Source organism: Mus caroli, unplaced genomic scaffold (genome assembly GCF_978045245.1).
Source record: "Mus caroli unplaced genomic scaffold, Mus_caroli_1 scaffold_11, whole genome shotgun sequence".
In the NCBI taxonomy this organism is placed as follows: domain Eukaryota; kingdom Metazoa; phylum Chordata; class Mammalia; order Rodentia; family Muridae; genus Mus; species Mus caroli.
The window spans coordinates 81,427,427-81,499,515 of NW_028227266.1; the positions used below are offsets into that span (position 1 = coordinate 81,427,427).

The 72,089-nt window shown below is 38.9% G+C and overlaps 1 pseudogene; it reads left to right on the top strand.

The window, feature by feature from the left end:
- The first annotated feature begins 16,592 nt into the window (after window positions 1-16,592).
- On the top strand, window positions 16,593-17,834 carry LOC110302383 (serine/Arginine-related protein 53 pseudogene; annotated as a pseudogene).
- The last annotated feature ends 54,255 nt before the right edge of the window (window positions 17,835-72,089 follow it).

Genomic DNA, 72,089 nt, shown 5'->3' on the forward strand with positions numbered 1-72,089 from the left:
CACATAAAAGTCAGTATCTCAATTATTGCTCAGACCCCACCCATCTTTCAGTTTTGGAGGTCAGGTCTCTCACTTGGCTTGGAACTCGCAGAGTCAGTTAGGGTAACAGGTCAGGCAAGCCCCAGAGAATTGCTTGCCTTCTCCTCACCAAGCCTACAAGGGTTACAAGAACACATCAGCACACCTTAATTTTTACTGTACATTTCATTATCCTGATTCTGTATCTATGGAGACACTATAATTTCTTTGTTCCTTAAATGTCAGTAAAGTTACAGATTAGTAGAGGTTATTCTCTTAAAATCACATTTGGTTTGTGGGTCATTTTGTCTAAACTGTAGTGAGCATTGATTACTCAGATCCATTTTATAAAGCTTCTATCTTCAGTTTGGAATATTCTTCCATAGAATACAGAGTTTTCCTAAGGATAGAAATTTCAGCAAAACAAGGCTTTGTTAGATCAGAGAATTGATCCTGATTTTCACAGTGTGTTACTCAGAATTACACACATACAGCAAAACTGCTTTGATAATGACAAGATGAACAACAATTCTGTAGGTGAGAACAAAGAAGAAAGACATCATGGTTTTTTACATTTTGCTTTTTCACATGGGTTCTGGATATGAAACATGAGATTTCATATTTTCTATGCCAGCATTTTGCTGACGGAGCTATCTCCACAGCCCTGTGAGAGACTTCTAACAAAGTTTGTTAAAAACTTCATTTTGTTCAGTCTGCTTCCCCACTCAGGCCAGATCAGTGGATCCAATGCCCTCTCATACCCTACAGCCTGAATGCCTCCCAGGATGTCTGCAGTAATCAGAGACACAGCCTGTCTTCCTCCTAAGAGATCCACAGTAACGTGGGACACAGGAGACCTACTTAAACCAGAGACACAAGAGGCCCGCCATAAACAGAAACAGCACTGCCTACCTCACAAGAGACTGGCTCTAAAACATGTCACAGAGCTCTACCTGCCTGCAAGGAGGCTGGATCCAGTCAGAGACACCCAGGCCAGTTAATACCGGAGATAATCAGATGGTGAGAGAGAAGTGCAAGATCATAAGCAATAGAACCTAGTGCAATTAGGCACCATCAGAACCCAGTTCTCCCACCACAGCAAACCCTGGATACCCTAACATGCCTGAATAGCAAGAAAAGGACCTGAAATCCCATCATATGAAAGATGACGGAGGCCTTTAGGGGAGATATAAATAACTCCCTCAAAGAAATACAGGAAAGCAGGTAAACTGGTAGAAGCCCTTAAGGAGGAAACAAATGAATCCCTTAAAGAAATACAAGAAAATGTAATCAAGTAGGTGAAGGAATTGAACAAAATGGTATAAAAATGAAAAAAAAAAATGGAAATGGGAACAAAAAAACAACACAAAAGGAGGCATCCCTAGAGATAGACAACTTAGAAAAGAGATCAAGAACTACAAATATAAGCATCAAGAGCAGAATACATGAGACAAGAGAATCTCAGGCATAATAATACCACAGAAGATATTGACACATCTGTCAAAGAAAATACAAAGTGTAAAAAGCTTTTAACCCAAAATATACAGGAAATTCAGAATACAATGAAAAGATGGAACCTAAGAATAATAAGTATAGAAGAGACCTAAGATCTTCAACTCAAAGGGCTAGTAAATATCTTCAACAAAATTATAGAAGAAAACTTCCCTAACTTATAGAAAGAGATGTCCATAAACATACAAGAAGTCTACAGACCCCAAATAGATTGGACCAGAAAAGCAATTCCTCCCATCACATAATAATCAAAACACCAAGTGCACAAAACAAAGAAAGAATATTAAAATCATTAAGGGGAAAAGGTCAAGTAACACATAAAGGCAAACCTTTCAGAGTTTCACCAGACTTCTCACCAGAGACTATGAAAGCCAGAAGAACCTGGGCAGATGTCAAACAGACCCTAAGAGAACACAAATGCCAGCCCAGGCTACTATACCCAACAAAACTCTCAATTACCATAAATGGAGAAACCAAGATATTCCATGACAAAAACAAATTTTCCACAATATCTTTCCAGCCCTGCAAAGAATAATAGATGGAATACTCCAACACAAGGACGGAAGCTGTACCCTAGAAAAATCAAGAAAGTAGTCTTCTTTCAACAAACCCAAATGAATATATCCACACAAACATAATTCCAATAACAACAAAAATAACAGGAAGCAACAATCCTTAATATCTCTTAACATCAAGGGACAAAATTCCCAAACAGACTGGATACATAAACAGGACCCAGCATTTTGCTGCATATGGGAAAGGCACCTCAGTGACAAAGACAGATACTACCTCAGAGTAAAAGGCTGGAAAAAATTTTTCCAAGCAAGTGGTCACAAGAAACAAACTGAAGTAGCCATTCTAATATTGAATAAAATCAACTTTCAACCAAAAGTTATCAAAAAAGATAAGGAATGACAATTCATACTCAAAAAAGGAAAAATCTATCAAGATGAACTCTCAAATCTGAAGATCTATGCTCCAAATGCAAGGGCACTCACGTTCATAAAAGAAACTTTATTAAAGCTCAAAGCACACATTGTACCCTATACAATAATAGTGGGAGACTTCAACACCCTACTCCCATCAATAGACAGATTATGGAAACAGAAACTAAACAAAGACACAGTGAAACTAACAGAAGTCATGAAGTAAATGAATTTAACAGATATCTATAGAACATTTCATCCTAAAACAAAAGAATATACCTTCTTCTCAGCACCTCATGGTACCTTCTCCAAAATTGACCATATATAGAGTCACAAAATAGGCCTCAACAGATACAAGAAAATTGAAATAATACAATGGATCCTATCAGATCATCATGAACTAAGGCTGGTCTTGAATAACAAAACAAACAAACAAACAAACAAACAAAAACAACATATAACAAGGTGCAGGCTCCACTCTGTTCACAGCAGCCTTAATTATAATAGCCAGAAGCTGGAAAGAACCCAAGTGTCCTTCAACAGAAGAATGGATACAGAAAATGTAGTACATTTACAGGATGGAATACTACTCAGATATTAAAAACAATGACTTCATGAAAATTCTTAGGCAAATGGATGGAACCAGAAAATATTATCCTGAGTGAGGTAACCCACTCACAAAATAACACACATGGTATGCACTCACTGAGAAGTGGATTTTAGGCAAAAAGTTTAAAATGCCTAAGATACAACTCACAGACCATATGAAGCTCAAGAAGAAGACCAAAAAATCGATGTTTCAATCCTTTTTAGAAGGGGGAACAAAGTACTCACAGGAGGTAGAGGGTGTGAGGAACTTGGCAAGAAGAAAGGAGGGAGAGGGGAAAGGGGGCAGGATCAGGATGAGAGGAGACAGGGATGATATACAGAGGGTCATAAAATTGAACAGAGGTGTATAGCAGTGGAGTATGGAGAACCAGTTGTAGCTACAGAAAGTTCCAGATGCCAGAAAATCAAGAGGCTCCCAGGACCCAACAAGGATGACATTAGCTGAAATGCCCAACAAAGGGGAGGGAGAGCCTGTAGAGACCGTATCCAGAGGTTAGGCAACGTCCCTGGTTGAAGGATGGGGCCACCAACTCATCTTTAAAGTTTTACCCCAGAATTTTTCCTGTCTAAATGAAATTTGAGGACAAAGTGTGGAGCAGAGACTGAAGGAAAGGTCATCCAGAGACTGTTCCACCTGGGGATCCATCCCATATATAGTCACCAAACCCAGACACTATTGTGGATGCCAAGATGTGCTTGCTGACAGGAGCCTGATATAGCTGTTTCCTGAGGGGGTCTGGCAGAGCCTGACAAATACACATGCAGATGCTCACAGCCAACCATTGGACTGAGCACAGGAATCCCAATGGAAGAGTTAGGGAAAAGATTGAAGTTGGAGACCCATAGGGTTGAATTAGGGAAAGATTTGAAGAAGATGAAGGACAGGGTGACCCCATAGGAAGACCAGCACTCTTAACTAACCCAGACCCCAGGAAGCCACCAGAGCCTGAGCCACCAACCAGGCAGCATCGACAGGCTGGTCTGAGGTCCCTGGGACATATATAGCAGAGAACTGCCTGGTCCAGCCTCAGTGGGAGAAGATGTTCTTAATCCTGCAGAGACTTGAGGCCCTGGAGAAGGAGGAAGTGGGGGGGTGGTATAAGGAACTGTGGGAGAGGGGACAGAGGGGAGGACAACAGATAGAATGTAAATAAATAAAATAAAATAAAATAACTTTATTTTGCATTCCCTTTCATCCTAAGAAAGAGTCATTGCAATTCCCATAGACATGGAATATATATGCTAGAATTATTTATAATGCTAGAAACGTTTGACACAACTTCACCATCCCAGGATAGGAAATAGATTAAAATTCAGATTCATGTAAATTTAATTTTAATCAATTGATAAATAATTCAGATTTTTCTAGTGTTTATATTGTTATAAGACACTTCATCAGTTGGATCTAACTTTTTCAAGTTTTTTGATTAGGATTGTGTGAGGATTGTTTTTATTTGATTCAGTAAGTGGATATTTCAGCCAGGGACATTGAACAGTAAAATCCTAGGCTAGGTTTTTAACCTATGCTAACTCTCACTCTGTTTAAGGTTTTCTGACATTAAAAAAAAAAAAGCAGCAGCTTAAGAGGGAGAGAAGAGAAGGGGAATCGAAGGGGAGAAGGCGGGAGTGAGTGGGTATGGGTATGTGGAGGAACACCCTCATAGAAGCAGCAGGGGGATGGGATAGGGGGTTCCCAGGAGGGTGGAAACTGGGTAAGGGGATAAAACTTGAAATGTAAATAAATTTAAATAAATAAATAAATAAATAAATAAATAAATAAATAACCAAGAAAAAAGAATATTTAATATCTAAGTTTTAAATAAAGGTCTGATGTAGGTGAATGCATGTTTTTTAAAAAGCCCTTACCTTCAGCCCATGTTCAAATCATCACGTTGCAGTCTCCCTTCCCTCAACTCTGAACCCAACTCTTACCATCTTCCTAGAATCTCACTGATACAGGAACAGGGACAAAATGTTAAGACCAACATGCTCAGCTGTAAGCATTCCCTGAGATGAGTTCTCCACTTCCTCCATTTCCTCAAATGAAGAGGAAAGAGAGCATAGCTACCTGAACGCTCTTTGAGAAATGGTAACCAGGCAGAGTGTCTTGTGACTCTAATCCTAGTGCTCAGGAGGCTGAGGCAGGAAGATGGCATGAGTTTGATGCCAATCTGGGTTAAGTCTCAGGCCAGTTTCAGCCCAGAGCAAAACCCTGTCTCAAGAAATAAAAGAGATGAAAAGGAGTTGGGGGGGGGGGTGGAGAAGAAAGGGAGAGGAGGGGAAGTGAAGGAAAAGAAATAAGTAAGAAATGAAATAGAAAACAACAAAAAAGGCTTATCTAAAATGCACATGATTAAAGTTGTATCTAGTCTACTTGGGATCATTTAGTCCTTGAAAGAAGGCCCTTGTGGGTCAAGGATCAGAACCGAAGCCTCCCCACATCCTTCTCTACTTGCCACAGTCTTAGAGTATGGAAATGTATCGAAAGCCTCTTCTGGATGCTTGTTTTAGTAAAGCATTTCTCTCTAATACATTCCTTCAGTCTTCACATCAAACAACCCAGTACAAGTACTTCCCTCCATGCAAAATACCTGCGCTTAATTTAGAGACATAGGTTTAATGTCATTATCATTTGTTATTCATACAGTCCTTGACAAGCAATCTAAACTTTGTCATATCCTTAAAATGGACATAATAAACAAAACACCAACACTACAGTTACATGAGCAAGCCAGCAGCTGTAAACTGGTTCAGTGTTTGGAACACAGAGTCAGAACTCTGTTTTTATCCAGTAACGTTACTTAACCTTGGCAAGAATCAGTTTCCCTGCACACCTGAACATTAACAGTAGCATTTCTTTTATAGCCATCTCATGGGAAATAAAATGATCCCCCATCAATCATTTCATATAAATATTGCTGTAAGCAGATTACTTACCAGGATTACTATTATTAAGAGTGTGCAGTACCCCATTTCCCCCTCCCTTTCGACTCTGAGAGAGTGCATCCCAATCGAGTCTCTACAGGATTAGGTGCATCCTCTCCCACTGAGGTCAAACAAGACAGTCCTCTGCTACATATGTGCCAAGGGCTCAAACCAGCCCAAGTATGCTCTTTGGTTGCTGACTTAGTCTCTGGGAGCTCCCAGGGGTCCAGGTTAGTTGACATCATTGGTCTTCTTATGGGGTTGCCATCCCCTTAGGCTCCTTCAATCCCTCCCCTAAACCTTCTGTAGGGGTGCCCGGCATTTTAGTACAATGTCTTGTGTATAAGAGATATTTAATAAATCTACAGTTAATGAATTGGTAGCTACCATGAGAAAAAGTGGACACTGTCCTAATTGACAGAAGAAAGACGATGGGAAATGTTAAATCAGTGAGCAGGGGATGCATTATACAATGCTCTGATGGATACACCTTGGGCTTGAGCCATGGGTCATGTCTGTCCACACACAGGATGTTTGTGAGCAAGGAAAAAGAGAATTAAAGAGACATAGATCCCATGAATGGGAACAGATAGCAGAGAGAACTAAAGGAGACCTATTCAGTTTCCAAATGCAAGATATGGAAAAGCTTTTTCAATTTTTCCAACAATTATAATGAAAAGATTGTGCTTGTATTATGTGATTATTAAATAAATATTAAGCCAGTAAACCAATAAACTGTGTGTGTGTGTGTGTGTATCATGAGCATTTGATGTTTTTAAATAGTTGTGAACTATGATACAATAATTTGTCCCTTGTTCACTGCAGCATTTTGTGTTCTTTCAGCCAAAATATTTTGTTGTTACCAAATTGGTTATCATTTTGTTTACTCCCCAGTTCTTTGTCACCAATCTTAGTTCATAAATTCCAATGGCCTTTCAAAAATAAAGTTCATCTTCAAAAAAATGAAAAATTTTCAACATTGAAGAGGTTCAAAACAATAGAGAAATCAAAATTCAAAGCCCACAAGAGTCTCTCTTTGAAACCTGTTTCCTTAAAGTTGGATCTGGTAAAGGATAAATCATAATAGTAAATCTGGGACCCAAAGTAGATGGTAGATAAAGATATTTTCTATTTGTTGCCTTTGGTGATTTTTTTTTATGGAGATGGCATGCTTAGAATAACCTTGAACTATCTCTTTCACCAGAAGGTATAAGTACCCTTGGGGGAGGCATAATTTTCGTAGAGTATAAGCATTTCAGTAGAGAGTTTAATGTTCCTTGGACTGCATGATGGGCTGTGGGAGGGGCTGTCTCTGTGATCCAACATTATCTTTCATGGCTCATCAGAGCTTTTTTACAGGGACATTTTCTTCAACTCGGACTTTTATTAAAGCTACCTTTTGTTTTCCTAATGAGTTATACTTAGCAAAGTTGAATGGCCAGTCTTGTGCTTTTAAAAAATATGCTCTATTATCAGGACACAAGTTTGTAAAAAGGCAATTATTCAGCGTTAGCACTTCTATGCAATCCTGGTGTGACAGTCACATTAAATCTCCTAAGTTGTAAATGTTCTCATTACTCATGGAAGACCAGTGGGCACTATAAAAATAAATCAAAAACCATTTATTTAAGTTCATTTCAATTTAATAAAGTCTTGACTTCATAAGATTTCTTCAGAACTGAGACAGATGATTCTGAATTAAAAGTTTTTATTTTCCCATCATGGCAAAATGCTTTAAATTTTTTCCTTCTAAAGCATCATGCCCCCCAAACTTCACTGAGCTTAATAATGCTTAAGATTTCTAACTGATATGGATTCACATCAATGTTTCTGCAAATGGAGGTGTCTCTGTTATTTATATAAAATGATGAAGATGGAAATAAACAGACCTGGATGTGCACAAGAAGAGACTTCTAAGCAGCTCTAACTGCTGGATATCTCTGCTTCACAGTTTACTGAGAGGGATCAATATTCTCCCTTATAGCAAACCTGCTCCTTTATTTTGGAAATGAATCATACCCATTGTTATCAAACACGTTGATAACACATTGTTATCAAAAAGAAATAGGGACTGATCTTAAGCAGTATGAATTGCAGAACTGTAATCGTCTTAAATAAATGTCACTCCTATCCAGAGCTATTAGAAATAAGCTGACAGTCTTATAATGCCCATCAGTTATGACACACCTCACTTCAAGAGGAGGTCAGCAGCATCCTTTCTCTCATAGGTGGGATGTTTATCCACTGTGTTCAGTGTAGGACTCACTGGCAAAGTAAGACGTTTCCATTCTTGTTCCAAGCTGTGCTTGTTCAGTTTCACAGGTCTCTGAGACATAGAATTAGCATCATTGATCAGATGTCATGGAAATATAAGTTGGGAGAATTTTGAGAAATCTGAAGAAGCTCTTCATGTGTCAGCCACCCACATTTTTCTCTATTTGCACATCCTCTGCCACCATGTTGTAACCAGAGAGACAGCATCTTTAGAAGTGCTGCAATCCATTGCTGTTTGCAGCATTGCTGTTTGCATTGCTGATGCAGCTCATGTTTAGGGCAGTCATGTCGGTGAAACTTGGTGGATGTAGCTTCTGACATCCCTAAGAGACACAGTCTTATAGTAAAGTCACTCCTCTCTGACAATCCTTCCACGCCCTCTTCCACAACACTGAGATTTGAGCCTTGAGTTGGGGAGTCATGTTGCAGGCAGATCCATTGGGACTGGGCTCCACAAATCTGTGTTTTGATTGGTTGTGGTTTTCTGTAATGGTTTCCATCTGTTGCAAAAAGAAGTTTCCTTGATGAGGATTGATTATCAGATCAAATATTTAGAATGTAATTAGCGATTATATATGAGATCTCCGTCCTACACAAAGAACAACAAACAGCTAAGGAACCCAGAGAGCTGGAGAAATCATCTTTCCCAGGAAGGAATATACCAATTAGCTATCCAATACCAAATGATCAACCCTAGAAACTTACATACAAATAATGTTAAGCACATTGAGCAAGTTATATTATGTATTTAGGAACATATGTGTGTGCATATGCATATGTACATGTAATAACAATTAATGAAATGAGAGGCCATGAATTTGAAAGAGAGAAGGGTGGAGTATATGAGAAATTTTGTAGGGAAGAAAGGAAAGTGGAAATGATGTAATTATAATAGAATATCAAACAAACAAAATAATTGACATAATCTAATTAAACTCTCAGAGTGATTGAATAAGAAAACATTTCTGGGTGTTACTAAATTGTTCTTTTCATTACAATAGGTTGAGGGAAAGGTGAACAATGGGCATGAAGGCTCCAGTCTTCTCCCTGACCACAGTCTAAAGCAAACTGGCAGTTCACCTGCACACACATGCATGCATAGGCATGCGCATGTGCACACACACAAACACAGAAAGAGGAAGAGAGAATGCAAAAATAACAACAAAATATGTGTTTATCTTAGTCTGGAAATGTATACATAAAGAGTTGATGCATTACTGATAGCAATATATGCATACTAATGGCTTAGTTGTACATGTATATTATTGTACTATGTGAGCTGAAAGTTCCTAGAATCAGTGATGTCCTATAGCAATAAGCACACCCGAGACCCTAATCTCCCCTTCTCATCCCACTGTTCTCAATAAAAGCAAACAGAGCTTATTGGAGAAACAGCTTATTCTAGGGCCAGAGCAGAAAATATACAGGGAGAGTTTTTGTGAGAACAGAAAGTAAAATTGTAGACAGGAAAAGAAAAGGTTACATTGACAGAAAAACGTTACAGACGCCAACTGAAACATTCCCAGTGACAAGAGCTGAAACAACATGATTAACAAAATTAATTAGCGCTTCATTATAACATAACATACAAGAAAAAGAGTAAGCCCATTCTGAAATAAATAAATCATTAAACAAGTTGGCACATACAGAGCAGAGATGGACTCCTTCTGCAGAGAAACTGGAAATACATCTGTTCTATCATTCTACCCTAAATGAAGGAAAGCATAATCCTCATTTCTTAAATATAAGACGTCCCTTGGGATTTCTTTATACTAGCATGGTGCAAAACTAGAGAAAAGAGTAGCTTTAAACTAAAAATATCTAAAAACAGTATTTAAGCCAGATTATTAAGGTCAACACTTATAAATAGTCTTGACATTACATAGCCCTTACATGATTTAATAAAATAGCATTCTATAATCTCCCCCAAACCTACAACCACAGTCTAATCATGAGAAAACAATTTTTAAACTCCTAATAAGTGGGAACCAGAAAGGCCCATTGGACTTGCAAACTTTATATGCCCCAATATAGGGGAATGCCAGGGCCAAAAGAATGGGAATGGGTGGGTAGGGAAGTGGGGGGGTGGTATGGGGGACTTTTGGGATAGCACTGGAAATGTAATTGAGGAAAATATGTAATAAAAAATATTTAAAAAAATTGTTAGGACCATGAAAATCAAAAGAAAGTCTAAGAAACCACAATCAAGAGAACTCTAAAGAAGACACAACAGCAAAACTTGATGTGGTACAGAAACTTAAGTTGATTTCTTAAAGTCAATTAGTTACAAACAAGAAAAGGTACAGAAACATTAGGCATTAGGTAATAATAAGGTATCGATGCTGATTTATGAACTGTGACATAGCAATGTGTTACTAATAAAGATCTGATATGTGCGGTGGGTGCACAGAGGAAGGCAATATCTGCTCTGTTTTCTCTAAGTCTAAAGCTGCCTGCAAAACTAGTGTTGTCCTTGAATGGAGAGCCTTTGTTTAGCATGTGTGAGGCCCTGGGTTCATTCCTCAGAACTAAAAAATAAATTAAATTTCATAACTTTTCAGGGAACTCTCCTCATACAAAGCTTGGAGAAAATGTGGAGCTCTAGTAACAAAGAGAAAAATTCAATATGTTTTCAGAAAAATAAAATGGCAATGCTTTCCAAGTTGATAGGACTCAGATACATCAGCAGTAACTGTGTGCTGAAGAAAAGGAAAATACTTTGAAATCTGGAGAAAAACAGCTAGTCAAGCTAAATCATTTTAAACCTGGCCAAACTGCTGTTCAAATTAACCACTAGCACATATTAACACTTTCAGTTTTTAAATTCTTTACTACATTTTATAAGTGTGTGTGTGCACATGCGTGCGTGCATGCGTGAGTGTGTGTGTGCATGAGTGTACAGTGTAGAAGTTAAAAGACAGCTTTCAGGAGTCAGCTTTTGCCTTTCATCCTGTGGGTTCCAGGAATTGAACCCAGGTCATTAAGCTTGGCAGCAAGTGCCTTTACCCACAGAAGTTCCTTGCTGGCCTCTAAAACCACTTTGGAACTCCCAAAGACTCAGAGAAAAAACATCTATGCTTCACTAAAGAAGTATTAAAATGTAAAAGAAAAAATATGAAGAACAATATGGAAACTGGGGCACAAAAATACAGAACCAAATCCAGGAGTAGAGTGAACTCTGGGGACACTTTGGGTGTGCCTCAGAATGAGGAGCACGGCACAAAGGAGGACTGAGTGTCAGAAACTTAGAGAAAACAAAATTAAATAAAGAAATTTAATTTCCTATGGTAAAAAGAATCATGAAAATGTTGAGTCATTGTAGTGAGCAAAGAAATGTGTGTTATGTTATATTATATTGTATTATATTAATAAGAATAATGTTTGCCTTATGTCTCAAGTTTTAAAACTCATTCAGGAAACAAAATGTAATGAAAAACCTTTCTATCTTCCAATATAGCTTCAAAGCTTAGTAAATAACATCTACATAGCTGACTGGGGAGAACATTTAGAATGCATCTCTAAGACAAAGCATGCAAGGTTTAGAATAATAGAGTAAGTTTTAAATATTATAAGCATGGATAATTTCAAGTCATGACAAAGTGCATGCCGATGTGGAGGTTAGGAGAGGCGGTGAGTACCATCTCTCATGCCTGTATGCATTGTGAGAGACAATACCAAAGGAGAAGTGATGAAGAAATAGAAGTCTAATTCCTGTCCTGAAGTCATCTAAGACAAACAATAAAAGAGGTGAGGTTGAGCATGTGACTGAGAGTGGCAGAGTTGGGGAGGCTTTGGGAGAATTGGGAGAAGACAAAATGAACTGGACTCACTGGAAGTCAAGACACTACTTAGGCAGTGAAGCTGATAACCAGGAATGTTCATAGCCGCACATTAGGGAAAATATTAAGTACATATTACTCACTCGTTCGTTTTCTTTTAAATTTTCAATTCAAAAATCACAAATCTTAGGTAATGTTCTAGTTATTTAATGTTCTTTAGTTGTTCCAAAGGATAGATGGAACTTACATAACAGTCTATGTGGTAGCTAATATTTCTGAGACTCCCACAGACCCATAAAGCAAAACACGAAAACAGCCAAACTCAGTTCAAAGCATCCTATTAAACAAGAAGAATAAATTAAATATTTTACTTATAACACACAAAGGGGGAAAACTAGGGAATACAAATATATGGAAAGAAAGAAAGTAAAAACAAAGTCCTGTTATTTTTTAATAAGTGAATATGGGATGACAGAAAATACAGCTGATACCTAATGTAAAATTAATGTTCAAGTGTAAGATAAAAATATTATTAGCACATTAGATCATCCTAGTTTGGTTTGTATAGATAAAATGTAGGTATATATAAAGAATAATATGTAAGTTATATTAATATGTATAAGCTATGTAATGAGTAAATAGTATGTAATGGTATGTAAATATGTAAATAATTGTAATATTAACAAGGAATATCACATCACTGAGAAAATCACATCATTCTTAATTATGACAGACAAGCTGAAGAGAGAGGGAGCAATTTAAGAGCAGACCTCATAACAAGGGCTTTATAAGCCATCCCAACAATACAGTAAAACAACATTAATTAAGAACCATATTTAAAACAGTTAAAAAAAAACAGCTATATAAAGAAAAGAAACAGATATTTCAGCAGCAATACACTGGAAACCAATAGGGCCTTTCCATTCCCGTGGTCTCTGAAATAGATGTTTAAGAGGGGACTGAGAGTTCAAGGCTTCACAATAGCAGAGATAGGGGGAAGGGGTGGGAGAAGATGGAAGGGGAGGGGGAGGGAAGGGAGAGGGAGAATAATGAAGGGAGCAAAACTTCAAGGGGCAAAGACAAAGAGACCTGAACCATAGTACATACATCACTGGTTCCCTCTAAGAAAGCATTCCTCCCCTAGCTGACTGTAGACTCGCGTCCTCTGAGGACTGGTAAACAAAGAGGAAATTTCCAATGTTTTTGCCATTTGTTTTTGTTTTGTCTTTAGCACTGCACTGCAGTGAACACGGAAGAAAGAGATATTTAAAAGGAAGCCATTTCCAAACTGCACTGCCCTTCACTTCCTTGAGGCTGATCCTGCTGACTGCTTGACACACAGGCTGGAGAAATCAGGGCAAAAGGCTCTCTAGTTGGGATGTGGTAGCCCATCCATCCTCAGCCTTATTTGAATGTGCAAATTCTGAAGTCCCCAGTCACTGAGACAGAATATAGTTTTTGCCTTTCAAAACAAGATCAAGCCAGAGTTTTATGTCCCTCCTAGGATTCCCAGAGTCTTAGAGCCAGGACACTAAGAACACTGAAGAAAGAGAAACTGAAAAGGCTGGGCCTGGCACAGTTTCACGGTCTAATTAAGGTGGAAGCAGGAAGCTAGTCTAAGATTCTGAGCATTTTCTTCATGGAAATTTGTTTAGGAAGGTGATTGTGCTCTCAGGCCTGCCCAGCACATCTGGTAGGAAAGAACAGCCACCTCTATTTGCATCCTATGAACAAGTTCAAAACATAACGTGCAGTTTGGGATGGACCAAAGAAAAGGAACCAACAGTTGACTGACTGAAACCTTCTCTATAATTAGCAAGTAATCGTATATAGAGGAGAGAAGAATCATGCCATAGAGAGGAAGTTTTAAGAGACAGGTGTGGAAAGAGATGCAGAAAAGGCTGAGCAGGAAAGAGTTCCTTGAAGACCACGGGTGTGATGTACCACAGTGGGGTCAAGACAGAAGGTCTCTGACAGAGGTGAGGACTGAGAGAACAGAAAACAGTGTGGCACAGAAATGAGGGGAACACAGGCACTTTCTTCTCTGTTAGCTCAGAACAGAGGGCTATGAACAGACCTGCAAACTCCAGGCAAGATGGTCAGAAGTCCTTCAACCATGCTGACATTCCTGCAAGTTCTGAGCTAACTAGCCCTACCTAAGAAGGAGACTGCCCCTCAGGCAAGTGGTTGGAAGGAAGGAAACATGAGTATGTGTGAACCATAAAGAAAAAGAAAAAAAAAACACATTTTCCTTCAGAAATTTCTAACCTAAGAAGAGAGTTCTTTTCTAATTGTTAATTAGGTTTGGCTTTAGATAATACTGCTTGAAGATAGCAAGACCTTTAATTCCAGAATCCTCGTGTTCTAATAGAAGCCAGTGGTGGAATGCCTTTTGCGGAACCTCAAATCTTTAGATCAAGATATGATTTGACAAGGTAAGTCTGTTAGGAGCAGGATTTACCCTACAGTGCAGATCACAGGCAGAGTAATGCACTGCCTGTCTCCCTGACAAATGCATTCTTACTTCTGATGCTCGATTGACACTTCATGGGTGTTGAATCCTTCTTCTTCCAGTAATTAGCCTAGGGAGAACAATTACAAGATCTGTACACCACAATCCCTACCCCTCCTAACTCCTTTGAAGATGTTGCTAATCAATCTCCATGTTCTCTGCTGCCTGAGGCAGGACTCAGCCTCATAACGCCATTCCACGAGCCAGAAGCTGGCACAGGAGGAAATAGCTGCTCTCTACCTGTAAGCTGTTTCATCATTTTCTTGATGTCTTACTCAAAAATTAGCAATTAATAATTGTACTCCAGCCAAATATAATCGCTGGGGCTGGGGGCGAGGTGATGGATAGACTAGAAAATGTAGATCAAAGAGGAATTCTTTTCTATGACTATGGAAAATCTGAGTGAAGGGTCATGCCATATGAGCACATGTTCATAAGTGTGCAGGAAGCAATGCTTTGGTAACTTTGCTCTAGGGCTTTTGAAAGCAGACACTCTTGTTCTCACATTGCCAGCAGGAGCTCGGAATTTCTCATCTTAACTTAAGGCGGAGCAGCTCTCCCATTATCCCATTAGTCCATTATCCCGCTGGACCACTAGGCTGGGGCAGCTCTCCCTTTATCCTGCTGGGCTAGATGGGATTGCCTTAGTTCTTTTCCCAGAATTTCTGCTGTGAAAATTTGAGTTGAAATCAAAATTGTTTCACCACTTGGAGTGAAACAACCTTAGAATAACTCTAGAAACAAATATTCATTCATATGTCTAAAAATATATATTTGCTTTCAAAATCATTTTACTATGGAAAAAAATCCCCCACTTATCTCTAGGCTTAGTTCATTTCAGTGCTAGCTATGTTAATTGTAATTAGTTTATGAAAGCTGATCTTTGCCACCAAAGACTGACCTCAAAGACATCATTGAGCTCTACTATAGAAATTTATTTCCCCCTCCCACAAAATTAGTAAGACTTTCTCAAAATGCAATCTGCTCTCTGAATGAATTAATACAGGTAGTGTATACCAATAACACTCTAGTTCTAGATTTCTCAGATTTTAACTGCAAAAGTTGTTGTCCATATTTATGACTAGCATAAATTTTATTAGGATGCCTCAAATTCTAAGAGATTTCACAAAAATACAATCTCTGAATTAACATAAGCAAACCCTAGTGCAGAAGACCACACGAAAGCAATGAAATCAATTTTAGGAGGCGTTTACTTTTACATTATATATTGCATGCAAGTCTTCCCTTGAGGTTTCTTTAACATTATAAATTATTGCCTCTAAAAATGCTAGGTCAGAACATCCAGCGTATAGGAACACTAGTTCTTTTCAACAAATTGATCGCACTCCACTCCAAAGGTCTGCTCTATTTTTCTGCCATCTATCTTAAAGTTCATAGCTTTAATTTGGAAGATTAATAACAAAGTTGACAACAGTTTCCGTGTCAATGTGTCTTTTCTCACAAACATGTTTGGGAGTAGGACATTAGGGCCTGGAGTGATATCTCAGCAACTAAGAACACTTGCTGCTTTTCCAAGAGACCCAAGTTCAAGTCCCAATACCCTCTTCTGGCATCCCCAGGCACAAAGTGTATACGTAATACACAGACATACGTGCAGGCAAAACACCCATACACCTAAAATAAGAATTTAAAACAAAGAAGTTTTGAGTCAGAAGTATGTGGTCATGCTATCATTTACTAAAACACACACACACACACAAAACACACACTAAAATATTTTCTGTCAAACATAATTTGACCAAATGGGTAGCAATGTAGCCAGAGATAAACATTCAAAATACAGCAATCAAAATGTTCAGCTAACACTCAAATGCTACTCAAACACTGCACAGTTTCAACAGTTGATAGCTAAGATGAGACCATGTGGTATTTGCTAAGTAAACACCATGAAATTTAATTGCACTGTTTGCATCATTGATCTAAAAAGTATCTAATCATTGTTAGGGGCATTCTCTAGCAGGACAAATAAAACATTATTTTCCAAGATTTGTTTATTTGGTGTTCTTTCCAGAACACATGGCAGCATATGCACTACTGGCAAAACTGAAGGTAAATGGAGCTGGTAAGTACCTTCTTCAGAGGCAGGAGTTCTGTGTAGATAAGACCCAGACCTTCAGCTTATAGCTATAGCTACCTTTGTAACCATAGCAAGTCCTTACATGATTCTAAAACTGAAGTCCTCCCTCTATCATTAGAAAGCATACTGCCTCCACCTCTTAGAAACTTAGTAAGCACTATCATAGCCCTATAATGAGCATCAGCCACAGAGGTAAGAGATAAAGAATATCAACAGTAGCAGAACAACTTCTTCATTATTTATCTCAACTTTATCCTATCAAGCATTTCCTGTAAAAGAAAATTTTAGACTCAAAAGACCATGTGATGGTTTAAGTAAGAGTGACCCACATAGACTCAGCTATTTAAATACTTAGTCATCAAAGATGGGCACTACTTGAGAAGAATAAGGAGGTGTGGCTTTGTTAAAGAAAGTGTTGTCTCCAGAAGGAAAAGAAGTCACAGTCGTTCCAGGGGCCTAGGGAAACACTATAGAGTTCAAAGGTCTCAGTCAAAAGGCAGAACGAGAAGAACCAGGTCAAGGCCTCATCCACGCACACATAGTAGAAGCAGTGAAAGATCCACCCACAGAAGAACTTGTAGCAGGTCCAGGGACAGAGACAGACTTAAGTCTGGGACAAAGAAAAGGAGAAGGATAAAGGCAAAGAAAAAGAAGTGCACAGCATCAAACTCGGGGATTCTGGAAACATCAAAGCTGGATTAGAACATCTGCCTCCAGCTGAGCAGGCCAAAGCCAGACTGCAATTGGTCCTTGAAGCTACTGCAAAAGCTGATGAAGCATTAAAAGCCAAAGAAAGGAGTGAGGAAGAAGCAAAGAGAAGAAAAGAAGACCAAGCCACCCTGGTAGAACAAGTAAAAAGAGTAAAGGAAATTGAAGCAATTGAAAGTGATTCTTTTGTTCAGCAGACATTCAGATCAAGTAAAGACATCAAAAAGGCAGTAGAAACAAGTGAAGTGAAGCATGTAACTGCAGCATCAGGACCAGCATCAGTAGCTGCTGACCCACCCAGCACTGGAAAGGAAATAGACACTGACAGCATCCTCACGGCTATCAAGTACCAAGATGACAATTCTCTAGCTCATCCAAATCTATTTATTGAAAAAGCTGAGGCTGAAGAAAAGTGGTCCAAGAGATTAATCGCTCTCCGACAAGAAAGACTGATGGGTAGTCCCGTGGCCTAAGCACAGACTTATGGTTGGATTGACAGTAACCTCAAAAACTTAGGTAAGACCAATATTAACTTTCACTCTTAAAAATAATTTAGCCCCTTCCAGTCCACTCCACCACCGAGGCTCCTTGCCCACGGAGTCTCTGGATCCCCTTAAGGACCCCCACAGGATCCCCCACGGGATCTTAAGACCTCTGGTGAGTGGAACACAGCATCTGCTCCAATCCAATCTCGCAGGACCTGAGACTGCATTAATTAGGGAAGCAGAAAACCTAGCCTGATCAGGGGCACAAGTCCCTTCCGGTCCACACCAGCAGCGGGGTTCCTTGCACGCGGAGTTTCTGGACACCCCCAAGGTCCCCACAGGACCCTCCATGGGATCTTAACACCTCTGGTGAGTGGAACACAATTTCTGCCAGGAGGAAGTCTCGAACACCAGATATCTGGGCACCTTCCCTGCAAGAGGAGAGCTTGCCTGCAGAGTACTCTGACCACTGAAATTCAGGAGAGAACCAGTCTCCCAGGTCTGCTGATAGAGGCTAACATAATCACCTGAGGAACAAGCTCTAACCAGAGACAACTATAACAACTAGCTCCAGAGATTACCAGATGGCAAAAGGCAAACGTAAGATTCCTACTAACAGAAATCAAGACCACTCACCATCATCAGAATGCAGCACTCCCACCCCACCTAGTCCTGGGCACCCCAACACACCCGAAAAGTTAAACCCGGATTTAAAAGCATATCTCATGATGATGGTAGAGGACATCAAGAAGGACTTTAATAACTCACTTAAAGAAATACAGGAGAACACAGCTAAACAGGTAGAAGACCTTAAAGAGGAAACACAAAAAAATCCCTTAAAGAATTACAGGAAAACACGACCAAGCAGGTGGGGAATTGAATAAAACCTTCCAAGACATAGAAAGGGAGTAGACACAATAAAGAAAACCCAAAGTGAGGCAATTCTGGAGATAGAAACCCTAGGAAAGAAATCTGGAACCATAGATGCCAGCATCAGCAACAGAATACAAGAGATGGAAGAGAGAATCTCGGGTGCAGAAGATTCCATAGAGAACATCAGCACAACAATCAAAGAAAATACAAAACACAAAAAGATCCTAACTCAAAACATCCAGGAAATCCAGGACACAATGAGAAGACCAAACCTAGGGATAATAGGAGTAGATGAGTATGAAGATTTTCAACTTAAAGGGCCAGCAAATATCTTCAACAAAATTATAGAAGAAAACGTCCCAAACCTAAAGAATGACATGCTCATGAACATACAAGAAGCCTACAGAACTTCAAACAGACTGGACAAGAAAAGAAATTCCTCCCGACACATAATAATCAGAACAACAAATGCACTAAATAAAGAGAGAATATTAAAAGCAGTAAGAGAGAAAGGTCAAGTAACATATAAAGGCAAGCCTATCAGAATTACACCAGACTTTTCACCAGAGACTATGAAAGTCAGAAGAGCCTGGACAGATGTTATACAGACACAAAGAGAACACAAATGCCAGCCCAGACTACTATACCCAGCCAAACTCTCAATTACCATAGATGGAGAAACCAAAGTATTCCATGTTAAACCAAACTCAACATTATCTTTCCACAAATCAAGCCCTTTAAAGGATAATAACAGAAAAAAAAAAACAAACAAACAAAAAAAAACAATACAAGGACGGAAATCACTTCCTAGAAAAAGCAAGAAAGTAATCCCTCAACAAACCAAAAAGAAGACAGCCACAAGGGCAGAATGCCAACTCTAACAACAAAAATAAAAGGAAGCAACAATTACTTTTCCTTAATATCTCTTAACATCAAAGGACTCAATTCCCTGTGGGACGCCAGACTCGCCAGCAAGAAAGACACCACAATAGGATCCTTCTGCACACGTTTATTGGGAGAGCATTGACTGTGTAGACGAAAGACCCTGAGCCCTGGGCCTCTCACTCTTATATACTATCAGTTCCCATCCACTCACAGAAGGCCACATCACCTCACCAGGTACGCAGCTTCAGCTAATCAGGGCAGCAGGGGCATATCTCCACCAAAATGGCTTCGCCAGTAACCTGGTACACCTGCGCAGCTCTCACGATGTTTGTGGTTTATATGAGGAAGTCATACGACTTAGCTGCAGTCCCTGGCGCCTTTGGGACTGCTGCCACACCTGCTCCCCACAATTCCCCAATAAAAAGACATAGACTAACAGACTGGCTACACGAACAGGACCCAGCATTCTGCTGTTTACAGGAAACTCATCTCAGGGAAAAAGACAGACACTACCTCAGAGTGAAAGGCTGGAAGACCATTTTCCAAGCAAATGGTCTGAAGAAACAAGCTGGAGTAGCCATTCTAATATCTAAAAAAATCAACTTCCAACCCAAAGTTATCAAAAAAGACAAGGAGGAAAACTTCATACTCATGAAAGGTAAAATCCTCCAGAGGAACTCTCAATTCTGAATATGCTCCAATTGTAAGGGCAGCCACATTCATTAAAGATACTTTAGTAAAGTTCAAAGCACACATTGTACCTTACACAATAATGGTGGGAGACTTCAACACACCACTTTCATCAATGGACAGATATTGGAAATAGAAACTAAACAAAGACACAGTGAAACTAACAGAAGTGATGAAACAAATGGACTTAACAGATATCTACAGAACATTTTATCCTAAAACAAAAGGATGTACCTTCTTCTCAGCACCTCACGGTACCTTCTCCAAAATTGAACATATAATTGGTCACAAAACAGGCCTCAACAGATACAAAAATATTGAAATTGTCCCATGCATCCTATCAGACCACCATGGACTAAGGTTGATCTTCAATAACAACATAAATAATGGAAGGAAAACATTCACGTGGAAACTGAACAACACTCTTCTCAATGATACTTTGGTCAAGGAAGGAATAAAGAAAGAAATGAAAGACCTTTAAGAGTTTAATGAAAATGAAGCCACAGCATACCCAAATCTATGGGACAAAATGAAAGCATTTCTAAGAGGGAAACTCATAGCTCTGAGTGCCTCCAAAAAGAAACTAGAGAGAGCACACACTAGCAGCTTGACAACACGTCTAAAAGCTCTAGAAAAAAGGGAAGAAAATTCACCCAAGAGGAGTAGACAGCAGGAAATAATCAAATTAAGGGGCGAAAACAAACAAGTGGAAACAAGAAGAATTATTCAAAGAATAGCCCAAACGAGGAGCTGTTTCTTTGAGAAAATCAACAAGATAGATAAACTCTTAGCTAGACTCACTAGAGGGCACAGGGACAGCATCCTAATTGACAAAATCAGAAATGAAAAGGGAGACATAACAAAAGATCCTGAAGAAATCCAAAACACAATCAGATCCTTCTACAAAAGGCTATACTCAACAAAAGTGGAAAACCTGGACAAAATGGACAAATCTCTAGACACATACCAGGTACCAAAGTTAAATCAGGATCACGTTAATGATCTAAACAGTCCCAAATCCCCTAAAGAAATAGAAGCAGTCATTAATAGTCTCCCAGCCAAAAAAAGCCCAGGAACAGATGGGTTTAGTGCAGAGTTCTATCAGACCTTCAAAAAAGATCTAATTCCAGTTCTGCACAAACTATTCCACAAAAAAGAAGTAGAAGGTACTCTACCCAACTCATTCTATGAAACCACAATTACTCTGATACCTAAACCACAAAAAGACCCAACAAAGATAGAGAACTTCAGACCAATTTCCCTTATGAATATCAATGCAAAAATACTCAATAAAATTCTCCCGAACCGAATCCAAGAACACATTAAAACAATCATCCATCCTGACCAAGTAGGTTTTATTCCAGGGATGCAGGGATGGTTTAATATACGGAAGTCCATCAACAAAATCCATTATATAAACAAACTCAAAGACAAAAAACACATGATCATCTCCTTAGATGCGGAAAAAGCATTCAAAAAGATCCAACACCAACTCATGAAAAAAGTCTTGGAAAGATCAGGAATTCAAGGCCCATACCTAAACATGATAAAAGCAATCTACAGCAAACCAGTAGCCAACATCAAAGTAAATGGTGAGAAACTGGAAGCAATCCCACTAAAATTAGGGACTAGACAAGGCTGCCCACTTTCTCCTTACCTATTCAACATTGTACTTGAAGTCCTAGCCAGAGCAATTCGACAACAAAAGGAGATCAGGTGGATACAAATTGGAAAAGATGAAGTCAAAATATCACTTTTTGCAGATGATATGATAGTATATATAAGTGACCCTAGAAATTCCACCAGAGAACTCCTAAGCCTGATAAAAAGCTTTGGTGAAGTAGCTGGATATAAAATTAACTCAAACAAGTCAATGGCCTTTCTCTACACAAAGAATAAACAGGCTGAGAAAGAAATTAGGGAAACAACACCCTTCTCAATAGTCACAAATAATATAAAATATCTTGGTGTGACTCTAACTAAGGAAGTGAAAGATGTGTATGATAAGAACTTCAAGTCTCTGAAGAAAGAAATTAAAGAAGATCTCAGAAGATGGAAAGATCTCCCATGCTCATGGATTGGCAGGATCAACATTGTAAAAATTGCTATCTTGCCAAAAGCAATCTACAGATTCAATGAAATCCCCATCAAAATTCCAACTCAATTCTTCAACGAATTAGAAAGAGCAATCTGCATATTCATCTGGAATTAAAAAAAACCTAGGATAGCAAAAACTCTTCTCAAGGATAAAAGAACCTCTGGAGGAATCACCATGCCTGATCTAAAGCTTTACTACAGAGCAATTGTGATAAAAACTGCATGGTACTGGTATTGTGACATACAAGTAGACCAATGGAATAGAATTGAAGACCCAGAAATGAACCCACGCAACCTATGTTCACTTGATCTTCAAGGGAGCTAAAACCATCCAGTGGAAGAAAGACAGCATTTTTAACAAATGGTGCTGGCACAACTGGTGGTTATCAGGTAGAAGAATGCGAATTGATCCATTCCTATCTCCTTATACTAAGGTCAAATCTAAGTGGATCAAGGAACTCCACAGAAAACCAGAGACACTAAAACTTATAGAGGAGAAAGTGGGAAAAAGCCTTGAAGATATGGGCACAGGGGAAAAATTCCTGAATAGAACAGCAATGGCTTCTGCTGTAAGATCGAGAATTGACAAATGGTACCTCATGAAACTGCAAAGCTTCTGCAAGCAAAAGACACCGTCAATAAGACAAAAAGAACACGAACAGATTGGGAAAGAATCTTTACCTATCCTAAATCAGATAGGGGACTAATATCCAATATATATAAAGAACTCAAGAGGGTGGACTCCAGAAAATCAAAAAACCCCATTAAAAAATGGGGCTCAGAACTAAACAAAGAATTCTCACCTGAGGAATAAGGAATGGCTGAGAAACACCTGAAAAAATGCTTAGCATCCTTAATCATCAGAGAAATGCAAATCAAAACAACCCTGAGATTCCATCTCACACCAGTCAGAATGGCTAAGATCGAAAATTCAGGTGACAGCAGATGCTGGCGAGGATGTGGAGAAAGAGGAACACTCCTCCATTGTTGGTGGGATTGCAAGCTTGTACAACCTCTCTGGAAATCAGTCTGGCGATTCCTCTGAAAATTCGACATAGTACTACTGGAGGATCCAGCAATACCTCTCCTGGGCATATATCCAGAAGATGTTCCAACCGCTAAGAAGGACACATGCTCCACTGTGTTCATAGCAGCCTTATTTATAATAGCCAGAAGCTGGAAAGAACCCAGATGCCCCTCAACAGAGGAATGGATACAAAAAAATGTGGTACATTTACACAATGGAGTACTACTCAGCTATTAAAAGGAATGAATTTATGAAATTCCTAGGCAAATGGTTGGACCTGGAGAGCATCACCCTGAGTGAGGTAACACAATCACAAAAGAACTCAAATGATATGTACTCACTGATAAGTGGATATTAGCCCAGAAACTTAGTATACCCGAGATATAAGATACAATTTGCAAAACACATGAAATTGAAGAACGAAGACCAAAGTGTGGACACTTTGCCCCTTCTTAGAATTGGCAACAATCACCCATGGAAGGAGTTACAGAGACAATGTTTGGAGCTGAGACAAAAGGATGGACCATCTAGAGACTGCCATATCCAGGGATCCATCCCATAATTAGCCTCCAAATGATGACACCATTGCATACACTAGCAAGCGTTTGCTGAAAGGATCCAGATATTGCTGTCTCTTGTGAGACTATGCCGGGGCCTAGCAAACACAGAAGTGGATGCTCACAGTCAGCTATTGGATGGATCACAGGGCCCCCAATGCAGGAGCTAGAGAAAGTATCCAAGGAGCTAAAGAGATCTGCAACCCTGTAGGTGCAACAACATTATGAACTAACCAGTACCCTGGAGATCTTGACTCTAGCTGCATATGTATCAAAAGATGGCCTTGTCAGCCATCACTGGAAAGAGAGGCCCATTGGACAAGCAAACTTTATATGCCCCAGGACAGGGAAAAGTCAGGGCCAAAAAATGGGAGTGGGTGGGTAGGGGAGTGGGGGGCGGAGTATGGGGGACTTTTGGGATAGCATTGGAAATGTAATTGAGGAACATACATAATAAAAAATATTTAAAAAATAATAATTTAGCCAATTATATAAGAAAGAAATCTCATTTCTTCCCTCATGTTCAACTAAATATGTGGTAATTTAAATCTAACATTGTGAACTGTGAATCTGTTATAAAAGCTCTAAGTGCATGAAAACATATTTCACTGTTAACAAAGTAGATAATAAAAAATATTAGTGTTGAGATAAATGAAAAAAAAAAAGAAAGTGTTGTTAGAGGAAGTGTGTCACTGGGGTTGGGCTTTGAGATTTCAAAAGGTCAAGCCAGGCCCAGTGTCAATCTCTCTTTTCCTGCTACCTATGAATTCAGATGTAGCCCTGTCAGCTAATTCTCCAACAATGTATCTGCCTGGATGCTGCCATGCTCCATGCTGTGATGATAATGGACCAAACCTCTGAAACTGTAAGTCAGCACCAATCAAATGCTTTCTTTTATAAGAGTTTCCATGGTCATGGTATCTCTTCACAGCAATAGAACACTAACTAAAATAGATGTTCTACTCCCATTAATAGGGAAGCTTTGTTGTAGGGAAGACAAATTAGCAAGGAGGTTGAACAACACATAGGCAAAAGGTAATAGACAAAATGGAGAGTTTTTTTAGATTACTTAATCTGCAAATCTTTCTTTGCAGTCAGTTCATTCAAAAGTCCTTTAACTTACAAGTACTCATAAGCTATCCAGAGTCAAAGCTCAAGACACAGCTTGAAGGAGGAAATAACATGAGATCACATAGATGCATTCCCTAGAATGGATTGAAACTAAGGGCATTATCTTTGAAAGCCTTTATTTGCTGTGTTCGGTCTTTTATGTAAGGATCCTCAAGACCTATGGATAATCTGCCAATTACAGTGCCTGACTGAGACAGTTAGAGAAGACAACTCACACAGCATCTCAAGGTAATAGGGGTATAGTTTCAGAACCTTCTTAGACAAATAGCCACAGATAATAACTTTACCTCTTTGAACTTTAATAACATTTTAATTGAAAGAAAACATCATTTGAATAAACCATTTCCAAATAAAAAGCTTAATTTGTCCATAACAGCTCCTAGCCTTGGCAAAACTGGAACTAATTGGTATCTCCTGCTTTAGTCAACTAAGTCTATCTTAGATTCAGATGAACCAAAATAGACTTAATGCTATTTCACTAATACATTATCATTTCCATTCATTCATACTGTATGACAAGGAAGTAACAATTCCATTTTTAAGTAAGGTAATAGACACTTATCACCTAAAACCTATGGCTAACTATCTGTCTAGCTATGAGAGCCTTTAAGGTTCTCATAACCACTGTAGCCTCTTTCCTAGTTGAGATTTTCCATCATCCTCTCACTGAATACTAAAATTGATATAACTGATGTCCTCTTGTAGTGATGCCCTTTCCTTTCTGCTGTGTCTTCTTGACTCTGAAATCAAGATACAAGGATGGTGATAATTAAGGCATTTTGCTTTTGCATGGTCTTCTTTCTTATTGGATATTTTCTTTATTTACATTTCAAATGTTATTCCCTCTCCAGGTCTACACTCCAGAAAGCCCCTATCCCATCCCCCATCCCCCTGCTTCAATTAGGGTGCTCCCCACCCATCCACTCACTCCCACCCTCCCACTCTGGCATTGCCCTACACTGGGGCATCTAGACTTCTCAGGACCAAGAGCTTCTCCTCCTATTGATGTCTGACAAGGCCATCCTCTGCTACATATGCAGCTGGAGCCATGGGTCCCTCCATTGTACTCTTTGGTTAGTGGTTTAGTTCCTGGGAGCTCTGGGGATACTGGTTAGTTCATATTGTTGTTCCTCCTATAGGACTGCAAACCCCTTCTGGTCCTTTGGTCCTCTCTTTACCTCCTCCCTTCGGGACCCTGTGCCCAGTCCAATCATTGGCTGAGAGCATCCGCCTCTGTATTTGGCAGGCTCTGGCAGAGCCTCTCAGGAGACAGCCATATCAGGCTCCTGACAGGAAGCACTTCCTGGCATCCACAATAGCATCCAGGTTTGGTGACTGTATATGGGATAGATCCCCAGGTGGGACAGTCTCTGGATGGCCTTTCTTTCAATCTCTGCTCCATATTTTGACTCCATATTTCCTCCCGTGACTATTTTGTTCCCCCTTCTAAGAAGCAGAAAAGCATCCATACTTTGGTCTTGCTTCTTCTTGAGCTTCATATGGTCTGTGAATTGTATCTTGGGTACTATGAGCTTTTGGGATAATATCCACTTATCAGTGAGTATATACCATGTGTGTTTGTTTGTGACTAGGTTCTTAGGTTACCTCACTCAGGATGATATGTTCTAGTTCCATCCATTTGCCTAAGAACTTTCATGAAATCATTGTTTTTAATAGCTGGGTAGTAGTACTCCATTGTGTAAATACACCACATTTTCTGTATCCATTCCTCTGTTGAAGGGCATCTGGGTTCTTTCCAGATTATAAATGGCTGTTATAAATAAGGCTGCTACGAACATAGTAGAGCAAGTGTCCTTATTTCATGTTGGAGCATCTTCTGGGTAAATATGGTATATTTAGCTGGGTCCTCAGGTAGTACTATGTCCAATTTTCTGAGGAACTGCCAAACTGATTTCCAGAGTGGTTGTATCAGCTTGCAATCCAACCAGCAATTATGAGTGTTCCTCTTTCTCCATATCCTTGCCAGCATCTGCTGTCACCTGAGTTTTTGAACTTAGCCATTCTAACAGGTGTGAGGTCCTTTTGATTTTCATTTCTCTGATGATTAAGGATGTTGAACATTTCTTTAGGTGCTTCTTAGCCATTCAAGTTTCGTCAGTTAAGAATTCTCTATTTAGCTCTGTTTCCCATTTTTAACAGGGTTATTTGGTTCTCTGGAGTCTAACTTCTTGAGTTCTTTGTATGTATTGGAAATTAGCCCTCTATTGAATGTAGAATTGGTAAAGATCTTTTCCCAATCTGTTGGTTGCAATTTTGTCCTATTGACAGTGTGCTTTGCCTTACAGAAGCTTTGCAATTTTATCAGGTTCCACTTGTGTAGTCTTCATCTTAAAGCATAAGCCATTGGTGCTCTGTTCAGGAAATATTCCCGTGTGCCCATGTGTTTGAGGCTCTTCCCCATTTTCTATTCTTAGTTTCAGTGTATCTGGTTTTATGTGGAGGTACTTGATCTACTCGGACTTGAGCTTTGTACAAGGAGATAAGAATGGATCAATTTTTATTCTTCTACATGCTGACTGCCAGTTGAACCACCACCATTTGTTGAAAATGCTGTCTTTTTTTCCACTGGATGGTTTTAGCTCCTTTGTCAAAGATCAAATGACCATAAGTGTATGGGTTCATTTCTGGGTATTCAATTCTATTCCATTGAGCTACCTGCCTGTCACTGTGCCAATACTATGCAGTTTTTATTATATTGCTCTGTAGTACACCTTGAGGTCAGGGATGGTTGCATGGTCTTCTTTAGGTGTATGTTTTAAAACAGTAAAAGGCAAAGGCTAGAAAGTGGGAGTTATACTAGGAAATCACCTGTTTGTGACTCAGACGGTATACCATCTGAGTCACAAACAGGGTTTAAATGCAGACTTTAAAGTCCTCCTCACATTTTGGGAAAACACCCTTCCTACATCATAATTTCTTTCAAGAGTGAAGTAATATAGATTCTTGGAGCCAGTGTCTTATTATATTTCTGATATAATATAGACTTGATAAAAATTAGTCCTTATAGTATTACCATGAAATATTGAACATAAAGACAACAGATCTTCAAGCAAAAGTTTAAAATAGTAACCAAGAATTCTAACATTTTTGATAGAAAATCCTTAGCTGCAGAGAGAGAAAGACAAACATACATTTATTAAGCACATATTTATTTCCCAAATATTGGGTCAGTCCCTCATACTATTTTATTATATTCTCAAACCAACCCTGAATATCAAATATGGCCAAGAAAACAACCTGAAAGATTTTACACCACTTTCACAAAACTATCTAGATTGTTTGAGACAAATACAAGATTCTAAAACAGATTGATCCAACTCCCAAGGTCATATTTTCATCAAAGCAGGAATCTGTCAAAAATATATTCAGTGAACACTTTCAGTGCCTGTGTCTGTTCAAAGGAATCAACTTGCATGGCATGAACAGAGGTCAGCTTATGTTATCATGAAGCATTCATAACAATTGCTCACCTCCAGCAAGAATACACAGCTAACAGTCCCAACCACAGAGGGATAAGGAGCTTGTCCATTTCATTGTTATAGCCCCATGGACAACTGTCTGATTTCATTATTCTGACCTTCACTACTGACAAAAATACACTTCCTAAGATAATGTAAGAAGAACATTAAAGAAGCAAGCTTCTGCAATTCCTTTTCTTTTTAACAAAAAGAAACTTTGTAGGTGTCAATACATTTAGTGATATGCCTTAAGGCAGATCACATGAAGAACAGACCTTCACAGCTGCTCTAAAGTTAATATTTTAGTGTTAGATGGCAACTTCTCATCTGAGAGTTTCTAAGAGCTTTATAAATAATCTAATGTCTCTGCAGTCAACATTCTTCCTTTCCTCAATGAATTAAAACCAGTTTGAATACACAAGGGAAAGCACAGTGGTCGCCCATGGCTTCAGTGCTGGCTGTGCCTGCCTCTGCAGTATAGCTGCATTTTCTTATATGACTGCTATAGCTCTTATCACATCACAACACAATTATTAATTTATATACCTTAATCTCCAAATAACCAGTGGGCAAATGGATGGTGAAGATAGTGTCTTACTAAATTCAGTAACCATCTAATGAGCACACACCCTGTGTCCAGAGCCCAAGACAGATGGTTAGACTATGAAGACTAATGAGACATAACATTGGTCCTAGGAGTCTGTGGACAAGTGAATGATGCAGATAAATCAAGACAGTGTGGGAGAAAGTATAATAGATATTCAGACAGAACCCCTTAATAGAGTAAGCAGACCAAACTCATCCTTCATGGTTCAAAGAGAAGGTATAGGCCAGTGATTCTCATCCTGTGTTCTCAACTCCTGATGTTTTCACAGGGGTCCACTAAGACCATTGGAAAACACAGATATTTGCATTATTATTCATAAAGTAGCAAGATTACAGTTATGAAATAGCAATGAAAATAAATTTTAAGGTTGGGGGATCACCACAATATGAGGAACCATAATAAAGGGTCCCAGCATTAGGAAGGTTGAGAACCTCTGAATGCCACTGAAGACAAAGCCCCAGATATAGAGATCCAGGTAAAAGATAATTCTGACTCCCTAAGGGACATCAATCCAGGGAGGATGAAAATGTTGGGTTTGGGTCGATTCATACAAAGATCTAGACTGTGCTGAAGATTTGGATGTGGTGATCTATGACAAAGTCGTAAGGAATCAGTTAACTTTTCACTCTGAACAACTGTACTGACAAGCCACATGGGACATAAGGGGCTGAGAGTATATTCTGTACCAGTGCAGCATCTTCACACACAGCAGTAGACAAGAGAGAGAACGAGAGCCACAGCAGCCATAGCAGCAGACCTTCAACAAGGAGCCATAGCAGCAGACCTTCAATAAGGAGCCATAGCAGCAGACCTTCAACAAGGAGCCATAGCAGCAGACCTTCAACAAGGAGCCATAGCAGCAGACCTTCAACAAGGAGCCATAGCAGCAGACCTTCAACAAGGAGCCATAGTAGAAGACCTTCAACAAGGAGCCATAGCAGCAGACCTTCAACAAGGAGCCATAGCAGCAGACCTTCAACAAGGAGCCATAGCAGCAGACCTTCAACAAGGAGCCATAGCAGCAGACCTTCAACAAGGAGCCATAGCAGCAGACCTTCAACAAGGAACCATAGTAGAAGACCTTCAACAAGGAGCCATAGCAGCAGACCTTCAACAAGGAGCCATAGCAGCAGACCTTCAACAAGGAGCCATAGCAGCAGACCTTCAATAAGGAGCCATAGCAGCAGACCTTCAACAAGGAGCCATAGTAGAAGACCTTCAACAAGGAGCCATAGCCAAGGCATTGTGTGTAATACCCTCCAATTCCAAGCATTGTCTTCTCTTTTTTTTACCATTTCAGGGTGGGAGCCAGTCTTATCTTTTCCTTCAGAACACCCAATACAACCTGGGAGCTCAGGAAGCATCTTAAACCAAAAAGGAACAGGATGAAAGACTTGCCTGTTGGAATGTCTCCTTCAGTTTCATCTCCCTAGCTTCCACAGTATAGTGGTCATAGCAGACTCTCCATGCTTGCTCAGACTGCTCACCCCACCTGTTCTAGTTCACACTCTCACTTCCCTTGCCATGGGGCTCTCATCCCTGATGATTTTCTTCTAATCTGCCATTCATGTGCCACTTGGAAACCTCTTCAGGATATAAACCTCAGTCACCATTCACACCCTTCCAGAGTAGCTTCACTACATTGTGGCCCATCTCACTCCAACCCTGCCCTGAGATCTACCACATGTGACACAGCACCTGTCATAGCCTTCCATGGATCAGAGTTTACATTAGCAACCCCTGACTCCACCTCAGATTATCACACCCAGGGCAGCAAGAATCTCTTATTTTTGCTTTCTAACCAGATAATCTCTTAAATTTTTCCGTGGTCAATCCACACATTTTATGTGGATTCAATTAAAATGAATTCAAAATAGGCAGGTTTTTAAAAATTAGATACAAGTATAATATCTATTCATAGGGAAAATCTGAATTTACAAATGGTTTCTGGTTTTTGTTTTTTGCTTTTGCTTTTGCTTTTGCTTTTGCTTTTGCTTTTGGTTTGGTTTGGTTTCCATTGAGGTGCGTGGAATTGAACTTAAAGCCTCACATGTTAATCAACTGCTCTACCACTGAGCTACAGCTCAGTTTAGTTTTAAATCATGATGCATCTCTGGGTGGACAAAATGCATGTGTTCCTTAGTATTTACGTATTAATTGTACCTCTCAATATATCAGTATCAATAGTTGAAGCTTCTGGAAAATGATCAAATCATGAGCTCGGAGCCCTAATGATAGGTTTAGTATCTCTACATCGGATTCCCATGGCCAGCGAGATGGCTAAAGATGTTTGCCATCAAAGCTGATGATCTAAGTTTGATCTCCAGAAACCACATGGTAGAAAGAGAATGGACCTCTCGAAGTTATATGTTTATATAGACAGACAGACAGACAGACAGACAGACACACACACACACACACACACACACACATACACACACTCACTAAATGTTTTTAAAACTTAAAAACAAACAAAATGAGAGAGAGAGAGAGAGAGAGAGAGAGAGAGGTGGGGGGAATATCAAGTGACTTGTTTAGTATGCTTGCTGCTACATTGGTATCATAGACATTGCCATGTTACAAGTCACACAACCATACTGATAGCCTGAAAGGTGAGAAACAATCTTTTGTTTCTTACTGTACTACTAATTTGTTATTTGATTACAGCAGCCCAAGTGACTAAAATCCAGTTCTAGAGTTTCATCTTCTCCCTCAAATTCCTCTCAGTTCCATCACGTTCAACCACATATTTATGCGTGTTATCTTTGCAACGCTGCACAGCTCTTTCCTCAAGTGAACCTTTTGGATTTTACTCAAGGGACACTTTCATAACTCCTATATGAGATCAACTCTGTCCTTGTTGAGAACATTTGAGCATGAAATCTACTGCTTCTTAGACAACGTCCACCTTAACCTAATGCTCACCTGTCTGCCACATCTGCCATTGTGAACAGGACTGATGTCCAGTGGTTATTGTATCTGCAAGACTTAAAATTAGCTAGGAAAATTGTTAGTTCTTAGTAAACTGTTTTTGAAGCAAATGCTTCAACCTGAAAAGCTCTGCTTTCAACCCAAGAGATCTATAAGGCAATTCTGCTGTGACTTGTAAGAGTTTCTTGTCTCACAGATAAACTGTGACTAATCATTGTGTGTGGAGTTAGAGGCATGTAGGAACTCCACCATGTTTACACAGCCCAGTTGTAGTGAGCCACCTTTCCCGCAGTAATTATACTTGGTTTGTTTTGGTTTGTTTTTTAATTCTTCCAGCTCCTTCCTTTAGTTCCTGGCTGTGTAATCAGTCCAAATGACAATCTGTCAGCAATCACTGTTTTTATATAAATTATTTCTTTTAGACAGGTTGCTTTCTACGTTTTGGGTGTGGCACAAGATTAGGTGAAGAATGTTTTCTAATGAAGACCGGGGATTTGCAGGCACTCATTCGAATATTGCACACAAGTATTTATGCATGCTGAAAATAATTACTAAAATCCTTCTGACTTAATTATGATGGAAGTATATGAAGCATTGTTTAGCTTAGGTTCTATCGCACTCTGTGATATGCTTCTGACCATATCTTCACAATTACAACCACTTACTTCTTGGGGTTCTGTTTATTCCATTTAAAAAAATTAACTTTCTAATTAGAAAGATCAACCCAGGTTGTGGAAGATTGAACAGAAAGCAAGAACTAGGGCTTTTTAATGCCAAGATCTCTCAACTCATTCCAAAACACACTCATAACATTAAAATAAAAGTGTGGTTATTAAACGTCCTTGTAAAACAAGAAAACTGCTTTAAAGTCTCCAATCTCAATGCAAAGATATGCAAAAATGACACTTTTCCACTGCCAAGGTAATGCCTCCATTAATTATTAATACTTGATAATAGGCTCAAGATGAGGATTTCTCATCCACAGGACAGAGAAATTGAGACACAGAATATTTAAACTGGAGCCCAGATCAGCCAGTCATTTCCGAGTACAGTGTAAGCACAGAGAAAATATCTGCAAATGAACTGAAGCACTAAAATACAATTATTCTGATGACCATCACAGGTTTCCCCCATTAAGCCTACACTTGTCACTAAGTGCTCAAAGTTTTAAGTGAAATAATAAAATAATTAATTAATTAAGACTAAGCTAACTCTGAGCAACTCAAATCTGTAGTAAAAACAAAAGTCCTCACACATTTCTGTAAGTAATGTATTGTTACTTCTAAGTTATAGGTGATGAAACTCAGTTTAAAGAGCATGACCAGAATCATATATTGCCCAACGTGTTCAAAACTGTGAATGAGTCCTTGCTCTGACTGTGTGGAAAGGCCATGCTCTTATAAGCTGACCAAGGGGAATCTTTCATTTCCCAGGAGCAAAATGTCAGTGTTGTGATGAAACAGACTGCATCTGCCTTGAGCCTGAAAGGGGTCTTAGAACAAAGACAAACTAGGTTCATTCTTGTTTATAATTAGATCTTTATTTCACAAGAATTAGTCTATGCCCAAATGGTTCTGTACTGTCTGCTCCAGGAAACAGGAACCATGCCTTTGTTTTTAAAGGTTATTATGACCTCCTATTGTTATGAACACCTGTTGCTATGACCACCTTGTAGTGACTACCTTGTTATGAACACCTTACAACCATGTCTTTGCTATGACGAACTTGTTATCCCTATGTTCTGCTTTTGTAACCTAGCAATTTGACACCAAATCCCCCATTTATAAATCCTATTACTGCCGGGCATGGTGGTGCACGCCTTTAATCCCAGCACTCGGGAGGCAGAGGGAGGTGGATTTCTGAGTTTGAGGCCAGCCTGGTCTACAAAGTGAGTTCCAGGACAGCCAGGGGCTATACAGAGAAACCCTGTCTCAAACAACAACAACAATAACAAAAACCTATTACACCTGAGCTATAAAAATCCTTATCTTGCTCATATCCAATCTGATATCTTGAACCCTACCTTTAGGGGAAAACAGCCCACTTGTATGAATTAAAAAATAAGGCCATGACGATTTGGGTCAGTGGTCTTTCTCCTCACATTTGTGGTATTAACAGTTGCCCGTGGAGTAATATTCCCTCTAGTAAATCAAGATTCCAAGCAGATAGACATCTTTGTATGCTGTAAGACTTATAAAGCCTAAGAGTGCAGAAAGGAGGCTGGATTATGATCAAAAAGATGATTTTAAGCCAGTTGTTAGAAGTGGATGCAATTATTATATAATTGGACATAGTTTATAAGTAGGTGACTTTAGTACTTGTAGGTTATTAACATTTTCACACCCAGCCTCATAAGGTATTTTAGAGATTAGCTGTTGGTAGGGCAGAGATGCTTGTGGTCTATGGATGGAGCTGTCTAATCTTATCAAGTCTTCGACTATGAGTGTTATAGACTTCCTAGGTCACATATAAATGTAACACTCAAAGAAAGTGAGATTTCTTTCCCATATCTATCCCCAGAGTCCTTATCTGTAGAATGCCTGTGGTTAGCCTCAAACTGTTATTCCCACATGGGCTGAAATTACAAAATGTAAAATTTCATTTTGTTAAACAAGCACGTAAGGGAAAAGGTATCAAGTACCACTGGGAATAGCTTCATTAAAACAGTTCTGTCCTAAAACCCTGCTTAAGGGGGAAAAAGATATGTGCTCATATTTATACATATATATATATGTATATGTATATGTATATGTATATGTATATGTATATGTATATGTATATGTATATGTATATGTATATGTATATGTATATGTATATGTATATGTATATGGTGACTCCACTAGATAGAGAAGAGCCAATAAAATGTTTGGAAAGAAATAGTGAGTAGGAAGTAGCAAAGAAATTACAAGAATACAATGAGAAAACCCTTTGCTTCTCCCCAGACCTGACACTCAATGTTGTATGAATGTTAAAAGCAGGAAAGTAAACACAGCATTAAAAACTGAGTATCGTTATTATGCCACTGTCTTCAGCATAAAGTATGCATGCATTCTGAGAAGTAACTAACGCGCTCTCCAGACACAGAAACCTACTTAGGTCTGGCCCTCGAGGAACAAAGCATTGAGTGCTGATATGACAGTTGAATACAGTCACTTAGAACATAACTATGCAGTCAGGAAAATATGGTTTTCCTTCTTTCCTGCTCTACAACTGAAGGTCCCCAAGTTAACATCTCTGCAGTCTAACTTTCTGCCTATGAAGATGGTATGCATTTGTTGCATCATGCCCATTCAACAATGTTAAATATATGAAAGACTTATCCAAGCTCATGATTCATAGAAGGAAACCATGAAGGAGCAATTGGCTGGCTCAAACTATTATAAACATACCACAGTTGTAATATACCAATGAAGTAAAAGAATATTCTAGCTATTCACATACTGGTTGGCTTTTTTAAACAGATAATTATAAACCAGATCTTCAAATTGACCTTGAAGATAATCGTGCATGCTGTGTAGTCAAAACAAATTCGTCTCCTCAGGAAAATCACCCCACGCAGCCCCACAGGTGAAAGGAACATGCGCACAGTCACCCACCTAGAGCTGGTGTTCCTGGGTGAGCCAGGATGCTATCGTCCTGCGCTGCTCCAAAACTCAACAGCAAATAGTTGGCAAAACCTGTCTTAAAATGATTCTGTAAAACTCATCTTTAATATCCTCCAGGCTTCTTTTGTGGAGACATAAATTTCAGCCAAGCCATCAGAGATGCATCACATATATGTAAAATATATAAAGGAAGTTTGTCTTTAAAGTGTGTTTTGGCCAGTATGAAAACCTCATGAAGGGTTAAAAATATGTAATCTAAATAAAATGTGCTTGCCCCAGATCATTGTTCCTATTAGAGAATCTCACCTCTACAATATGCCCTCTTCCTTACCAAGAGCTCATGGGCCCTCACCTTTTATATTCCATCTCATCACTCAGGAGAATCCTACTGTACTACACTGTCCCTAAAACTGCTTTCTTTCTATAAGATGCTAACAACCACCCCGACTGAGATAAAACATTGCTTTCCTAAGCCATATTTCCAGCAAACACTCAGAAAATCGCAGAATCAAATAAAGTATTTCCCAGAAACATATCTGGGGTGCTTGCTCCTCTCTGAGGCTGGAAAGAGAAGATCTTCTAGAATTCTGACTTAAAGAATCTTTCTGAAGGGAGATGGAGGTTCAGTGAATCTGGGATGAGTGGAGGTGGGGGTGCTGGGAGGAGTGGAGAGATAGGAGGCTGCTGCTAGGATGTACTGTACAAAAATTATTAATAATAAAACTTTAAAATGATACAGACAGGATGAGCTTCTTTGTCAAACCAAGTGCAAAAGAATTTTTTTTACTTCCACACAAAGTACATTAGTAAAATGTGGCACCTCGTTTATAAATCTCAAGCAAATTAGTTAAATATCCTTTAAGGCTACAAGATATATGTATGCATGTACATATTCTATGTACACATCCATCGTGTGAATGAAAACAGAAATGATATTTGCAGAAGGTCAAAGATAACTTCCAAACAGCTGTGCAATAGACACTAACCAAAGATGTGGAAATAAATATAACTTTCCAACAAATAAAGTGTAGTTCAGACCACAGCAAACTGTTCTTCATGATGTCAGTTGATCAAAATGTTGGGAAAATGTCAGAATTAGAAGCTGAACTTAAATCAGGGGCTTGATGGCATGGCGTTTCAATGTATCCTTTTCCCACTTAGCTATGAATGTGACCTGAACAATCAGATGTGAAACTAAAACATCAGAAAACACTTACCCAGAGTTTCTCCTTTAGAAGAGTACCATTAAACAGATCTAACACTCTGTGCCACAGGGAATGCACTCATCCAGAAAGACTAAATCAAAAAGGTATTAGCATTATGGATGTGTCTGGTGTCCACCTAATAAAGAGAGCCTTTGGGGGATAAAACATAATTCATCTAGTTATAAAATTTAGCCAAAATACAATATATTAAAATGTATCCCTCCAGAAGCAGACTAATTCTGCTTCTTCCATAAAAAGGTTACTGAATAGCTGGAGACTCCTTGCAAATCTATGAAAAGTGAAGAACTTTCCAAGTGTGGAGAAAGTAACTAATGAGTGAGAAGAAAGAGTCCCATCTCACCAATTCTGCCTTCCCAAATATTGACATTGATCCCACACATAAGTTAGCCAGACCATATATAAGTGCAATGAGTCACCTGATTAACAGTGTTGGTGGGTCATAGAGATGGGAGATTTTACTATCTGTGGTCTGCAAGGATACTAGGAAGTGGTACCTTCACTCTGTTTGGTTTTAAAACCATTCTGGCATAAAAACTAAAACATTTATATATGAGGTCACTTATTTTATCTAAGGTTTAACCTCCACAATTCATCTAATTAAACAATCTTTAAAGGGGGATATGCACTTTCACCCTCTAACATGGTAATTAATCCATATCTTAGTTGTAGCAGAGATAGTTTACTGAAGGAATGGAACAAGGTGTTTCGGGGGGTCAGGAATAGGGGGAACTCACACCTGGGAAAAGAGGTGTGAGTTGTTCCTAATATATTTGGGAAAGGCAGAAGGTAGTAGCAGACTTCTAATAATCATGTTGAAAGGATCGCATGAGTACGAGGAAAGACCTGGACCTTTTCTGCCTGTTTTTACCTTTGTCCTAGGTCACAGCAGTTAAATTCATAATCTAGTGAGCCTTATTGCCAGCTCTAGCAGCCACTTTCTCTTCTCTGCCCTATCCTCCCCACTGAAAAGTACACTGTCTCCCTCAGCAGGACGTCTTATGTATGAGTATCTCCTACACAATGCTCTTGCATAATTCCAGGAACTGCTCAGGACATTGTCCATGCCTTATGGTGCACATGGACTCTCAGAAGTTACTGTGTTTAAAAGTTTTTTGAAAAAGTTAAATAATAACATAATTTATTATATGACAGACAAAAAGAAGTTTTAAAGGCATAAGATATACTTCAGAAGTTTCCTCTGTAGCTTAATCAGGATGGGTTGCTGAGATCCCCCATGGGTGCCTCTTAGCTCCATCACCTCCCCTTCACTTTTGCAGCTGTCTCTGGGTGAACAGGAAATTCACTATCCTTCTACTATTGAACAAATGATACTAAATCCTAGATAGCACAGACTTTTATTCTTAAAATGGTTCCATTATTTTAACTGTCATAAGTTAAAAATCCTTTCAGGCCCTCAGTGTCATCTTGGTGATGATATTTGTTACTGCTAAAAAAAAAAATCACCCCAAGGAGACAAAAATATGAAAGCAGGCTTAGTCTTCCCCTGTCCCTGAAACCTCACAAAATCACTCTGTGTCTCAGAATGCTGAACAGGCACGTCAGAGTTTTGGAAAGAATTAAATGTCTCCATTATGTTTTTAAGTCAAAGAAATTACTTTCATACCCTTTGTGTCTATGATTCTGTTCAAATCAATTGTGGCTATTCCTGTCTGTCTGCATTCTGCCCCGTACATTTTTATGAAACAATTTTAGAACAATGAAAAATTCCAGGAAGGACATTTTCACTCTTAATGATAATGTTTTGTTTGAGGTTAACTGTCATTATGAAGATCATTTAGCTGAGATAATAACTGGAAGGATCCTTCCAATGAATTGGCCCTTTGTCCTGGCTAAGTCTGGTCTTTCTCCAGGTTGAGAAAAGACCTCACACTCCAGCAAAGAAGTGCTTGGATATACAGAGCCTGTCCTCATTTCACATTCATGGAAGACTGAAAATAAATCTAGGTTATGCTGACTAATTCTCCTGACAGACACCCGTTTTTAACATGCATGCGATAGTCCCACTGTCATTTGCCCAAAGGGCATCAGAGGAGAGAGGGAAATGAACTTCCTCACATTAGCTTAGTCTAAGTTCTCTCAGTCAATGTTATTATAGTTCCTTGAGTTTGAGGCATGAGAAACTGTGATGGATCAATTATTTTAAAAAAAGGAAAACATCTGTCAATATTTCACCTCCACAGTTCAGCAAACAGTGAAATGACTTAGAGCAATCATCAGTGGCTTCTAATGGGATTCTGTATCCTAGTTACTCTGCCATCTTGTGATTGGGTGGGATCTGTATGAATAATATCAGCAAATCCTGAAATTCGATATAGTGTCATCTTGCTGATACCTATACTTAAGAGAATTAAAAAAATAAAATAAATATAAACATTCTTTTTAATTGGATATTTTATTTGTTTACATTTCAAATATTATCCCCTTTCCCAGTTTCCCCTCTGCAAACTCCCTATGCCTTCCCCCCTTACCCTACTTCTATGTAGGTGCTCACCCACCCACCCACCCACTCCTACCTCACTACCCTAGCATTCCTCTACACTGGGCATCAAGCCTTCACAGGACCAAGGGCCTCTCCTCCCACTGTTGACAGATAAGGCCCCTTCAGCTCCTTCATTCCCCCTAACTCCTCCATTGGGATCCCTGTGCTCAGTCCAATGGTTGGCTGCTAGCATCCGCATCTGTATTGGTCAGGATCTGGCAGAGTCTCTCAGGAGACAGCTGTATCAGGCTTCTGTCAGCAAGCACTTCTTGGCATCAGCAATAGCATCTGGGTTTGGTGACTGCATATGGGATGGATCCCCAGGTGGAGCAGTCTCTGGATGACCTTTCCTTTCAGTCTCTTTTCCACTCTTTGTCCCCTTATTTTCTTTCAACAGGAGCAATTCTGGGTTAAAATTTTGGAATCATTGGGTGGCTCCATCCCTCACCAGGACGCCATGCCTAACCTCTGGATATGATCTCAACATGTTCTCTCTCCCCTTTGTGGGGTATTTCAGCTAATGACATCACTGTGGGGTCCTGGAAAAGCTCTTGCTTTCCTGGCATCTGGAACTTTCTGGTTGCTAAACCCAGTTCCCTATCCTTCACTGCTACACACCTCTGTTCAATTTCCTAACCCTCTGTATATCTCCTCTTTTAAAAAAAAAAAATCAATGGAAGAATACTTTCAAAAGAGTGGAACAGTAGGAATGATAGAGACAGGTAAGCTCAAAGTAAACAAAAGTGTAGTGCTAATATGTTACCAAAACTTAATGGTAACACATTCTGCAAGCAGATGTTTGCAATTAACTAATTTCCTGTCATTAGTCTTTAACACTGATAGGAAAGCAAGACACAAAAATACAAAGGGTGGGAAAGAGAGAAGATGGAAGGGAGGAAAAGAGAAATAAGGATAAGTAGTAGTAAATTAGGCAAGGAAGACAGACAAGGAAAAATATGCAGAGAGAATTCCATCACTGAACAGATAATACATCCAAACCAAATCTTGTTGTTTTTTTCTCAAGCCAAGTCTATAGCCTGTGAATATTTAGGACTCACTTAGGGGTGTTTGAAAAAAATAGTGGCTGAGAGGAGGGAGAGCTTTTATTTATTCCTTCTTTTAATGTTTCCAGTAAATTCTGGACACTCATATTTTATCCTTTCTCTGGAGTTGATCTTTATTTTCCAGATGGCCAAAGTCTATTTCCTTATATTTGAAAATTTTTAAAAAGAATTAATTCAAGAATAATAAATACCTAGTGATTGGCCTCCCTGAAAAAACCATTAACCTCCTTAAAATCTCTTTGGAACTCAAGCGTGACCAGTGTTTATGAAACTAAAGATGTGGCCTTCTGGGAAAAGCGGGATAACCACAATGCTTCTTTTCTTGGTCCTTGAAACATAAGGCAATGAAAGCACCAGGCTGCTTGGTCATGAAGTCATAGGCCCAACTGTAAGGCTCCAACACCAACTTTGTGATGCATTAGGAGACGACTGAGGCTTCCCTAACTAGAGATGCTAAACTCATGGATTTGGTTGGAGCCATAAATCTGCCAGTGTCTCACAATTTTATTCCAGCCCTTGATCATTCTGAAGATGAACTGTTGCTTCCTTATTCATGAATCTTAAAAGCTCTTATAACCCACATCCTAGAATCTATGTTCAGTCCTAAAGAATTCTCCATACAGGTGGAGAATATGTTATTTCTCTCTTGCTGATCTCTCCCCACTGGCTACTACTACACAAAACCAAGCATATCTTTTGATTGCTGTGTGACATCTTCACATAAGTCAGTGACTGTACAAAAAGAATCTTCCATTGAAAAATTCTCTCAAGCTTTAATAAGATACACTATTAAGTCCGGGAAGCTGTTTAAACTGAACACTCTATACCATTTTCTCTCCTCTCCATCACAACTCCTCCACACAAAAGTCACTAGGACATCCAATTAACCTTATCACCACTGGCCTAAGAAGGCACAGAACCTCTTGAGCCATCTCACACCTCTAGATATAAGACTAGTCCATGCTTTTTGAAAGGGTGCCCTATCCTGTGTAGATTCAAAGTACTGCTCAGAAGGCTGGAGGAACGTCCTAAGAGGCCAGTCATGTATGTGATCTCCAAGTAAAAGAATTCAGTCTCATCCAAACACCAGATTTCTTTTTCTGCACACAGTCATGGGTTACAAAAGAAAAGAACAAAGACAAATTGACTGGAACCCTAGTCACTCTATGGGGAAAAAACAAAGCAGATAATGTACACTAATGATTGAATAATCAGCACGTGTGATCTTTCTGTGGAGCAATCAACATGCTGTTATCACCGTTTGGGGATCAAGAGATGCACTAACAAAGAAATGGGTTTCCCACGCTAATGGGGTGATATGAGTTTGGCTTCGGGAAGAAAATAACCAATTTCCCACAATTTAATTATAAACCATTACTCTAATAGCCTCTACCCTCCTAGCCAGAGGAGAGCCTATAGTTGTGATGATGTATCATCAAATAAGTAGGTCTCTTTGGATCTGAACAATGTGGCAAAAATAATAGAGGACTGAATTAAATGCATTCATGAGTCTGGAAAAGCAAAGGCTCTTTTAAAAGTGTGTGATCTACACTTGACTAGCCTAAAGACAAAACTGAAAACTATGGCAGTGACATGTTTTACCTTTTGATAGTTCTTCCCAATTGCATTTTCAAGCAACCTCTTGCTTTGATTTGTGAAGCATGTTTGTTTGTTTGTTTGTTTGTGGTATTCCTATTTGTTTCTGAAGCTTTCCTTCAACAAAACAAAATTTTTATCTGAACTTAAAAAAAAAATCACTGTGCCTTGTCCTTTCATCATTAGAGAGTCTTCCTTCAAGCAGCAGATGGGAGCAGATACAGAGTCCAGTCATAGCATAATATGAGAGAAAGTCTAAATTGAAGGTCTCCATTGGGTTCCTCCCCTTGAGACTGGAGGAATTCTGAGAGGAGTAACTTGAAAGATTATATGAGGGGGTGTAGAGGATTGAGGACATGAGGAAAATCGGGTAAGCAGTGTACATATGGACTCACGAAGACTAAAGTGGCAAGCATGGGGCCTGCAGGGGTCTGCACCAGGTCCTCTTTCTATGTTATGAATGTTAGCATTAGTGGAATTCCTAACTGTGGAAGCAGGTGGGGCTGAGTCTTTTCCTTGCTCTTGGGGCTCTTTTCTTCCTGTTAAGTTCCTTGTCCAACATCAATGTAAGGGCTTTTGCCTCATCTTATTTTATTATATTATATTTTATTTTATCATCTTATTTTATCAGGTTTTGTTATTATCTCTTGGAGGCCTGCTCTTTTCTGAAGGGAGAAGTTGTGGATTCAGGGGAGAGGGGGTGGGGCTGGGAGGAGTGGAGAGAGGGGAAACTGTGATCAGGATATATTGTATAAGAGAAGAATCTATGTTCAATTAAAAGAAAAGAAAAAAGGAAGGAAGGAAGGAAGGAAGGAAGGAAGGAAGGAAGGAAGGAAGGAAGGAAGGAAGGAAGGAAGGAGGAAATGTGCTACTTTACCTTTTGATTCTTTTTCACAACTTTCTTCTCTCCTTTGTGCATTCTCTCCATCCCAGTTTGAAAGCAAAGCTGAAATTCTATGAAAGTTAGAAGGGTTGAAAAATAAAAATCTGGGTATCTTTTACTCTACCAGTTAAGAAAGATGCAAATTTTTCCTGGATGCTCTTGCTTGTGTGGTCTAACTACTTTTGTTTTGTTTGCTTAGTTTGTTTCTTTTTGGTTTTTTGTTTGTTTGGTTTTTGTTTATCGTTCTGGGCATTTTTTTGGGGGGTGGACAGGGAATTGTGTTAGTGATGATGTTGTTTTCAGCTTTAAAACATCCCAAGTCTGTCAGCAGGCATTTTTCTTTGAGAGAAGCTTCAAAAAGTAATAGCAAACCTTCTGTCCTCACAGAAGCTATTTCTGCTGTGATGTTGATGCTTCAGTGTGCTTCCAGAAGGGCTAGTGCCTGGAAAGACTGACTACACAGTACAGATCCTGTCCTGAATAAGTAGTCAGCTTGAATTTGACCTGTCTTGTTACCAAACCTAAGTTCTATAGCAGATGAAGACTACCTAACAAGCTGGTACGTTGTTTTCTTTCTCCCAGTGATAAAGCTCTGTAGCTTAACGATCAGACCAAGTTTTTAAATGACTTTTTGCTTTTGTTTTCCTCTCTGTGTATAAAAATGATGTTGGTGAAGACATTGGTGATCTGTTTGAACCAAAAGTTCCAAGGACAACGAAGGACGCTGCTATCACACAGTCTTTCCCAACTTCCCTATACTCCCCTCTTGATATTATTCTATCCATAGATTCACTCAACTTTTATTGGTTGGGAGAAAGCAGGCTACAGAAACCTCTGAACAACTCATTTTTGCCTTCATCTTACAGCAACTCTACTAAAAAGTCATAAATTGGTTCTATGTTTTAAATCACTTTTCATAGTCAGGTTTATATTATAACATTAATATTTTTGGAACTTTTGCTTCATTCTATGCCTGCATGTGCATTGTACATTTACATATGAATTTATAAATAATGTGAATCACAGCGTTGAATGCTTGTTTGTCGTGGTGCACTGTGAAAAAATGTCCAAGATATGACTGTTCAGTTAGTTGGAATTGTTACTTTCCTTCCTCTAAAGCCAAAAGGAGCCAATGGGCACCTACTCATTATCTAAACTTGCTGCAAACCTTCCTCTCAACACTCAGACATAGAAGTGTATGAACTATATGATAATAATGGAAGGAATTAGGTAGGCATGCTACCAAACATTACCAAAAACATAGTGATATTTTATCAAATAATATAGAGATAGAAATTGAGAAAAATTAGTGAGTCAATACTTCCATTTTTAATCATAAATAAAGCACTTATGCCTATGGACAGTGCTTGCTTCATATTGTAATGCAAAGATAACCTCCACCACTTGAGTGGTACTTGTAATGAGCATCCCTAGGGTTCCATATTTAGCTTTGTAAACAGTAACATCTTGGCATTGTAAATGCATCTCCTAAGAATCCACAATTCCTGCACAGAAAGTTTTGGGTGGCTGTTATTACTTACACTGTTTCAGTGTCATCAGTGACATTGTTTCCAAATTTATGATGATGAACTTGCAAGTATTTATAGATATCTTCTAAGTTAAGCTAATACAATCTTTGATCTGAAGTACACAGAAGGGACAGCCATGCTTCTGTATAGACTATATACAGAGTTGTACCTCTTGACGTTAGTGAGCCTGTCACAATACTTAATGAAAAACTCTATTGCTGAAGACACTGCATGCACTGGTCACAGGAAATGGAGATTAAGTCACTACTTCCCATGAAACTTCCTGCCTGTTAGGTAGCTCTCACAGTATTAGAAAATGCTATGCCAGCTACAGGGGGAAATGTCATCAACAGACTTACCAGTAATGAATCCTGAAAAATACAATACTGACCAGCATGACAAGACATGAAGGCCAACACTGCACTGGGTTATGAGCAGCATTTTCAACTATGCAGGCCAGGTCACACCCTTCAGGGCTCAGATTTGCACCCTCTTCATGAAATCCAGCCAGAGTCGCCATTTCTTCCTTGATTTCTGAAGTGCATATGAGGGATTGCATTCTCATCTATTTTCTTGTGTTATTATCTGTCTATCTAAAGCATTTCTCACTTGGATCCTGAAGATGACAATTAGCCAGATTCAGTAAGCATGTAAAACTCCTTCTAATTTATCTTGTGAAAACACAAGCTTTCTGATGACTCTAAGAAGTAGCCTCCCAAAGATGCTAGCTTTTCTCAGACTCTTTGGGGTATTTCTCAATAAGAGTCTGATAAATAAAAGTAGTTTATGGAGAAGTCAGTGCTGTAGTATCAAAACTGAGCACTGGCTTCACCATCTTACCCTCCTCCTGTTCATGAGGCCAAGCTGCATGTAGCCACTGATAAGTGAAATTTTGGAACTGCATCATTGCCAGATATTTCATAATTCCACTTCCAAGGACCAAAATACAGATCAGTCTGATAGAGTATGGATGCCTCCTTTTCAAAATGTTTATTTATCTTTATCTTTATTTTATATATACGAGTAGGGTTTTTTATTGAAAACAATTTTGAGGGGTGGTCACACAATCTATCCTAACTTTAGTTTCCCCAGCTTCTACTCCTCCTCATTTTTCTCCACCTCCCCTCCCATCTGGATCCACCCCCTTTCTGTCTCCATTTTGAAAACAAACAGACATTTAAGGAAAAATAATAAAATGAAAATACGATAAAACAAAAGCAAGCACATCAGAACAGGACAAAACAAACAAGAGAAGAAACAAGGCCAAGAAAAGTTACAGGAAACAGAGACACCGAGACTCACTTGTTGACATGCTCAGGAATCCCCTAAACCCATAATGAAGGGAGAATAGAGAATGATTCAGCAGGGCCATTAAGAGGAAGAGAAGGAAACATAGAGGAAAATAGAAAAGTGGAAAAATAAGAAAAGAATACTTGGTGAACTGTTTGGTAATAGAGGAAAAGTGGGAGGGTTGCATAGATCATTAAAACAGGATAGAACTATACCTCATAGGAGAAAAATTATGCTGGAAATTTTTCAGAAGCATTTGCAATGCTTTAACAGATTCTCTAAAGGTTCACCTTCACCAAAATTAGTGAGTAACAGCTTATTCCAGACCTACTGCTACAGCATTCTCAAGCCCACCTGTCTCATCCCAGGACGTAACATTCTCCCACTGCTGCAGCACAGGGACATTAGACCTGGGTATAAAAATAATCACAGTAAGCAGAACTTAGATGAATTGGAATTTTAACATTAGTTTCTTCTCTCAGAATAACATGGAGGTGCAAATCTATTGGGCAAATCAAATACATATAAGAAATCCATGTGTTTAGAGCTTAGGAAACATTCTGGCGCAAAACTTGAGAGAACTGGCAGAAGACAGATCCACTGTGATTAAATGCATTTTCCAAAGGCTTTCCACCATATTTGTATCCTTGAGCAAGTAAGAGATGATTAGAGAAGAGACAAACTTGTTAATTGCAACAACCCCACACTCTAGAGTGGGAAATGTGGGCAAGTTTATTCATCATTATTTTTTATATTTTCTTATTTAGTGTGTATGTGCACAGCATGTGTGCAAAGGTCAAAGGACAATTGAGGGAGTCAGTTCTTTTCCTCCTGTGTTAGTTTAAGGGGCCCACTGAGTCCATCCTTTTAAATGCATACTTGTGATTATATCCAAACTGTAATTTTCATGGACTTATTTTTTTCTAATCAAGGAATGTATTATATTTGGAGACCAGGCATAAACAAACACACATATACATCTGCATTTCAGAAAATGAGTTGAACTCAGATGATTGCTGACATCTGCACTGCAGAACACTGAAAGCAAATAAGGAAATGGTTTGTTTGTCAAGGGGAGAAGGAGAGTAGTTGTAGGGATTAAGCCTTTAAAGATAATTTGGGATTACAAAATAATAGTAAATGGAGTGGGTGGAATGCTCTTAACCATTTTACCCAACTATTCAGGTAATGCAAGAAAACCCTTACAACATGCTCAAATATCAGCTCTCCTGCTCTGGGTGAGCAAGATGATTTCAAAGACAAGGAACATTATTTACTTTCCAGCCAGCCTCCACTTACCTTCATTTTTCTTTCTGGTTTACTTTGTATTTAACCAAAATCTGTTCTCTTGAAAATGTTCTATGAATCTTAGCCTTGTTTTATTAATTAAATGTGTTTGTTAACAGTTTCACATGCATATATAATGAATCCTAGTTACTCTCACCTCCCACCCTCTCTCATCCTCTTCCAATTCTCTCCCTCTTGTGAAAATCTAGATATCAACAAGTGTCTTAGTTACTTTCCTATTGCTGTGAAAAGACACCATGTCAAGGCAATCTATAGAAGAAAGAGTTTATTGATATTTAGAGTTTCAAAAGGTTAGTTTAGTCCTTGAATAGCATGGTGAGGAACAAAGCAGTAGGCAGGAAGGCACAGCAATGGAGCAAAGCTTAACCATGAGGCAGAGAAAGAGCTAATTGGGAATAGACATGGGCTTTTGATCCCTCAAGCCTGCACCAAGTGATTCACCTCTTCTAACAAGGTCGGACCTTCCCAATCATTTTCACAAACTGGGGACTAGGCATTCAAATATATAAGGCTATTTTCATTCAAATTGCCGTATCAAGGAATCCAATCAACCAAAGTCCAATAAAATTGTGTAAAAAGTAGAACTTTTACTTGCTGTTAGTAGACATATAAACATTTACAGTCACCGTGCAAAATGTTGTGGAAGTTCTTCAAAAATCTAGAAATAAAAGTGCCATGTAACCAAGCACTGCCACTCTTGACATATTCTTCAGAGTGCCTGTATAATACTACAGAGATAATCATTCATCCATGATCACTGCCATTCCAGTTAAAATAGCTAAGAAATGGAGTCAGACTTACTATCATCAACTGATGACTAGACAATGAAAACTTAGTATGTGTACACAATGGAACTCTACTCAGCTGTAACTAAAAATGAAATTCTGAATTTTGCAGATAAGTGGGTGTAGCTGGAAAATGATAATTATTTGGGTAACCCAGTCTCAGAAGGCAAATGCTACATGTTCTCCCTCACAGGCACATCATCTTAGCTTCTATTTTTTAGTTTTGTGTATTTAACTTAAGTACCTATAGAATTTAAAAAGAAAAACTAGAAATAGAGCATTGGGGAGGATGGCTTAAGGGAGGAGGGGAAGTATGACATGTATAATATAAAAGCAGAGAAGGTAAATTCTAGGGGCATCTTCTCTAGTAACTTAATCAGTGATAATCAAAACAGCTTTGAAGTTTCATCTTACTCCAGCTGGCAGTTCAGCATTGATACTGATCTATCCTAGACCAAGCCTCATAACTAAATATTTTATAAATATTAATGATACACAGACAGGATTGTTTGCATGTGTATAAAGTTACATTTGTGTTTAATGTACTTCCAATAGCATATTGAATTTTTTAATTTTTTAATAAGGGTCCTACATCTTCATTTTCCACTGAGCTCACAAACTATGTAGTCAGTGCTATATTTTATCATATATAAATGGAGAGATGTAGAGCAGAGTTCTTCCTAAGTGCCATATCACAGTGTGCAGCCAGGCATTTGATTCCCTTCTAAATATTTTAAATGAATAAATTTCCATCTAATGTTCAGCCTTAACAATAATCTTCTGGTAAAATGTTTCACAGACTGTTGAACACCACTGAGACTATCCGTTTTTGAAATTTTAACAGAAGTAGCATGAAATATTCCATTTTCGTTTCATAAAGGGAAAATGTGCGTGTGAGACAAAATTAAAGAGAAGAAAACATGCAAAGATTCTTGGGAGAAAATAAATGGTTCTAAAGTCAGCTGAATGTATCAGAGTGATCTTACCCTAAGAGGCAGACAAGAGAACTCCATTAGTGTGCTTTTTCCTTCCCTCTGGGCTGCAGGGCTTCATCCCATGAGAATACTTGGGGAATTTTTACAGTGTAAGGGCTTCCCATTGACTTCAGTAATTCTCTTCCACTGTAATATTGTTGAGGGGTGTGTGTGTGTGTGTGTGTGTGTGTGTGTGTGTGTGTGTGTGTGTTCAAAGGTTCAAAAAAAATCAGGTTTTTTGCATTCAATTCCAGAGGCTCTGAAACTACTCTAAGGTTCCAAGTGCTTTTCCCTCACTCAATACCAGATCAGGTTCACCTCCCCCACCTCCACTTTCTAGAATTAACTCATTTAATCTTCTTTCTCCAAAGTTATGTTCTCTATTTGAATTTTCCTATTAATGAAATACTAAAAGTCAAATTCTGCTTTTTCTTTCCTCTAAAAAATATAATAAATAACAGATGGTTCTGCTTGACTTAGTTTGGGAAAGGATGTTTTCCTTCAAGTGCCAACAAATTATTTTCATGTTCACTCCATATATCTTGGGATATAATACTAACTATTTGGTCATCTTGGATTTTGGTAATGGCTACCTTAAGACTTTAACATTAGCAGAAATTTAGAACGTGAATGGAAAGAAATGTTATGATGCCAATTAAAACTGTCTTGGAGCCAAGCAGTGGTGATGCATGCCTTTAATCCAAGCACTTGGGAAGTAGAGGCAAGCAGATTTCTGAGTTTTTAGGCCAGCCTGGTATACAGAGTGAGATCCAGGTCAGCCAGGACTATACAGAGAAACCCTGTCTTGAAAAAACGAAAAAAAAAAAAAAAAAAAACACAAGCAAAAAAAATTAAAACTCTCTTGGAATAAATCTAAGGATGTGAAAGATTTTCACAGTGAAAACTTTAAGACACTAAAGGAATAAACTGAAGAATATACCAGGAGGTAGAAAGACCTCCCATGCTACCAGATCAGTAGGATTAATGTGCAAATAGCCATCCTACAAAAATAGTCAATCCAATTTCTATCAAAACTCCAATACAGTCTGATTCTGAAATTGAAAAACGCCTTAAGCTTAATATTGAAATACAAAAGGCTCAGGATAGCAAAAACAATCCTATAAAATCAAATTATAGGGGATGTAACCATCTCAGATTTCAAGTATTCTTAAGTCAAAACAGTCAGAAGAGATACAACACACTGCTATAAAGGGTTAAGTTGAACTAATAAAAATGGAAGCATTAAACTGAAATGTAGAGGGGAGGCCATAATAGAGTTGAGAAAATAGGGAGAGATAACTTACAATAAAGACATTTCAAAAAAGTAATATGGGAAAGTACTACTGTAGAATCTGTATGTGCATATACACATACAGAGATACAGAGTCATATATATAAATAGTTAAAATGGGGTGCTGTGTAACTGGACAGTTCTCCTAGTAGAGACTAGAGACTAACAGAAGCCCAGTGCCAGGAATAGGTTATTTCTTTTGTAATTGTTCACCAATGAGGTCCCATAGAAGCCATTTGCTATTGCCATTTCTCTTGGTCACCCTCCAGAACTTGATTCTAAGACACTATTGCCACATGGTCATAGAACATGAAGGAATGAAGTTGATATTGACCTGAACGTTTCATCCCTACTGATTAGCTTCCATATTGCTGGAAGGTTCTATGCATTCTACCAGAAAAGAAAAATAATCATCGCATAGCCAGCTGTGAGCCCTGCAAGGTACACTAATGACGAGCCCACTGCTATAATAGTAACACAAATGGTCCAGGTATAACCAACCACTTTTTGACTGGAGTTAAGTCCTGCTTTACAGGATGAAACCTGTACCTGATACCATTATCAGGCCAAGAATCTATAACAAAACATCTCATAGCCCTAAAGGAGAACACAATACTATTTTGCTGCTAAATAGACATAGTATTAAACTGACTCCTAATGACTTACCATTATGTCCACAGATTAGTACATTGGTCAACAGCTGTGAATTCATGCATGCATCTGCCCTGCTATGTCCAGAAGACACTGTTACCTTATAGTCCTCCACCACCCAAGCTCTTACACTCTTTTTACCATCTTTTCTGTGATGATCTCTAGACTTAGAAGAAATGGGAATGGAATATACATACATACATACATACATACATACATACATACATACGTGTGTGTGGTCCATTTAGAGCTAAGAATTCTTCAATCTTTTACTCTCTATGCCTTAACCAATTGTCAGTTTCTGTCTTAATCACCACCTACTACAAAGAGAAGCTTCATTGATAATAGTTTTCTTCCCCTAAGACTGGCAGCCTTTCATATAATTCAAGTTCCCTCCAAAATTTATTGATCAGCCACCTGACAAACATAATCTTTAATTAAATCTTGATGAAAATATTGAGACTTAGACAGCAGTGGCTGAATACCTGATAGACTTGTAGCATCTTTGGTCATTTACAGGATTGATTCTCTGAATTGGTTTTGTGTATGTGTGACAAAGTGTTTGATATAAAAAAAACTTAAAAGTTAACAAAGGAGTTTTGGGCCCAGTCTCTGAACATTTCAGCTCATGCAGTCCCACTCCATGTTGCCAGAACAATAATGAGTCAGAAGGGAACACAGCTGGTGATAAGAAAACAGGAGGGCCAGGCGGTGGTGGTGCACCCCTTTAATCCCAGCACTTGGGAGGCAGAGGCAGGCAGATTTCTGAGTTCGAGGCCAGCCTGGTCTACAGAGTGAGTTCCAGGACAGCCAAGGCTACACAGAGAAACCCTGACTCAAAAAACCAAAGGAAAAAAAAGAAAGAATAAAAAAGAAAGCAGGAGGAATCAGAAAGCCTTCATCCAGCAACTGCTGAAAGCAGATACAGAGAGGCCCACACCCAAACATTAGGCAGAGATCGAGGAAACCTATAGAAGAGGGGAAGGAAAGATTGTAGAAGTCAGAGGGCTCAAGGACACCACAAGAAAACCCACAGAATCAACAAACCTGGAGTCATAAGGGCTCACTGAGAACGAACCAACAATCAGGGAGCTTACATGGGTCTAGCCTAGACACTGTGTATGTATGTTATAGTTGTATAACTTAGTGTTTTGGTGGGACTCCTCACAGAGGAAGTGGGGGCCATTTCTGATATTTTTTCGGGCTTTTTGGAACCCTTTTCCTCCTACTGGGTTGCCTTGTCCATCCTTAATATGAGGGGAGGTGCCTAACCTTACTGTAACTTGATATATCATATTTAGTTGATATCCCTGGGAGGTCTGACCTTTTCTGAAGGGAAATGGAGGAGGAGTGAATAGGGAGAGATAACATGAGGAGGGATGGAGAAAATAAGGGCAGAGGGAGGCAGGGAAGGAGTGGAAACAGTGGTTGAGATGTACTATATGAAAGAATGAATTGATAAAAAAGGAAAGAAGGAAGAAGAAAGAAAGAAGGAAGGGAGGAAGGGAGGAAGGGAGGAAGGGAGGAAGGAAGGAAGGAAGGAAGGAAGGAAGGAAGGAAGGAAGGAAGGAAGGAAAAGGGAAGGAAGGAAGGAAGGGAAAGGTAAGAAGGAAGGAAGGAAAAGGGAAGGAAGGAAGGAAGGAAGGAAGGAAGGAAGGAAGGAAGGAAAAGGGAAGGAGAAGGGATGGAGAAGGAAAAGGGAAGAAAATGGAAGGAAGGAAGGAAGGAAGGAAGGAAGGAAGGAAGGAAGGAAGGAAGGAAGGAGAAGGGAAGGAGAAGGAAAAGGGGAGGGGAGGGGAGGGGAGGGGAGGGGAGGGGAGGGGAGGGGAGGGGAGGGGAGGGGAGGGGAGGGGAGGGGAGGGGAGGGGAGGGGAGGGGAGGGGAGGGGAGGGGAGGGGAGGGGAGGGGAGGGGAGGGGAGGGAAGGGAAGGGAAGGGGAGGGGAGGGGAGGGGAGGGGAGGGGAGGGGAGGGGAGGGAAGGGAAGGGAAGGGAAGGGAAGGGAAGGGAAGGGAAGAGAAGAGAAGAGAAGAGAAGAGAAGAGAAGAGAAGAGAAGAGAAGAGAAGAGAAGAGAAGAGAAGAGAAGAGAAGAGAAGAGAAGAGAAGAGAAGAGAAGAGAAGAGAAGAGAAGAGAAGAGAAGAGAAGAAGAGAAATTCAGAAAGCGAGACAGAGTAGCATGAGAGAAAACATAGTCTCCAGGAACCAACTTTCTTTAACTAGGCCTCAACTCCAAAAGCTCCCACAGCCTCCCACCAGTAACACTAATCCTCAGTCAACAACAGTGGGTTAGCTCATTGAGTAGGTAAGAGATTTAATGATGCAACCACCTCTCACTAATTGAGGTCCATATTCTGGATATATTGAGGGGACTCTTTATACTCAAAACATAACTCTCAGTTAAAATGCTAGATCAGCTGTTTCCCCAGAGGCTGGGAAAGTTCACATGAAAGTGTCTGCCATATTTGTCTAGAAAGAAAGGGTGATTACAATGGCATTTCAACAGGGAGCTTTGAAAGTTAAAACAGATAATCTATGTAAAAATTCTATAGCATTCATCATTACATTTTCTAACTACTCCGGAGTTTTGAACACTATTACTCTGGGAACTTTCTAGTCTTTTGGCCATGTCTACTGAAATTAGAAGCCAATATCCTTAGCTCTGTGTATGCACTAGGTGCTGACATTTGGCCCAGGCTCCCTCCTTAGTCCAAAGGGGCATACTCAGTTTGAGCAGTATGGTCTAGGTATATATCCTGAAGTAGTGTACATAGAATCTTGCTGCAAATATTCAGCAATGTAATTTCCACTAAAATAATCTCCTAAATGAATATAACATTTTGGCGGAACTGCTAGAGTGGTTTTTGTTATTAACAACCAAGAAACTGACTTCAGCAGTATCTGTTCATGAATGTGACATGAAACACATTTCTAAAAAAATTTTGACCCTCTGTGTAGACTTCACCGAGTTAAAGACAACAACGTAAAACAAGTAACTTTTAGTGAGTCCTTGCTGCAAGCCAGAAACATGAGAGAATGAGAGTTAGTAATCATATCAGATTTGTAAATGGCTAGTAGATATTAGAATTGGCATATCAGCTTTTGTAAGTTTTAGGTAAAGAACTGGCCCTCAGAAAGGTAGAATACAGAGGTCATGAGCAAGGCAGCCAGAATTCTGTAAGATATGTCTATGCATTCCTCCATCAGTAAGGCCATCTATTAAACAGCATTTAGCACTTCAGAGATAATTCAAGTTTTAATTTCTAGACGAATTCTCTTTGGCCTCTCTCAAAACGAGCAATAATAAATATGTCTATGCTAGTTCATGTGAATGGGATCCTGTCATTAAATCTTGAAGCTGTCCTCAAAGTGTGTTTATATCTAGTGGTATTTTTCTGTGACTGAAGTGTAAGGAACAAAGATTCCTTTCTCCTTGATTCATTGTGATGCTCTACTCTCTTCCTTTCTAGAACTAGCTGATAAATTTCACATTGTTCATAATATTTACAGACTCTGGACATCAATTGCTGATCTTTTCGTGCTGGCATTGATTATATAACTATTTAAGTGGTCTAAATAGTACCAAAAAATTAAAATGATACTATTTATGACCGGGATCTTCACTACTGAAAGCTGAAATTGTCTTGCCAATATGACAACTCTATTAAACCCATTAAATGTACCTTTGACACCAAGGATACTGAAGTCACTGCTGTTGTTCCAGTGACAGATTAGTAAACAGATACTATCCCAGACATATTAGATTTTCATTATATGTCAACTGGAATTTCTTTGGAAGATGAATACTTATGATGGTTGGGCAATATACTGGAGATTATGTTGAACACAGTGCATATGTTTTGTGTGTGAGTAGAAGACTTGTTTAATAAGGATTTAATAAAAATTCAGTTCTGAGCATCCCAAATTAGATTCTTGGTATAACCTTATCAACTTCTTCCTTTTGTTTGTCATATTCTTAGAAATACAATAAACAGAAGCAATAAGGCCCAGGGGCACAGAATCCAAAAGCTCCTGAGCTGTTCTTGTTTGCATTCAAAATGGAAAATTTTAAAATCTGGAGTTGGTGGTGAAAGGAGCCTCATTTCAACCATACCCAAGTCTGAACAACCTAAGAGACAATTTGGCTACCTATGCATCTTGATGCTCATTTGAGACAGACTTCTCTTGACATCTTCAGCATGTGAATGACAGAGATGTGCAGCAAATTTCAGGATTACAGAATTGAAATTCAAAACCTAGGAAATAATTTCAATGTTTTAGCAAAAGTAGTTATACTTTTTATTACAAATATATTTAACCACATGCTATGGATTCATTGCCACAGCTTTTTTGTGCTATACAGTGAGATCCAAGCTGTACAGAGCTCAAGAGTAAGACTCAGTCTCAAAATATAATATGAATGATAATAAAATATGAGAGAGAAAAATAACACTTCAAATTCTGATATGAAATCATTAAATACAGGAAAATGTGATGGTTTTGTTGTGTAATGCTACATATTTTCTAAGGTTTTAGTTACCATTGTTTGGTGAATTTTAGGACAGTTGTGCAATGTTATTTTTCTATTCTGAGTTTAAAAGATAGTTTCATTTTCTGCAAAAGTTGATGGTAATTCATTTTATCATCATTTTCACAATGTTTGTTTTGAGACATTCAACAATAGACAGAAGAAGTGGTGAACCATTGCCCTAGCTCTAGCTCTTCTTTCTTTCTTTCCTTCTTTCTTTCCTTCTTTCTTTCTTTCTTTATTTCTTTCTTTCTTTCTTTTTCTTTTTCTTCCTTCCTTCCTTCCTTCCTTCCTTCCTTTCTTTCTTTCTTTCTTTCTTTTTTTCTTTCTTTCTTTCTTTCTTCTTCTCCTTCTCCTTCTCCTTCTTCTCCTCTTCCTCCTCCTCCTCCTCTTCCTCCAGCTCCCAAAAATGTTCACAATGACTCTAAACCCATCTCAAAAAGAGAAATAAGAAAGAAGTGAGAAGTGGAATTGGAAAATATAACAGCTTTATTGATCATGATTAAAGTGCCTTGCTCTGACAATATTTTGAACTTATATAATCATATAAAAGCATCACTAGACTCTCTCTCTCAGGGTCTCGGAAGACATCCGTGTCAGTGATGAGGTCACAAATGTCAATTTTATTGGATTAACAGTAAAATCTGCTTTTACATAGTCCCATGATAGATAATATGAACAGGAATCTGGAAGGAGGGAGGCAAATGAGTCGCCAAAGCAGTGATTTCAGGAATCCACAGCCACAAGTCAGCACATATCCTGACAAAAATATAAAGGAGACAAAAAATTTATGAAGCCACAACCATATTTTTTTCTAAATGTAAAGAGAGCTGAGTAACATGGAAGAGCACACACACTTCTAATTTGTATGTGAGAGATTCGTATGTGAAAGGAGATCAAGGCTCAAAACTTTGCCAGCTGCCTACAAATCAAGCTCATTAAATTCCCTTGTTAAGTTGTTTTACATCATTTTATTGCTTTTCTTTGGAAACTAGCATATTCCATAGTTTTGATATATCATATAATCGTATTTAACATCCTGACAATAAATCATTTAGGATTTTCCTAAGCAAACCTACAAGAACAGAAAAATTTGAGCTCAGAGACTATTTAGAGCTGACATTGGGACAATCTGAGTATGGATAAAAGACCAGGGGCCCTTAGACAGTGTCACATGGCAGGCACAATCAATGATCCTCTGTTCAACGTTTTCCCAGCATGTGTCAATGTAAAAGTCTTAATATTTTATTGGTTTGGGGAAAGTCATTTCTATCTATTTGGTTGTTTATTTTGTCTGTTCATTGATTTGGTCTTTAAAGACAGAATCTTGTCATGTAACCCAGGCTAGCCTCAAAAGTGTCACAATCCTTCCTCTCTCAAGTGCTTGAATTCCATTTGTGTGCTACCAAAACTGGCAAAATTTATTTTTAATAAAACATTCAAAGAATATACATACAGATTTTCATGTGAACAATATAGTGAATTTTTCTACTTCTGAAAACTTTGCTTTGTTTCCTATTTTTCTTTTATTAAATATGGATTTTTTCATGCAGCAAATTTATATAAGGTAAAGCATCAGTAAGCTCCAGTAATCGAATATTGTCACCACCCTAAACTCCTGCTCCTGCCCGTGTGATTTGCTAAAAGTGCATGTCCATTTTTCCAAAGTTACTTCATTATTTTATTTCTATCATTGTCTTCTAGTTTTTGAATTTGAAACAAATGGACTTGTGTAGAACAATTTCCTTCCTTCAGTGAAATTTATATTTCTGGGATTCAACCTGCTGTTGTATCAAAATAATGTTATTCATCCACTCTCCTGCCAGCAGAGTGTGAAGTTTCCCATTCATCAGCATGTGTGTCAGGTCGTGGCAGTGTCATCTATAACCATTATATGGGGTGTATAGGATTTCCTGTTGTAATTTAAATTTTTATTACATTGATAAATAGTAATGCCAACTGCTCCTTAATGTTCTTCAAAATTTCTCTTTTGTAAAGAGAAAAATGACGATATTGAAGCCTTTCTCGTGTTCTTCTGTTGAGTTTTCTTTTTCCTAAAAGTTGTAAAGAATGTCTAATACATACTATATGCAAGTCCTTTGTTCGGGGTGTCTAAGTATATGACTAAATTGTGTCTCCTCAAAGGTCAGGTGCTGAAGCTTTAATCTCCAGCCTGTTTGAATGTGATCATATTAAGAAATGAATCTTTAAGGAGTAATTCATATTATTTCAGGATACAGCATGGGAAAAGAATTCCTGAGTGGGATTTAAATCAGGAAATAAAGCCAATAATAGAGAAATAGAGCCTCGTAAAATGAAAAGGCTAATTAAAATAACATATAAGAATGGCTATTCAAGTGAGGAGACATCCTACAGAAGAGGAGAGAGTCTTTATTAGCAATAAATCTGACAATAACCTGAAACAATGAGAAAATGACTGTCCCACTTTAAAACGGTCTAATCAATTGGACACTTTTCAAAAGAAGAAATATAAATGACCATTAAGTTAGCATCTGTGCCCATCAGGGACATGTGCCATAGACGTTCCTTGAGATTTCAGCTCATCCCAGTCAAAATAGCCACCATTAGAGAAGATATCAGATGAAAAGACCACCATGCTCATGAATTAGGAGAATTAACAGCAAAATTGGCTCTCTTCCAAAAAGCAATCTAGAGATTTTATGCAATTCGCATCAAAATTCCAACCCAGTTCTTTACATACCTTGAAAGTACAATAATCAACTTCATATGGAAAAACAAAAGCCAAAAGAACTTCTGGAGGTATCATCATCCCTGAGTTAAATAAAGCTGTCCTACAGAGCAATCATAATAAAGCTACATGATATTTTCATGTAGTGATATGTATAGTAAACTATTTATGTCTGGCTTTAAGTAAAAATGTATAGTATGGTCTTTGTGTCCGGTTTTGAGTGAAGTGTTTCAGCAAAGTTTTTGCTATGGTTGAGTTAATCAGTAGAAGCTGTGAAATTGTTTTGAGGCTGTACCTTGAATAAATTTTTCTGGATAAGTCTGCACTTGGTACTATATGAAAGCTTGTACCTGTATAAACCTTGGTCCTAAGATACTCCTGGAAAACTTCTTTAGTTTTGATTATGGCTAGCCATGGTCAAAAGGGACTGAGACATGTATGGATTGTCTGCTCTCTCAGACAGAAAGAACAAGAAAATGTAGGTAACTGGAACCTTTCCCAGCCTCAATTAGCCTTATGTAATAATTAAGTAAAGTAACTAGATTAAGCTAGCTGAGAGTCAGTCTTTTCCAAGAAGGCTGAACCCCTCTGCTCCTTTGGAAAATGAAGGTGGGCTTCTCTCTCTACTGTGGCATGTACAAGCAACACCAATAGTATTAGCATAAAAACAGATAAGTTGGTCAATGGAAACAAATTGAGGATCCAGAAGAAAATCCACCCACCTATGGATAATTGATTTTTGACCAAGAAACCAAAATTATGCAATGGGGGAAAACGCATCTTCAACAAATTGTGCTGGTCTAATTAGATTTCTGCATGTGGAAGAATGCAAAAAGATTTATATCTATCACCTTGTACAAAACTCAAATCCAAGTGAATCAATGACCTCAACATAAAACCAGCTACACTATACCCAGGACCTCTGCTCTCGTTGATGTCTCACGAGGCCATCCTCTGCTACATATGCCCCCAGTGTAGGGGAGTGCCAGGACATGGAAGCGGGAGTGGGTGGGTTAGTGAGCAGGGGGGTTGGGATGGGGGTTTTGGAGGGGAAATTAGGAAAGGGGATAAAATTTGAAATGTAAATAAAGAAAATAGCTTTAAAAAAGGCATTTTATCAAAGAAGAAGAAAAAACACACTAAATCTGATAGAAGAAAAAGTGAGAAATAGCCTTGAACACATCGATTTCTACAGAGGACAACTTCCTAAACAGAATACCAATCCTGCAGGCACTAAGATCAACAATTAATAAACAGGACCTCATTCTGTAAGGCAAAGAACACCATCAATAGAACAAAATGACATCCTACAAAATGGGAAAAGATCTTCACCAATTCCACATCTGAGAGATAGCTGATATCCAAAATATATAAAGAACTCAAGAAACTAGACATTAACAAACCAAATTATCCAGTTTAAAAATGGGGTACAGATCTAAACAGAGAATTCTCAGCAGAAGGATCCCAAATGGCTAAGAAGCACTTAAAGAAAAGTTCAACATACTTAACCATCAGGGAAATTCACATCAAAACCAACAGTGAGAATCCATCTTATATCTGTCAGAATGGCTAAGATCACAAACACAAGTGACAGCTTATACTGGTGAGGATGTGAAGCAAGAGAAACATTCTTCCATGGCTGGTGGAAGTGCAAATGTGTACATCCACTTTGAAGATCAATAGGATAATTTCTCAGAAAATTTGGAATTGATCTACCTCAAGACCCAGCTATTCCACTCCTGGTCACTCCACCATACCACAAAAGCACTTGTTCAACTATGTTCATAGCAGCTTTATTCGTAATAACCAGTGTGGTGGCTTGAATAAGCAAGGCCTCTATAGGCTCCTCTGTGTGAATGCTTAGCCATAAGGGGCAGCATTATTAGGAGGTGTGGTCTTGTTGGTGTAGGTGTGGCCTTGTTGGAGGAAATGTGTCATTATGGAGGCAGGCTTTGAGGTCATACATTCTCAAGTTATGCCTAGTGAGGCACACAGTATCTTCCTGCTGCCTTCAGATCAAGATCCTCCAGCACCATGTTTGCCTGCATGAAACCATGTTTACTACCATGATTTGTCGTTGTCATGAAGTCTTTTTACAATAATAAAACCAAACTAAGACATCCAGAAATGGGAAAAAAAAACTAAATACTCCTTAATAGAAGAATAGATGAAGAAAATGTAGTACATTTACAAAATGGAGTATTACTCAACCAGTAAAAGCAATGGCATCATGAAATTTGCCACCAAAAAATGGAACTAGAAAGGATCATCCTGAGTGAGGTAACTCAGATCCAAAAAGATAAACATGGTATCTACTCACTTACAATGGGATATTAGCAATAAAGCAAAAGTAAACAGTGCTACAATCCACATACCCTGCAAAGCTAAGTAATAAGGAAGGCCCCCCGTGGGAGGGAGGAACATGTGGATCTCCCTGGGAATGGAAAGCAGAATAGACATTGGAGGTGAAACAGGGTGGGGTAGAAGTGGGAAAATAGAGGGAGAAAATCTGGGAGAGACAACTAGAATTGGGGGGCATCTTGGGGCAAGCTAAAAACCCGGAGCAATGGATACTTCCAGGAATCTATGAAGGTGATCCCAGCTAAGACTCCTAGCAATTGGGATACAGAGTCTGAATTGACCATCTCCTGTAATCAAGCAAGACTTCCAGGGTAAGGATTGGAATAGCATTCCAGCCACATAACCTTCAACCTACAATTTGGCCTGTCTACAATAGTGTTGGGGTAAATAAAGCTGGCACAGAACTGTGAGAGTGGCCAACCACTGACTGGTCCAGCTTGAGATCCAAAACACAAGAGGTAGTCTACCTTGACACCACCTGGAGGTCCAGGAGACAGAGGCTATGTACCCCAGAGACCCAGGATAGAATCAAATGCAACTGTCAAAAAAGTCAATGAAATTATTTCTAATAATACTCTAATATACTCAGATTGGTACCTAGCCCAAATATCATCAGAGAGGCTTCACCAAGCAACTGATAGAGACAGATGCAGAGATCCACAGCCAAACATTAGGTGGGAAGATTATAAGAGCTAGAGGGGACACCAAAAGAATATCTGAACCCATTGGGGCTCATGAAGACTGAACCTGAACAGCCAACCAGGGAGCAGGCATGGGACTGGCCTAGACCGTCTATACATATGTTACAGTTGTGTAATTGGTGTTCCTTGGGATTCCCAACATCGGAAACAGGGACTGTCTCTGGTACTTTTGACTGCTTTTGGGACCCCTGTCTTCCTAGTGAGTATATGGAAACAGGTCTGGATATTTCTCAAAACCAAAATTAGGACTGCAATATAACCCAACTATCCTGTATACCTAAAGGACCCTAAGACCTACTGTAGAGACACTTGTAAAACCATACTATTGCTGACTATTAACACTAGCTAGAAAAATGGAGCCAGCCTAGAAGTCCATCATCAGATGAAGAAATTTATTTTTAATATGGTACATAAACACAATAGATATTTATTCTGCCTTGAATAAAAATAAAACTGCTCTATGTGTAAGAAAATGAACTATAAACTATTGTATTAAACAAAGTAACCTAGACTCAGAAAGACAAATATCATGTCTTCTCTTACATGAGGACCATAGATTGGAATTTTTTTGTATGTGGGAATGGCTAAGCATGTCATGAAACTTCAGAGGAGATGAGATAGAGAAATGGGGGCTTTAAGGGATAGAGGAAAGAAAGAAGGAGAATATGGGTGATGTGACAGTGGGAAGGGAGAAGAATTAGTGTAAGGGGACAAACTGAGAAGCAGGAGACGTGGGCAGAGAGAACAGGGAATTAGAATCAACACAAAGATGTGTAAAAGCAAGATTTTGCTGAAAGGACCCAGATATAGCTGTCTCTTGTGAGACTATGCCAGGGCCTAGCAAACACAGAAGTGATGCTCATAGTCAGCTATTGGATGGATCACAGGGCCCCCAATGGAGGAGCTAGAGAAAGTACCCAAGGAGCTAAAGGGTTCTGCAACCCTATAGGTGGAACAACAATATGAACTAACCAGTACCCCGGAGCTCTTGACTCTAGCTGCATATGTATCAAAAGATGGCCTAGTCAGCCATCACTGGAAAGAGAGGCCCATTGGACTTGCAAACTTTATATGCCACAGTACAGGGGAACACCAGGACCAAAAAGTGGGAGTGGGTGGGTAGGGGATTGGGGGGAGAGGGTATGGGGGACTTTTGGGATAGCATTGGAAATGTAAATGAGGAAAATACCTAATACAAAATATTTTTTTAAAATGTGGTAACAAAATTCATTACTTTGCTTGCCATTTTTAAAAAGCAAAAATAAAAATGAACTAACATAGATTGTTTCTGTCAGGGAAATATACCTAATTTGTTGTATTACGGATGAAGGTAATAGTATGTACATTATACAGTTCCAATTCATTATTGCACACTAATACTTCATGATACATTGAAATTTATTACCAAACTACAGGTAATTATGTATGAAGATGCCAGTGGAAATGGTAAAATAAGGAACTCCGAGAGTCTGCCCCTCCCTAAAACCAATAAATCTGTCATCAAAAAATAATTCCACACTTAAAAAAATAACAAAGTTTCCAGAAACTCAAAGAAAATGTATTCAAAATTGTTAATTGAGGGGCTAAGCAGATGGATTGGGTGATAAAGCTCTCACTGTGTAGCATGAAGACCCAGTTATGAACCATGGTGCCTACATCAGTAACTCTTGCAGTTAGGGATGGAGAAGTTCATTGGTCAGTCCATCCTAGAAGAATCTGTGAGTTCCCGGTTCATTGAGAAAGCCAGTCTCAAAGGTAAGGTGAGAAGGTAAGAAGTCATAGAGAAAACTAAGTAATGATGACCAGTGCACTCCCAACACATGCACAGATAAAGAGAAAGAGCAAGGGAGAGAGAGAGAGATCATACACACGGAGAGAACACAGGAAGAGAACAGAGAGAGGAAGAACAGAACAGCGAGAGAAAGAGTGTTAATTGAGAATAAATTTTGTAGAATTTTAACTTACTCTGCTCCCATCCTTTTCTCTCTAGCTCAGCAGAACCCTTGAATTAAAAATTCACTAGAAGGTTCACCAGCAGACAATCAAACCAGAGATCAGCAGAAGCAGCAGCATCAGTGAACTCAGAGAACACTTCACTTGAGATTTCTCAGTTAGAAGAGTGAAAAGAAAAAGAAAAGGTGAAGAAAGCTAAAGAAAAATTGAACATTCTCAAGCCAAACAGCACATGGGTATCAATGTACAGAAACAAGTGAAACTGAACCACTATCACATGGTGTGCAAAAAGTCAGACCAAACTAATTAAATACTTCAATGAAAACCTGAAAGCATGAGATTACCAGGAGAAAGCTTGAGGATAAATCATGGCAATCTGTACAGTAAATGGTTTACATATGAGCTATACAGCAAATACAGCACAGATAAGCAGAACTACATTGAGCTAAAAATATTCTACAAAACAAGAAAGCAATCAAAGGGCTACTAAGTGGGCAAAAACATTACAAATTACAGTGCTAATAAGAGTTGAAGGGTGAGCAAAGTGGCTCAGTGGTTACAAGCATGTGTGCACAGGGTTGATGATCTGGCTTCAACCTCCAGATTCTACAAGGTGGCAAGAGAGAACTCCCAAAAGTTGTCCTCTACATGAATGTCTGCATGAACACATACACATAATAAGTCATAATAACCACAAAATAAACTTTAGGGGGTTGTATATCCAAAATACATAAAGATCTCAACTCAACAGCAGGAAAACTAACTGGATTTTGAGTAGGCAAATGACCCAGAGACAATTATGCAAAGGCAGCAAAAATATGGCAACAAATTCATCAGATAAAGCACATCATTAGAAAAATGCAAATTGAAATTACAGTGATATTCCACCTCCCTCCTGTCAGAATGACTCTTACCAAATTATGAAACATAAACAGTGAGAGCAATAAGATAAAAGGGCCTCCTCTGCATGCTGTTGATGGGTGTGTACTTCCAGCAGAACCATTATAGGAGATCATCTAAAAAACTCTATTGAGATTACATGATCCAGTAATCCCACTGCTGGGTATACTTACAATGAAACACAATTAGAATCAAGCCACACTCCAGTGTCATTTCTCAGACAAATTGTATCAGGATTTTTTTTAAATGAATCAATGCTAATCATTTTCAACTTCATTCCAAAAATTCGAAAACTGTGAGCTCTCCAAGCTCTTTTAGCAAGACCAGCAATATTTTGACACCAAAGCCAAACACTTTACAAATGAGAGAGAGGAGGAGGAGGAGGAGGAGGAAGAGAGAGAGAGAGAGAGAAGGAAGGAAGGAAGGAAGGAAGGAAGGAAGAAAGAAAGATAGGAAGAAAGAAAGAAAGAAAGAAAGAAAGAAAGAAAGAAAGAAAGAAAGAAAGAAAGAAAGAGAGGGAGGAAGGAAGGAAGGAAGGAAGGAAGGAAGGAAGGAAGGAAGGAAGGAAGGAAGGAAGGAAGGAAGAAAGAAAGAAAGAAAGAAAGAAAGAAAGAAAGAAAGAAAGAAAGAAAGAAAGAAAGAAAGAGAAAAAAGAAAAAATGAAAAGAAAAAGCTATAATTAGAAAGCTCTGATGACTATAGATACAATTTTTTTCCACAAAACACTAGTGTCTCAGTTGAGGTTTCCATTGGTATGCTAAAACACCATGACCAAAGCAACTTTTATACCACTGCACATCACTGAAGAAAATCAGGACAGAAACTCAAGCAGGGCAGGAACTTGGAGGCTGGAGCTGATGCAGAGGCCATGGAGAGGTGCTGTTTACAGGATTGCTCCTCCTAACTTGTGTAGAATCCAAAATAAGTTCAAGACCACCTAGTCCCTTTCCCTCTGAAGGGACTTTCAGAAATATAGCAGTCAAAAGGACTAAGTCTACAGCTGCCAAAACAAAATGAACTGTTCTCAGAAAAATAACTATAACAAGATAGCAGTTCCCAGAGAAATTCCCCTACCCCATCCCACACTGAATTTTGACAAAGACCACAAACAGCCATGGCCTTGCTAGAATTCCCTGTGATGTTAAATGTACTACTGCTTTGCTGACCAAATCATAATAACCTACCATGGGGACAAGCAAAGTGAGTCACTAGGCCAAGGGTAGTCACTATGCAAACCAACCAGTGCCTTAAAGGGTTACTTGCTACACCAATGAGAATAAGCCAACTACCCTGTTGCCCAAATCTGCCCCTTACAAGGTATAAAAAGTGTGTTCTTTCTTTGTTATGGGTCTCTCCTCTGGCCTGCATGCTGAGAGGAGGGTCCCCGACATGTTGGATCAATAAAAATCCTCATGTAGTTTGCAGTGATGGTGATCTCAGTGGTCTTTGTGAAGAAAGGGTCTTTTGACAAACTCCAACACTTGCCCAGCCTGATTCCTTATAGAATCTATGACCACCATCCCAGGGATTGCACCACCCAACATGGTCTGAGCCCTCCCCCATCATTTTTTTAAAATGCCTTACAACTAGATCTTATGGAGTCATTTTTATCAGTTAAGATACCATTGTTTCAGATAATTCTACCTTGACTAGCTAGTACAACTAGCAACCTAAATCCAACAGTAGGTTAAAAACAAATGACATGATCAAGGACTTATCCTTGAGATGCAAAGGTTGTTCAACATATAAATAATCAATTTAGCATTAATTTAGCATAGCATGTATCTGAGTTTGCTGTCTATTACTGTCATAAAACACCATGGCCAAAGCAATTTGGGAAGGAAGGGGTTTACTTCATGTTACAGCTTATAGTCCAGTATACAAGGAAGTCAGAGCAGGAATTCAAGACAGTAAACTGGAGGCAGGAACTGAAGCAGAGGCTTCACTACTTACTGGATTGCTCTCTGTAGCTTGCTTAGCCTGCTTTCCTATACAACCCAAGACATCCGCGCAGTGTTAGAAAGCCCATATTGAGCCAGGACCTCCCACATCAATCATCATTTGAGAAAATGTCTCACAGATATGTCCACAGGCCAATCTAATTGAGGCATTTTCTCAATCAAGGTCCATTCCTCCCAGATGATTCTGATTAGTGTAAAGTTGACCAAAAACAAAAAATAAAAACACATAACAAATGAAAAAAAACAAAAACCTAGCAAGCACATCATTTTAGTAGAATGAAAGATCAATCACCTACTTACCTGAATGGATATAGAAAAAAATATTCAACATGATTCCATAATAAAACATTCAATAAACTAAACTAAAAGTGGAATGAAATAAAAGAAGCTTTTTGTTGAGGGGTGAAACTATTACAGAGATGTCCAACTAATCAAAATGCAGAGAACAAGTGGCTGTGGATGTGCTGTCCCAATTGGTACATGTGCAATCCCACCCCAGTGCCTAAAGCTAGGAGAACATCCTAGAGGAGGAAGAACACTATTATAAGAGTCAGAGGACCAGGATGCCTCCTACTAGATGATATCATCTAATCTTTTAATTATTTCTTTAATTGTTTGAGATTATAATGTAATTACATCATTTCCCCATTCCCTTTCCTCCTTCCAGATAGGAAAGCTGCACCCATGAATTCTCAACAATATGGTTCTTTCAACAAGACCTACAAAATGATAGCACCAGTGAACATGCCAACATAGATGGGGGGAATTTCACGAGGTCACACCTCTAAATGAAGTGATACCGGAATTAATGACTGCTGAGATAGGGGAAATTGGTTTTTTCCAGGTAAATGACCCTGATAGGTTATCTAATCCCAGGTAGTTCATATTTAGCATATGAACAAGCATCTCTAAATGTACGCAGTGTGATGTACATATAACATAAACATGTTTACTTTTATGCCTCTGTATGCCTATGTAGCAATGATAATCTTAGAAGAAGTCATGAGAAGTTTGAGAAAGACTGAGGAAAGACATTGGGAGGAGTCCAGTTGAGAAAGGGAAGAGAGAAATTATGTAAATACAGTGTTCCATATGTGAAATTTTTAAAAATAAAATAAAAATTTAAAGGAGTAGAAGTAAATTAAATCAATAAAACAAAAACTATCTAGGAAAAGGTATATATATGTGTGTGTATATATATATATACAGAGAGAGGGGGTATAGATATTCAGTCATAAAAAAGTGAAAGTTTTCCCTCTATGATCAGGATAGGTGCCCACTCTGGCCACTTCTATGAAAAATAACACTGGAAATCCTAATTACAGAAAACATGCCACAAGAAAAAAAAAAGAGAGAGAGAGAGAATTCCTGGTGGCCGCACATGCCTTTAATCCCAGCAATCCTGATGCAGAGGCAGGAAGATCTCTGAGTTCAAGACTACCCTGGTTAACAGATCAAGTTCAAGGACAGCCAGGGGTACACAGAGAAACCTAGACTCAGAAAGAAAAAAAAAATAGAAAAAGAAAAGGAAATGGAAAAGGAGGCATCTAAATTGGAAAGAAAAAACACAAATGATCTCTGTTCACATATATCTTGAATAAACCTAAAAATATCTTGCAAGGAATACCTCTAAAACTAAGTTAAAGATCAGTAAATATGCAGCACACATACTAAGCACTTTTAAAAGCCAGTTGTGTTTCAATGTATTTACAATGAATAACAGTAAAAAAGGCATTGAGAGGACAATCCTATCCACCACCACATGGAATAGAACAAAATACGTGTGAACAAACAGACAAAAAGTCTTGAACACGGAGAACTACGACTCTCTGCTGTAAAGCAGGAAAGCACACACAGAAAACTAGAAGGATGCCGCATGATTTGGGATTGCAAGGCTTGATATTCCTAAAATATCCATACTACCCAAAGAAATTCACAGATGAAATATAATTCATATCAAAATACCATGACATATTTATAGATTTTTAAAAAATCATTCTATAATTTGTACAGAACTACAAAGTTCCTCAAATAGAAAAAGAAAAAATCATGAAAAAATAAGAACACCTGAAAGCATTAAACTCCTAACATATAACAGTGCAAGAGCAGACAAAACAATATACAAGTGCGTCCCCGACAAGTCAGAAACTATCTATCAAAACCCCGTGCCAAGCATTATAAAAACCACTCTGAAACTGTCAGTCAGGGGAGTCCACGAGACTCCCAAAATGGAAATGGCTATTGATATTTCTGCTGGTTGCCTCCCAGAAGGGGATGTTAAGTCCCTACTGCTAAAGACACCATGCAGTTTCTACATACGGCCCAGAGGATTTAAGCTGGGATTGACCCAAAAACCTCCTCCCAGAGAACTAACTTTCACACCATTGAAAGGGGTCAGGTAAGCTGCTAAGGAGAAAAAAGCATCCATTAGTGCTACCCCCTGGATCCCTGCTAAGTACAATGATCAGCATGGCAAAAAGACCCTGAACACTGCAATAGCAGCACTTGTACCTTGGTAGTAACTGTAGCTGTCTAATTGTAATCAAGCTGTTTAACAGAAGGGAAAACTTACCTGGTACTGTAAACCCAGCCAAAGCTAATTACACATAGCTAGTGAGGTCATGGATCTTAGAAGAGGACCTAAACCAGTAAAATCCCTAACTGCTCTACATATGCATCCCTCATCAAAGGAAACTCTTCTTGCAGTAGAAGGAGATCATAACATGAATTCACAACCTGTCAAAAAATGCTGAGAACAACTGTCCGTGGCATACTCATCCCTAAGTGATACATTTACAATGTAACTCCTGCATCCAAGGCTCAGAGACCATCTCAGAAGAGGGGGAAGAATGGTTGTAAGAGACAGGACCAGAAAGTCTGCTGTGAGATGATGACTTCTCATTATGACAAGAAAGCTACATGCGTGAAATTCAAACAACATGGCTGTCTAAACAAGACCTAAGCAACTTCGTCATCAGTAGACATTGCAGCGTATGTGGTGGAACTCCCACAAAGCTCATCCCTAGTTAATGATAACTGCTGAGAGAGGAGATTAGTGGAGCCACCTTACTGGTTATCCAGTGCCAAGTGATCAGGCAACACTGAATGGACTCAGTGTGTTATTTTTATATGTTTAATCATTCTCATGTGTATGTGAAAACAATGGTTAAAAAGGGGGAGGTCATGTTCCTGGTAGGAGGAAGGAGAGGAAGGGGAAATGATGTAATTATATTTTCATTGAATTTTTTTAATGATTATGAATGCTACTTTTTTCTGGCATCTACAACTGAATTAAATCATTTCCACTGCTAATTTGATTTTTTTTGAAAAAAAAAGTCTTTTTATTTGTACTTGTGATCATGAACAACAATACAAAGTTTCTATGCATCTATTATCTTTTTTTTAAAGTCCCTTCTGTTGAAAATTAGCTATTTATATCTTCTGCTCACTTAAAGGTTATATACTCCAAAATAAATTGATAGGAAGACCAATTATGTTACCATATATATAAGTAAATTGTTATACTGAAGAGTTATTTTCAAAACTGTGCTGAGAAATTTACTTAAGTGATTTCTTAGCTGCAAAGTGATTTGTAATACCACATGTTATATTGCATTAAGAATCACTCTTTAGTTAGGAAATTTTTGAGGTTCTGAAATATAGGAAATTATTCACTGCCATGGTTTGGATATTGATCATGTATGCGTGGGTGGGTGGGTTACATCACTGAAATGGAAATGCCATTTCTTCAGTACAACTTTCCTTTCCAAGTATGCCTCATTAATGCCCATAATGCAGCTTCTACAAAAGTCATGAAAGGAAGCGGAAGACTGGCTAATTATGAGAAGCAAAGCATCATTAGGAATAATTTGGCATAAAATGATCATCTCTAAGTAATTCAGAACTAAGTAATGCCAGGCCAAACCTACTCCATCTTGGGACTGGCCTCCTTCTTAAAGAAAGAAAGGAAAAAGAAAAAAAGGCCTCAGAACTTAACCTACAACAAAACCCAAGTTCCATCCACGTACCTGGAAGGACCTCATGGCTTGTCCTTGTCCAGAGTTACTCCCTACTTCCTAGCAACCTTTAATCAAAGATTAGTCTGACTGTTTCAGACCATTTGTGATTTATTGTATTTGGTCTTACTTCAGAACACCCACCTGCTGTTGGCTTACAGTCATTCTTTTAGATGCTTGCCAAACTAAACACCCCCTTCCTCACCCCCTCACTACTTTTCTATAAAAACTTGTCCTACTGAGCATTCAAGGCTGCTCCATCTTCCCTTCCTGTCCTGCTGTGTCAGGGTAGGGTTGGAGGAGAGCCCAAGCCTGAGCTTGTAATACAGAGACCCTAATGCTATTGCATCGGAAAAGGCTCCTTGGAGGTCTTTTGAGGTTCAAGGACCTTCCTTTCTTTTTTTTAATTTTTAATATTTTTTATTACATATTTTCCTCAATTACATTTCCAATGCTATCCCAAAAGTCCCCCATAGCGCCCCCCACTTCCCTACCCACCCATTCCCATTCTTTTGGCCCTGGCATTCCCCTATATTGGGGCATATAAAGTTTGCAAGTCCAATGGGCCTCTCTTTCCATTGATGGCTGACTAGACCATCTTTCGATACATATGCAGCTAGAGACAAGAGCTCCGGGGTTCTGGTTAGTACATCATGTTGTTCCAACAATAGGGTTGCAGATCCCTTTAGCTCCTTTGGTACTTTCTCTAGCTTCTCCATTGGGAGCCCTGTGATACATCCAATAGCTGACTGTGAACATCCACTCCTGTGTTTGCTAGGCCCCGGCATCGTCTCACAAGAGACAGCTATATTTGGGTCCTTTCAGCAAAATCTTGCTAGTGTATGCAATGGTGTCAGCGTTTGGAAGCTGCTTATGGGATGGATCCCTGGATACGGCAGTCTCTAGATGGTCCATCCTTTCATCACAGCTCCAAACTTTGTCTCTGTAACTCCTTCCATGGGTGTATTGTTCCCAATTCTAAGAAGGGGCATATTGTCCACATTTTGGTCTTCATTCTTCTTGAGTTTCATGCGTTTAGCAAATTGTATCTTATATCTTGGGTATTCTAAGGTTTGGGCTAATATCCACTTATCAGTGAATACATATTATGTGAGTTCCTTTGTGATTGTGTTACCACACTCAAGATGATGCCGTCCAGGTCCATCCATTTGGCTAGGAATTTCATAAATTCATTCTTTTTAATAGCTGAATAGTACTCCATTGTGTAAATGTACCATAATTTCTGTATCCATTCCTCTGTTGAGGGACATCTGGGATCTTTCCAGCTTCTGGCTATTATAAATAGGGCTGCTATGAACATAGTGGAGCATGTGTCCTTCTTACCAGTTGGGACATCTTCTGGATATATGCCCAGGAGAGGTATTGCTGGATCCTCTGGTAGTACTATGTCCAATTTTCTGAGGAACCGCCAGACTGATTTCCAGAGTGGTTGTACAAGCTTGCAATCCCACCAACAATGGAGGAGTGTTCCTCTTTCTCCACATCCTCGCCAGCATCTGCTGTCACCTGAATTTTTGATCTTAGCCATTCTGACTGGTGTGAGGTGGAATCTCAGGGTTGTTTTGAGTTGCATTTCCCTGATGATTAAGGATGTTGAACATTTTTTCAGGTGCTTCTCTGCCATTCCGTATTCCTCAGGTGAGAATTCTTTGTTCAGCTCTGAGCCCCATTTTTAATGGGGTTATTTGACTTTCTGGAGTCCACCTTCTTGAGTTCTTTATATATATTGGATATTAGTCCCTTATCTGATTTAGGATAGGTAAAGATCCTTTCCCAATCTGTTGGTGGTCTTTTTGTCTTATTGATGGTGTCTTTTGCCTTGCAGAAGCTTTGCAGTTTCATGAGGTCCCACTTGTCAATTCTCAGTCTTACAGCACAAGCCATTGCTGTTCTATTCAAGAATTTTTACCCTGTGCCCATATCTTCAAGGCTTTTCCCCACTTTCTCCTCTATAAGTTTCAGTGTCTCTGGTTTTATGTGAAGTTCCTTGATCCACTTAGACTTGACCTTAGTACAAGGAGATAGGAATGGATCGATACGCATTCTTCTACATGTTAACAACCAGTTGTGCCAGCACCATTTGTTGAAAATGCTGTCTTTCTTCCACTGGATGGTT